At 51.2% G+C, this 61,184-nt stretch overlaps 15 protein-coding genes across 15 annotated transcripts; 9 read left to right on the forward strand and 6 right to left on the reverse strand.

Moving 5' to 3' along the window:
• Window positions 1-5,029: 5,029 nt before the first annotated feature.
• Window positions 5,030-6,097, reverse strand: CTHT_0041820 (cell division control protein 2-like protein; the record flags this gene model as incomplete). The annotated part of the gene is made up of 3 exons (XM_006694522.1): window positions 5,030-5,279; window positions 5,332-6,007; window positions 6,061-6,097. 3 exons carry the CDS (start codon window positions 6,095-6,097, stop codon window positions 5,030-5,032), a joined length of 963 nt encoding a protein of 320 aa, XP_006694585.1.
• Window positions 6,098-6,976: 879 nt separating this feature from the next.
• Window positions 6,977-8,090, forward strand: CTHT_0041830 (uncharacterized protein; the record flags this gene model as incomplete). Its single annotated transcript, XM_006694523.1, has 2 exons — window positions 6,977-7,256; window positions 7,309-8,090. The coding sequence occupies 2 exons, from the start codon at window positions 6,977-6,979 to the stop codon at window positions 8,088-8,090; spliced, it is 1,062 nt and encodes a 353-aa protein (XP_006694586.1).
• A 794-nt stretch (window positions 8,091-8,884) lies between these two features.
• Window positions 8,885-9,564, reverse strand: CTHT_0041840 (uncharacterized protein; the record flags this gene model as incomplete). Its single annotated transcript, XM_006694524.1, has 3 exons — window positions 8,885-9,043; window positions 9,158-9,416; window positions 9,491-9,564. 3 exons carry the CDS (start codon window positions 9,562-9,564, stop codon window positions 8,885-8,887), a joined length of 492 nt encoding a protein of 163 aa, XP_006694587.1.
• A 14,179-nt stretch (window positions 9,565-23,743) lies between these two features.
• CTHT_0041850 (putative ADP-ribosylation factor) lies at window positions 23,744-24,441 on the forward strand (the record flags this gene model as incomplete). Its single annotated transcript, XM_006694525.1, has 3 exons — window positions 23,744-23,999; window positions 24,060-24,206; window positions 24,278-24,441. 3 exons carry the CDS (start codon window positions 23,744-23,746, stop codon window positions 24,439-24,441), a joined length of 567 nt encoding a protein of 188 aa, XP_006694588.1.
• Window positions 24,442-25,648: 1,207 nt separating this feature from the next.
• Window positions 25,649-27,357, reverse strand: CTHT_0041860 (uncharacterized protein; the record flags this gene model as incomplete). The annotated part of the gene is made up of 2 exons (XM_006694526.1): window positions 25,649-26,940; window positions 27,024-27,357. 2 exons carry the CDS (start codon window positions 27,355-27,357, stop codon window positions 25,649-25,651), a joined length of 1,626 nt encoding a protein of 541 aa, XP_006694589.1.
• A 1,673-nt stretch (window positions 27,358-29,030) lies between these two features.
• CTHT_0041870 (uncharacterized protein) lies at window positions 29,031-30,331 on the reverse strand (the record flags this gene model as incomplete). The annotated part of the gene is made up of 3 exons (XM_006694527.1): window positions 29,031-29,761; window positions 29,816-30,235; window positions 30,310-30,331. The coding sequence occupies 3 exons, from the start codon at window positions 30,329-30,331 to the stop codon at window positions 29,031-29,033; spliced, it is 1,173 nt and encodes a 390-aa protein (XP_006694590.1).
• Window positions 30,332-30,748: 417 nt separating this feature from the next.
• On the forward strand, window positions 30,749-31,671 carry CTHT_0041880 (uncharacterized protein; the record flags this gene model as incomplete). The annotated part of the gene is made up of 2 exons (XM_006694528.1): window positions 30,749-30,865; window positions 30,997-31,671. 2 exons carry the CDS (start codon window positions 30,749-30,751, stop codon window positions 31,669-31,671), a joined length of 792 nt encoding a protein of 263 aa, XP_006694591.1.
• A 120-nt stretch (window positions 31,672-31,791) lies between these two features.
• On the reverse strand, window positions 31,792-33,360 carry CTHT_0041890 (transporter-like protein; the record flags this gene model as incomplete). The annotated part of the gene is made up of 2 exons (XM_006694529.1): window positions 31,792-33,216; window positions 33,271-33,360. The coding sequence occupies 2 exons, from the start codon at window positions 33,358-33,360 to the stop codon at window positions 31,792-31,794; spliced, it is 1,515 nt and encodes a 504-aa protein (XP_006694592.1).
• A 393-nt stretch (window positions 33,361-33,753) lies between these two features.
• Window positions 33,754-34,777, reverse strand: CTHT_0041900 (reductase-like protein; the record flags this gene model as incomplete). The annotated part of the gene is made up of 2 exons (XM_006694530.1): window positions 33,754-34,117; window positions 34,176-34,777. 2 exons carry the CDS (start codon window positions 34,775-34,777, stop codon window positions 33,754-33,756), a joined length of 966 nt encoding a protein of 321 aa, XP_006694593.1.
• Window positions 34,778-35,663: 886 nt separating this feature from the next.
• Window positions 35,664-37,082, forward strand: CTHT_0041910 (DNA-dependent RNA polymerase I subunit a43-like protein; the record flags this gene model as incomplete). Its single annotated transcript, XM_006694531.1, has 1 exon — window positions 35,664-37,082. The coding sequence occupies one exon, from the start codon at window positions 35,664-35,666 to the stop codon at window positions 37,080-37,082; it is 1,419 nt and encodes a 472-aa protein (XP_006694594.1).
• Window positions 37,083-42,291: 5,209 nt separating this feature from the next.
• CTHT_0041920 (uncharacterized protein) lies at window positions 42,292-43,083 on the forward strand (the record flags this gene model as incomplete). The annotated part of the gene is made up of 1 exon (XM_006694532.1): window positions 42,292-43,083. The coding sequence occupies one exon, from the start codon at window positions 42,292-42,294 to the stop codon at window positions 43,081-43,083; it is 792 nt and encodes a 263-aa protein (XP_006694595.1).
• A 3,505-nt stretch (window positions 43,084-46,588) lies between these two features.
• CTHT_0041930 (uncharacterized protein) lies at window positions 46,589-47,611 on the forward strand (the record flags this gene model as incomplete). Its single annotated transcript, XM_006694533.1, has 1 exon — window positions 46,589-47,611. The coding sequence occupies one exon, from the start codon at window positions 46,589-46,591 to the stop codon at window positions 47,609-47,611; it is 1,023 nt and encodes a 340-aa protein (XP_006694596.1).
• Window positions 47,612-49,306: 1,695 nt separating this feature from the next.
• CTHT_0041940 (uncharacterized protein) lies at window positions 49,307-49,936 on the forward strand (the record flags this gene model as incomplete). Its single annotated transcript, XM_006694534.1, has 1 exon — window positions 49,307-49,936. The coding sequence occupies one exon, from the start codon at window positions 49,307-49,309 to the stop codon at window positions 49,934-49,936; it is 630 nt and encodes a 209-aa protein (XP_006694597.1).
• Window positions 49,937-50,878: 942 nt separating this feature from the next.
• CTHT_0041950 (peptidyl-prolyl cis-trans isomerase-like protein) lies at window positions 50,879-52,476 on the forward strand (the record flags this gene model as incomplete). Its single annotated transcript, XM_006694535.1, has 2 exons — window positions 50,879-50,958; window positions 51,033-52,476. 2 exons carry the CDS (start codon window positions 50,879-50,881, stop codon window positions 52,474-52,476), a joined length of 1,524 nt encoding a protein of 507 aa, XP_006694598.1.
• A 6,361-nt stretch (window positions 52,477-58,837) lies between these two features.
• CTHT_0041960 (uncharacterized protein) lies at window positions 58,838-60,857 on the forward strand (the record flags this gene model as incomplete). Its single annotated transcript, XM_006694536.1, has 3 exons — window positions 58,838-59,122; window positions 59,478-59,585; window positions 59,682-60,857. The coding sequence occupies 3 exons, from the start codon at window positions 58,838-58,840 to the stop codon at window positions 60,855-60,857; spliced, it is 1,569 nt and encodes a 522-aa protein (XP_006694599.1).
• Between the last annotated feature and the right edge of the window lie 327 nt (window positions 60,858-61,184).

Below are 61,184 nucleotides of genomic sequence, written 5' to 3' on the forward strand. Positions count from 1 at the left end.
ATGAGCCTGGCAGAAGCGACAAAGAAAAAGCAAATTTTTTGTGATCAGACTCCTAGACTGGGGCAGCGTGCACGGTCTGCAGGATCAATCACAACGAGGGTCACGATGAATTGTCTTCCAAGTCTTCTGATTTTTGGATTGACAAGGGTAAGGAAGGCAACCGCTTCTTGTGTAAAATGTTTCAAATCACTGCATGCCCTAGGATCTTGTCACGTTTTTCTGTGGTATTCATCCCCAGCAAACTCATGCCTCTCATCTGTAAAGAAACACTGCACTAGCATAACTTCATCTCAACATCAACAGTTTGATTCATGAAAATCAGTCTGTGAGAAGTGTAAGATGCAATCAAACCTTCCATCTACCCTCCGTCTCCCCAACAATCCCGTCAATGATTACCCCTCTAATATGGAAACCAATATACCATGCAGCATGTATCTTCAACCCTGATATCACCATCGCCATTACAACTGACTCGTCCATCTGGGACACCCCATCCCACTCCCGATCAACCCCCTGGTCTTGCCTTTGGCATGCCCTGGTAAACGGCGACCATCTTTTTTCTTCACCATGTCACAGAAGTGTGGGGAGGGCGGCGGGGCTCTCCGCATTCTGAGCTCTTGGCATAATGTGGAGTGATGAGGCAGAGACGGAGGCCTCGTGGCTGATGCCCCGCCACGCACTTCGCTGCGGATATATTTCCGGAAGAAGATCATCGCGGAGGACCTCGGCATCTTCGGGGTCGGCGTCGGCGACTACTTGCTCCGGGTTAGGCCGCCGATGCCGTGGCTTTGGAGCTGAATTTCACTTGCACGTAGGAATTTCAGGTTTGATGATGAATCATTGTGGCGGATGATACTGATGTCATCGACTTTGCTTCAATTTCCCCATCTGTCCATCGCAACGTAACAGTCACAGAGGGGTTTGGCTGTACTAGGGACAGCTCGCGTAACATCGTTGCCTGCAGATCGCAGCCAAATTTGTTAGCAAGCCGAGGTAGGCCGTCAGTCCTGGATGGAGGCTTGCATTGGCGAATCACCTGACAGAATCAGCTGGAAGGGTCAAGCCACTTTTGCACCAACTTTGCAGCCACAGTTATGTTGCCATCCTCGCAAACCCGCGGACAATGGATTGGATCAGCAGCCAGCGTGGAATTGTTGACTCACCCGAGCTCAGCAGTTGCGGTGCATGCAACCTAGCAAATCCTTCGTATCCCAGACGACTTGGTAGATCATCACGATGCTCTCTTCATCAGCCGTCTGATGTCTGCCGGGTAGCCTACGGCCGTGGCTTACAGGCCCGATGGAAGAAACCTTGCGGCCCGAGAATGACGACGACCTGGGGTGGAAGCAAAATGGCTGGCCTGCTGGCCGTGCCACAATTCCAAGTTCTGGACATCAGATGTTGATGAGCGTTTGGGACTGGACAAACATTATGCAATGCGACGGTGGAAGATGAGTCTTTCGCCCTCATAACTTCGCTGACCTTTTGGCAAGTTGAAGCTAGACAGATGGGACATCGTGAAATCTTCACCGCCACCAAGCAACGACCCATGAAAGAGCTCGACCTTGTGGCCTACTATAGCTCATCTAACATGCACACAACAGAGTTTAACCAAGCTTTTTGCGCCACATATCCTGAGATTCACGATTCGATCTCCCAACATGTGGATCCATCCCAAGCGTCTGCCCAAAATTAGCGCTTTCAAATCTATGATTGGCTGAACAGCCGACCCACTCAATCCCACGGCGCCAAAATAACAACTTTAAGCGCTCGCTCGCGCGAGATCTCGATCCGAAGGATTCACTTCCTTTCCTATCTAGGACAGTTGCACAGGCACTGAAATTCCAGTTAGTCCAACCCAACTCTGGGCCATCCCTTTGACAGAGACAATATCCTTTGTTCGGGTGGGGCAAAGCTATTGAAGTCTACCACCGTCTTTCTTGACTTATTTGTAACTCGCGTGTATATATCGCTATAGTACCATCTTGAAACTCTGAAAAGTTGTTTTGCACTTTTCTCTGAGCTTTTTAGTATGATAACACTTTTTTATATACATATCTGAGTTTTGTGGATTTGGTGTTGCTGCACACTCTGTGTATGTACTGCTGGGGCATATGCAGTTGGGGAATTGTTAGTGAGGAACCTTTTTGATTGGTCAGAAGGGCAAAAAAAGGATTTTGTCCCAGTCAAAGGGATTGAGCCGTGGGTTTGTGTTCCCACGTTTCTACAGCGGTTGCGAAGCCGTTCGGATTGTTGTGCAACCATACCATTGGGGGACGGTGGAATCCGGAAGATTTGGCCGAGACATTGGTCGGTGCGTCTAATCGACCAATGGCGGATTATCTTCAAATTTGGAAGGTTCAGAGCAAGCGCGCGGACGCGATCTTCAACCGTGGAGCTCCGAACTAAAACACTGCAAGCTAGAAAACACATCTGACGCGACTCAAATTTGTCCGCAGAAGTTAATCTAGCACCTCGCATTCCACACCAGAATGAGTATTCAAGATCTCACAGAAGGTGGAGCCCTCAATGGCGGTGCATCTCTTCGAGTAGTTCTGGAACTCTGGTTCCCCTGCAACATCCACGTCAACACCCTAAGCACCAAACTAACACTCTAGCCGCAATGCTTCCCTTAAGTCAATTGGGCTACCTGTCCCATACAAAGATCCAAACGTTTGCCTTCCAACCAATCGTTAATACCTCATTTCCAGAAAGGCAGGAGGGTCGAAGTCTTCCCAATTTACAAAGTCTAGGGGTGGCTGAGTGATTCTGCCCCATTGCTGTCTCGGCTATGCTTGAAGGAAGGCAGAGCGCTCAGGCAAACTATTTACTGTGGACTCGGTAAGGTATGTGACATTTCACTTCTCTCTCTGGTTGGAAAAGTGTCTAAGCTCCATGCTACGTCGTTGTGGCGGGTCGGTGAAGCTTGAAATAAACTCATCTTGGGGTTACATCGCAATGATTGCAGGCCATGAAGAAACACACATGTGAACATTGCATCTCGACATGCCTGGACAAGGGGCAATGTTCTAAGTTTTGGAAGTAAAAAGTCGAAGACACTGTTCCAGTTAGGGATGAGAAGTTTGATTTTGGCAGGAATTGCATCTTTAGATCCACCAGGCTGCCAGACTCCTTACTCCGCCACATGGCCTAGAACTTCTACCCCCTCAATGAAAAGTGATACCCCTCTGACAACATACAGTCCTTCACCGCATGTTCCTAGGTCATTTGTTTTCTTATTCAAAGCATTTGTGTCGTGGTTCGTTGACTGTTAGCCGAGTAATTATGTGGTTTTGGCCCCCAATGCTCCCTCTGGTATACGTACCCGACCGTTATCACTAACTTCCATCTCTGTCTTTCTGTGGCACAGCCCTTTAGGCTCTAACCATATCATGAACAATATAAGCCCGGATCCCCGAATCTCTCCATTTGCGAAGTTGAGCTCCTGATCTTATGCAGCATAGAGACTGGCCGGCTTCCTAAAGGACTCAATCCAGATGGTAAACTCTGAAGCAAAACGCACCCCTGAGGCATTCTCTGAAACTGGAAAGTCAACCATCCATCCCACATGGCAGCCCTGCGACGGATGCATTACAGAGCACAGAATTAGGTCACATGCAGATAATATCATCCAGGCATACGGGACTATTGAGCCGCAAGGCAGCATTGTTGGGGGCTAAGTGCCTTCTGTGCGTCCAAGTATGATAAACCACGTTTAGTCAAGGTTCAGATCTGGATACAAGTCACTCCATCGTGACACGAGAGAATAAGACAGAGAGCGGAGTAATTCCTTCCTACACCACAGTGAAAGTTAGAGGGAATGGCCATTTGATGTTGACCCGTACCCTCCTTAAGTCTACTTGTGAGTAACCTCCGAGAACACTTCTGCACACCCACAAAACACGAAACAAACATGTTATCAAGCACTGCTGACTGGTACACATTTTGCTCTGATATTCGCCATTCTAACTCTAGAATGACATCAACACAATCCAGAAGAGTACTCAACCTCCCGCTGCATCATGTATTAACTATATCGTAAACTGCCACTGCGAAAGAAAGAGAACGAAGCCGCAAAAGAAAGAGAAGTCAAAGTCACAGAGTCATTGTATCGTTAAGTCAGGTAAGGCTAACCGGACAGACCAAGTCCGATGCACACATACCTATGTACATGGAGAAAGACGAGAGGCAGATGGAAGTTAAGAAAGGGCTTCTCTTGTTGAGACGGAGAGTAAAGGTAGGTCAACGGAAGAATTGTGTTGTGGGTTAGCGTGCTGCGTCTTGTCCGTTGACCTGATTAGATCATCACTCAGAAATCATGACGGAAGAGTCGATGATCAAGGCCAAGCTGAAGAAGAAACCACACAACAAACCCCAACTTACACCGAGCCCTCATCCCTGTCCTCGCATACACACACTCAAGACCTCTCTGTTCCCCTCACAGAGCCTGCTTCCTCAACGTGCCCGTATTTATCAGCTCTGCCAGCATGCCAACTCTCCATCATCCCCACAAGAGCCATTTCCTCATAACGTGACGTGGCCTTCCCCCCACTCCAACAAAGCACGTAACTCAAAACATTATAGACGTCAGTCCCAACGCCATATTCGTCCCCATGTCCCATAGCACGCAACCCCATAGGTGGGTGATAATAGATACTAGCTTCTTCTTCCCACACACAAGTATCCTGAACGCAGGACAGATCATAATGCATGCTTGACAGCAGCTGCTGTAGCTCACTCCGGGGAAGTAGCCGTAGTCGTGGTAAGACAACGTGGTATCATATCATATCGTGCTGCTGGATATGTGCCGTCAATCAAACGCGCAAGAGACGAAAAAGCAACCTAATACTATCACTCCCGCGCCAAAGACACGACAGGAGAGAAAAGCCGTAAAATTTCGAGGAAGACCACTCTAGTTCTGGGCAGCAGGCGGCAAAACTCGGTTATTGCGATTATGCGACGCGCCAAAAACCGGTTGCGCACGTTGCTGCCCGGCAGCAATCGCCGTCATGACCATGTCTTCAAACGCCTAGTTGTGGTAGCGGTCATAGTTCGGGCGGGGGTAGTCCTCGAAGTAGGGGTGGTTGCAGGCCTGCTTGGCCGAGATGCGGCTGGCCGGGTCGTAGGTAAGCATCATCTCAAGGAGGTCGAGACCGGTCTCGTCGAGGTTCGGGATCAGGGGAACCGAGTGGTCACGAACCCACTTGGGGAAGGTCGGCTTGAAGTCGGGATAGCTCGTAACGCCGGGCCAGATCTCCTCAGTAGGGGTGCCGAGCAGGCTGGTAGGGTTAGCAAAATGGTGTTTGAGGAAACAGAATGTGGAAAACGTACCGGAAGATCTTAAAGATCTCGTCAATCTCAGAGTCTCCAGGGAACAGAGGCTTGCGTGTGCACATCTCGGCGAAGATGCAGCCGACCGACCACATGTCGACACCAGTCGAGTACTGGCGACCACCGAGCAGAATCTCCGGAGCACGGTACCACAGAGTAACAACCTCATGAGTGTATGTGCGCAGCGGGACGCCAAAGGCGCGGGCGAGACCAAAATCGGCCAACTTGAGGTTGCCCTCACGATCGATCAGCAAGTTCTGAGGTTTCAGATCGCGGTGCAGGATCCGGTGACTGTGGCAGTAGCGAACGCCTTCGCACAGCTGGCTCATGAACTTCTTGATGATCTGATCGCCCAAGCCGAGACGGCTAAGCTCAGCGTTGGTTCCCTCCGGCAGTGACTTGCCGCGACCGCCTTCGGCCACGGGCAGGGCCTCCATATACTTCTTGAGGTCAAGGTCGAGGAACTCGAAGACGAGGTACAGCTTATGACCCTCGGCGTGGACAATGTTGAGCAGGCGGACAATGTTGGGATCGCGCATTTCCTTGAGCAGCGAGATCTCGCGGATGGCGGTCGACGGGACGCCCTCGTCTTCGGCCTCGAGGCGGATCTTCTTCAGGGCCACGATACGGCCGCCATTGGCGAGATCGCGGGCCTTGTAGACGACGCCATAGGTGCCTGCGGAGGGTAGGTTAGATGGGGCACGAAGAAGCTGAAGATAGAGGACGTACCCTCGCCGATCTTTTCAAGTTTCTGGTAGTTCTCCATGGTTATATTCGGGTTGGTCTCGTGTAGAAGTCGGTAACCGAAAGAATGTTCTAGGGCAAAGCGAATGCGGTCGATACCGGCTCGTTGCAGCCTCGTTACCACGGCGCCCGGTCGGTTGCTGGTTGCTCAGGAATGCAAGATGCAGATCTGCGTTGAACGATGGCAACGCCAGGCGCGCAGGTTGCGAGGTGGTCCCAGCCCAAGACCAACGGTAGGGGTTGCAAGAATGAAAGGCGATGGGTGATGGAAGCGCAATGGAAGCTTGGTTGGTCAACGAGGGGCAGCAGCCGGCGCCAAGCGATGACAAACAAACAAACAGCGCCCGGGAGAGCGACGGTAAGAGAAATCGAAGAGAGGGGTAAATAAAAAGCCAAAAAAAAAAAAAAACACCGAGTGATCGAAAAGGACTTACTGGGTGTCGTGTTGAGGTCGGCGATCCGAACAGGATGAGGTGGTGGCCGTCGAAACAAACAGATGCTAACGGGGAGATGGCCTTTGCTGTTAAAATTCGGTAAGCAAAACCAGGGTTGACGGGTCAGCTGCAGACGCAGTTTGCGGTGGGCGACGCGAACGCGTCGGGTCCTGCATTTCACCAACGGGTCCCTGACATCAGCCCCGTGGCGCATGCCAGCCTGTAAACAGACCATGAGGGGCAATGCGCGCGACCGATAAGAGTTTTATCGATAAGCGATAATCATATGCCCCGCGTCGATGGCTTCAGGGACCATATGGAACTCGACGAGCATCATCAAGCTGCTTGTTCTAAAGGTTTACCACAACGTCGGTGTTGAGGGTTCCAATTAAAGGCTGGCCGTTTTGACATCTCTTTTTATATCAGAAAAATACTGTAAAAATCCCCAGACCTACATACCTGTCACAATGACGGTCAGCATAAAAGAATTGGACGCCCATGAGCCCCCATCGGATGAGCTTAAGGCTTGTTGGAAGGCCTTCTCAAGAGCCGACATCAAGGATCTGCTGAAGAATGGCAACCTCGATGATCTCCAAGATCCTAAACATGCAGCTGAGTTCTGTCTGGCGGGCACAGTTTCAGCAGAGACACTAAACAAGGCAATCCGCCATCTTTCCCTCGACAACCATGACCCAGAACTCCATATTACACAGGATGCACCGATATACTATCACCCTATTCTCCCAGGTAAGCAGTTCCATGCTCTCATTCAGGAACCCTTTCATAATAACATTTCCAGGTCTCCTAATCTTCCCATCCCTCATCCCCCCAGCCGTCCAAAAACTCATCCTCCGCCGCCTCGTCCACCGAGACCTCAGCCAACCCGCTCACCAAACCAACCTTCATCTTCATTTCAACCTCCCCTATCCCTCTCCAGACCAGAACGACGGGGACATCTCCTTTTTCAGCTACACCCCGTTCTCGCCAGTCACTTTCACCCCCAAGGACCCATCCGTCCACCGCCCCCTCACCATCAAGCAGGTTCTCGATCGCAAGCTGCATTGGGTGACTCTCGGCGGTCAGTACGACTGGACAAACAGGGTTTACCCGGAAGGTGAGGAGCCGCCCGCATTTCCGGCTGATTTGGCTGGGTTTTTGGAGACTGTGTTTCCCGAGACACTGGCCCAGGCGGCAATTGTGAATTTTTATACGCCTGGAGACACGATGATGATGCATCGAGATGTCTCGGAGGAGACGGATAAAGGGTTGGTGAGTCTGAGTTTTGGCTGTGAGGGGCTGTTTATGATTGCGCCGAAGGATCCGTGGAAGGAGGGGGAAGAAGGGGTTGGAGGAAGGAACGATGGGGAAAAGAAGTGGTTGTTGCTGAGGTTAAGGTCGGGAGATGCGATTTACATGACGAAGGAGTCGCGGTTTGCGTGGCATGGTGTCCCGAAGGTTATTAAAGGGACGTGTCCCGATTATTTGAAGGATTGGCCAGCGGAGGATGGGAAGTATGAGGATTGGAAGGGATGGATGAGCAATAAGAGGATCAATCTCAATGTCCGGCAGATGAAGGACTAGGGTCTCAGCAACACTTAACGTTTGACATCTCTGCTGATAGGACAGCAACAAGCTATCATGGCTCACATCGATTACGACCTCTTAAGGCGGTTGCTTACTGATGCACTAAAGTGCACGTCTCGCTCCAACAATCAGCCTCGTGCTTTGTTGGTTAGCTGCCATCGTTATCTCCCGCTCTTCCCAGTTCAAATGTCCATAGATCGTTTCGACGGGGTTTTTAGAAAGTCAACCTGGCGTAACAAACGAATATAAGGGAGCAAGGGGATATGAAGGCTGATGAAGATTAGTAATTGAGAAGTCTCAAGAACTTTGTGCAACCCTCCCCTTTGCCTGGTAATTCCTAGATCCTATGCATCATTACTCGTACTTTCATACCTCCGCATATCCATGCAATGTCTGGTTGATTCAGTTAAGCTTACTGCAAACCTTTCAAACCAAGGAATACTCCACTGAAGCATTTTGGGTCTATTGAAGCAAGAGATCGAACATCAAGTCCATACACAACTGACATTGTGAAACTGCCGTCAACCACTTGAAGATAAGTTACCCCAGAATTCCCAGTTTTTTAGTATGCATTGAACATTGATCCAGCCTAGGAACGCTGACGCTTGGTATTCTACACTGCAACCATCAATAAAAGCAATAGCCATACCGCTTCCAAACCATGTACAGATGAAAGATCAAATGAATGTCAACGCTGAAGCCGTTCAGCATTTGAGGGTGCTAAAGCTACAAGGCCCAGTCGGCTCCTCCCATTTCAGCAATCGTATTAATGCATGAACAGTCTTCCGGTGCTAAACTGTCAAGGCATAAGTCAAAGCGGTCCACGTGAGGACGGCGAGGACAGGACACTTTTGAGGCTTGGCCACCTGAGCCGGCATGCCACTTATCGCAAAACTCGAACCGCCGCGGCTACTGCTACTGCTGGTGAAGCTATTGGAAGAGACGCAGGACTGTCCAATTTTGCAGCAGCCATTGGTAACGCAGTAGTATCCAGGCTGCTTGGATGAAGACAGATCAGTATGACTCTAACCGAGCTGCTAAGTTGAAACAGACATCGGACTTACATTGCAATACATCCCGTCCGCGTGATTGCAGCATGTAGCGCCGTTTGGAATGCACCAATAGTTGTCGCAGACCTTCTCTGTTGAGTAACACGAGCCTTGGCTACTGCCCGAGTTACCGTTGCCATCTTTCCAGCTGATACTGCCGCTATAGCTGCTACCGCCGCTGCTACTGCTGTCGGAATTGCTACTGCTGCTGCTTCCGGCGCTGCTACTGCCGCCGCTGTGACCGCTGCCACCGCCTTTGCCACGCGGGGTGAGACTAAGGGGAGTTAGCCTAGAGATGACTCGAAATATCGGGGGTTTTGGAATCTTTTATCATACGTGATATTATACGGAGACTCGTCCAGCCCCCAAAGGGGAAGGATTGGATAGCTGGGTGAACTCTGTGGTAGCGGCTGCAAAGACATCTTGACGATTATGAGATAGTGTAGAAGAGATTCTTTTGTTATAGTTGGAGACGAAGACATTAGTTGCAAACATGAGGGTATTCCTTTTGGATTTCCCACGGACCAGGGCCCGTGTGGCAGGCAAAAATCAATGTCTCGAGTCCGGCTCGGGGATGCGAGTCGGGCATACAACTCCGTCTTACATGATAGGGCTGAAGGTCTTTTATGCACCGACGGTCTTACCGACTCTTCTGTAGCATGTAAAGCAACCACCTCCCACTCTATTCATGCGATGTTGATGTTCCCGAACGCTGTGTTGCCTAAAAATCCCCACACGCTAAATATCCTAGTCAGTGTCACAGGGCAGCAGCCCGATGACATGGCAGGGAGGCGATATAACGACAGTTGAATTGGTTATAGGTTTCGACAGCGGACTCATTCCTCTGATACATTGCGTCTTGCTACCCTGAGGCGCAACGCTCCAAACCATTGTACCATATCACTTGAGACACACCCCTCCGCTGTTCCCCTGTTTGAATTAAAAATCACAGGAGTATCATAATTATCCAGCATCGGAACCAATTCCATGCTTAGATCCAAACTGAACCAAACTGAACGCTCTTGAATTTAATCGATGGATTATAGACAGGAGAAAGTGGATAAAAGCAGATCTTAAATAAATTCCAAACTTACTGATGGACAGTGGTAGCCGCTCAGACAGTACAGCGTTCCTCTTGAAATGCAGTAAAGGAGCCCACATACTTTCCATAGAATCCGGGCACCCGTCACCTCCTTCACTTCCACTATCGTCATCGCCGACACTGCCGCCGCCACTGATACTACTACTGTTGGATGCAAAAGAAAATGGTGCATGTAGATGGGAGTAGTTATTTGGGCGTTTTCCTGCAGAACACGCGGCCCTGAGGGAATCTGTCAAGCACAATTGGTGCCGCAGAATAACAATGCTCTACCTTCTAAACTACATACGCGTGAAGGTGGATGAGCATGGCTCTTATATAAGGTCAAGTGTACACTTGACCTCAGTGGTGCCCGGGCTGACCGAGGTAGGTCAACGGTGACCACACCGTGATCACTTGCAGCTAACAACTACTGCCACTGCCACTGCTGCTGTCGCCGCCGCTGCTTCCTCCTCCTATTTTTGCCCGACCAACAATATTACTATCAAGAGCGCCATATGTCAGATATCCAAGATAGTCCATTTTTCGTAACAGATATATGGTCATTATCTTGATCCATACTTGATATTGAAAAGCTCAGGATAAGCAATGCCAAATCGGCAACCACACGGTTTAGCCAGGGGGTCCTGGGTTGAAGGGACATGATGAGGCACCAACGTAGCAGTATCACATGGAGGGTCAAGTAGGGCTGATATACTGTTTCAATGGATGTGTCTATTTTGCCGATCTGCTCGTTGTACTTCAGAAACAAGCAAGAGAAGAACGATTTAAAAAAAAGCGTGACTTACTACCTTAACACAACGCAGAGTTGAGGAGAGGCCCTTGTTTCAACTCATGCAAGGAAACCACAACAGAGGTATTTCAAGTTACTATCTGCACCTGAGTATTTTCCGACATTTGCATCTTTTGTATTCAACTCAATCCAATTCTAATTTTCGACTGGTCCCACCGCTGGGGGTGCTGGGTCGTGCCTACGGCGACGGCGGGCAAAAGCTACCTGAGGTGAACTAAACACAGACAATGCCGGGGAAAAGCCGCATAGGGTAAACCGGGATGGGTTAGAGGGAGTACAATGTACCATGCGCAGGGGAAGGTTCTTGAAACCGGCCGGCCTCAGGCATATGCCTCGTTGGGACATACTCCGGGTGTTAGGCTGGGAGTCTAGATGATCCGCACGTTGGGCTTGGGATAGGGTGCCCTGTGGCAGCGTCCCAGGCTTGCCCCCAGAGTTTGACCTGGCAAACTCTGGATTTGAACAGCTGGACGGAAGACCATGAAGCCCTTGGGTCTAGCCTGCCGGCAAGTGGGTTGTTGAAGGTGAGAGGGCAGGAAAAGAAGTGGCTTCTGGACACCGCACCGCCGCAGGGGCATTCTTTAATAGTCTCTGGGGAGTGCTTGAACCGCGTGTGGTACTTCAAGGAGTCTCCGTGGCCCGAGGTCTCTGCAGCCAGCGGGAGAGGCACTGCCGGGGAAACTTCTCGAGGAAGGGTTTGGCTGATTGCCCGCTCCATCGAACCGAGGGGGTCTGTTGGCCTGCCACCATCTGTGCATGTCTGGGGGAAGGACGCGACGTTTCTTGGGAGGAGAGGAAAGGAGGCCAAGCCACTCCCTGATATCCGCGCGTTTGGGCTCCCACTGGGGCCTATCCCTCAGGCCAGAGGCTGCTTGGTGCAAGCGGGACCAGCCGCGATAAGGGGTTGGGCGAGCCTAATCCACAGAGGGTGGCTAGCCGGTAACATCACAATGCGGTTCCTCCACTGTACTTTTTCTCTGTCCATCAAGTACTGGGTCCGTGATGGCCTGCTTACCCTTTAACGGACGAATCTGCTGCCGGGTGTCACAACGAAAATGGGGATAGATCTGTGTGGTGTAACGCTTTGGGCCGAGAGTCCGCAGACACTAGGCCAGCAGGGCTGAAGCACTCTGTGTTGTCTTAGAGCTTTGGTGTGCCAGCCGCGCTAGCACCAGTTTCGGTTAAGGAAGGGTGACCTTGCTGGTGCTTGGTGCCGAGGATTTTGTTTATCTGTGGATTCATTGAGGTCAGGCAGCAAACGACATGCTGTCGAGCCTGCCGATGTGATTTGGGAGGATCGATGGTGAGGTAACAGTAGCCAACGAGGTTTCAGCTTGTAATTTCCCACTTTTTGGTATGGCTGGCCTTCGATGAATGGTATATGCTCAGGCTGGTAAATATGGTTCTTTTCGACATGAGGTTTCGCAGTTCGAATTGAATCGAATTGCATTGCATTTCCGACCCGTATCACCCATGAGGGTGCTCGGTCGTGCCCACGACGCCGGGGGCAAAAGGCACATATGCACTCGCTAGTCTAACCTATGTACACGCGGGAAAAAACCCGAGAGGGAAAAACCGGTGCGTATCCGTGGGATAGATGAGTGGTGTTGGAAAAGGGGGAGAAGTAGGGAAAAGGAAAAAGAAAATGGGTTAGGAGGGGTGAGTATGAAAAACCGGTTGCCAACCCGAGTAGGGAATCTCGGCAGCAATCAAGACAACAATCCAGGCTACATGCGAGAAATTTTGTACCAATTGGCTGCGCTATCTACAGTGTATCTCAGCTGTCTTAGTTACACAGCGTTTATCAGATCTCTACATATTAGCATTCCTGCTTTTGTGACTCGATCATGATGACAGATTTCCCAATTTACTTCAGTGATTTGAGGTCTGATTCTCTCATGAATAGGAACCTCTCATGAAGCTCTGTTTTATGTTATTAATATTCTCTTAACTGCGTTGTTATACTTTCAGTCCTTGAAACCTTATGTATAGCAGTCAAGGATATTCTAGCGATGTGTTGAAAAGGAATTTTGCGTAGGGTTTGCATTATATTCCTCATCTTCTACGATACTTTCCAGGAGCACCAGTAGCTAAAATTATCCAACTCCTTTTTCGATCTTCAATGCAATTTCAAACGTGGACAAATGACGGATCAGAAAAAGACACAAGAATAGTAGCAAATCTAACCAGTCTGTGTTTCCAAGGGTGCATAAATGATCGCCGTTTCTCCCAGAGATAGTAGCCAAAACATAAAGGAAAAAAGCCGACGCATGCACAAAAATTGTAAATCCTGCCGACATTAGCAAAATCCTGACCTTCAACAAACCACAAAAGATGTTTAATGGTACATACCCACACTCAGCAAGTAATGCTACTTTCCATTTTGTTTTTCCTAGTATTGGTAAACCACGGCTACCCTGGATATCCATCATCGCCTTACGAAAATGGACTATCCAACACGACAACAAACCCAGCCGGATCATAAGACTAATTATAAAGGAAACACGTAGACTTGTATTGGAAGAACCATCGTCCCTTTTAACTTGTTCCCCTATTAAACAAATAGTCACGAAGGAACCAAGAAACTTGTGAAGTTAGCGAGACCGGTAAGAGATCACAAAGTCAACGTCCAGGGTATTCTTACATAGAGAATAGGCTTCCAGCAGTCTTTCCAACTCCCTAAGAATAAGACCCAAGCGGCAATCGTGAGGCCGAATTGAAGTATCCGCAGGAAAGAACGCCATCTAAACCAATGCACCCATCTCGAAAAGCAGCTGTGATGTATCTGCCAGGCGCGGTCCCCCAACTCCTGGGTATCCTGAGTGCAAAACGCGATATCTCCGCAAATACAGCATCTCCAAGCACCGTTGTCTGGCAATCCAACCAACGGAATAAACATGTGCCCTCGCATCTGAAGTCGGGGGTCGTTTTTTTTGAAGCCGCAATCCACACAGATGCACCACCATTCATCCGATGCTTCATTAGGCTTTAGCAAGAAAGTAGGTGTGCGACAGTTGGTAAAGTTGTCATCAGGAGCTTTACGAAAGCAGATTCCGCAGTAACGGTCACGTTCTTGGGCAAACAGGGCTTGGCCCATCACATAGCTCAACAGCTTTGGGTTGAAGAAGGCTTGTAGCTGTGGGCATACAGCTCGTAAACGTAAGATGTCATCAAAGTTGAGGTGCTCAATGATTAGCAAAACGATATCGAAGGGAAGGTCTAACAGTTGGCAAGGTTGGCGGTGCTCAACGCTCTTGGTATTAACGATGAAACCTTGAACGTTAGGCCTCTCTGATGCGATGATCTCTTTGCCGAGACCTTGCCCCAAGTCTGGCTCCAGAGAGCGTTGAAACATCTACCCTAGCAGTTAGTTTAACTTATTGGGCTGTTTGGACTACCGGCTTTATTATCTTTAACTCATCACCTCTTTAAAGAAACAAGGGCTGCACTGAGAGTCTTGTGAAGTTTGGTTAAAGATATCAAGGATAAATCTTCTGTTTCATCACAAAATAATTCTCCGCTTTATAGAAACATATAGAACGAGTTTCCGAATTTCACGACAGAATCAGCGGTGGTAAGACAAGCCATGGTTCGATCACTCGTTTAGGTTTACGTACATGTACCGACTTATATTTGTGGTTGGATATGGTCCATGCGCAAGCCAGCCCTCCCTCGCCACGCGCCACTAGTGTCTCGATTTAGTTCAGCAAGGCTGACTTCCCATCAGCTGTTCTCTGATCCCCACAGGTCAATACCAGCGGGGCTATGTTTCGGTTAGGAGGCAGATACGTATCCCCCGCACGTGGATTGTGAATGTGTGATTGGGTACAGTGCTTCTGCACCCGAAGCCTGGAACTTTGGATCAGAGTGTATGTCCTTGTTCACTTGAAGTAAGATAGTTAAGGCAAGTCGCGATGCAACAATTGGTAGCATGCAAGCAAGGGTAGGAGAGTTGAGTTGCGGTGCTTGATCTATATGTATTTGATGTGCTCCCATGATGTGATCGTCAAGTCTGCAGCAGAAAGGAGAGTGGGCAAACAAATCGCAGGAAGAATAATATGCAAGCACTGTCTAATAAGTTCAGTACTTGTATCCCAGCATGTAGCGGGTGACCTGGTCTGGTGCAGGCAGGGATCAACAATGGGTCAAATGGGTTAGATGATGGCCATTGACGATGTGGGGTGCACAACGAAGTCAATTAATACGCGTAATAATCTTTCTTGGTCCTCAATGTCCTTGTGTTAGGGAGAGGAAAACCAAGAGAAGTCTATCGTGCCCGATTAGCTCCCTCTATAAAATCTGCTCAACCATCCGGTTCATTCTTTTCAGTCATGCGGCTTCCAGATATCTCGTGGGATCAACCACGGGCTCGTGCCGCTCACAATCATTTTATCTCCAGTGTCCCTTGTGTTTGGCAGTCAGGGATACCCATTTTCCTTAGACTGTCGTGTCCATGTAACATAGCATCGCATATCAACTCTATATGGAACTGGCTTTCCAAGGATGTTTCATGTATGAACATTGAAAGCAAACCCAACGCAAACTTCCCCAAAGAGTGGGCATAGTAATTAATCGTGATCATTCATAAGATTCAATTGTTCAATAGGAGCCAAGAATTTTAGCCAATCACTGAGGAAAGGGTAAACTCACAGAAACATAACGAATTATCTGAATTGTTGATATTCTGACATTTTCTCAACTAAAGAACAAAGTATGCGCTTTAGCACTCTTAAGTTGACATCAATTGTTGTCAGAAACATATCGTGTGTACTATAGTGCATACTTTCTGCTCCGAAGAGTAGACGAGAAGAGTCCCGAAAGCAATCAATGACCTCTTTCATGATGGCAGTCGCTCCTGGCACCTTTCTCACTTGACATAACCAAGTGAGAATGGGAGAATACAGATACAGATGAAGAGACAATACAGCCTGTACGTTAACCCTACTGATCTTATTTCTCCTCTTTTGTTCTTAAAGCACCTACTTACAAGCATTCAGAAATCAATCCCATTATTCCTCCTCTTAATTGACATTGCTAAATCATGATAACTGTCAAGATCCTTCACTTCACGTAAAAGGAACACAGCCCATGTTTCTACTACTCCTAGCTGCAGCAGACAGCTGTAACACATATGTGTGCACGGCCTAAACTTGTGTGATTGGTTTGGGATCTTAGTAGTGAACTCTGATCCAGCCACCAGAGTTTCACGTAATGAAAGAGAATATATGAACTATATAAACTGAGCCTTAGCATCAGTAGATGAGCAAGAAAAAGGACTACAAAGCCTGATCGAAGCCACAAGACAAGTGAGAGAGAGATGATGAGAGAAATGCCAGGTTATCAAGAAATGGTACTTACACAAGGTGACACAGAGAAGACATATGGTTGGCCATGAGCAACGAAAACCCAAGTGGTCATGTGGAAGCTAAGTTAAACGGCTCTTGAGAGTGTCCGGAGTTAAAACCAGGAGCGCCATCTTTGCAAGCTCCGCTCATGCGCCAGTCGGGTGCAATCGTATGACGGGTCTTCGTATATCCACTAGTACCCAGATAACCACTAATGCAACATCTCCAAGTCACTCCCCGCACCAGAGTAAGTGGGCGAGCTCTGCAAACGTCTTCAGGGCTGAAGACTAAGAACCCAATTCATCATACGACCTAGATGCCCAAAACGTCCGGGAAATGGTCTGACGCTGCTTGTGAAAAAAAAATGTCATACTCCAGGAACCAGTCGCTGAACAATACCAAGCCAGTGGCTAACGTTATCAGCGGTCGCTTCCATCGAGGTAAGCGCTCTCGACATTTTTCCCAATTTATATATCCAAAAAGAAGAAGTAGCACGCCAATGCACACCAGTAAACGATTCATCCTAAAATCTAGTGAGCCGATGTTTAAAAGATCGAATGTCAAGGTCAACAAGTCACTTACGTGCACTCAGCAAGAAGTATTAGAAGCCCTGGCCCCAGAAATCGTAACGAACGTTGATGGCTTGCAAAGTCAAGCGCTGTGCGAATAAAACATGAGATTAAGAGTGCTAGTCTTGTAAACTCGAAGATTGAACCCGTAATAAAAAACCAAAAGGCTTGACGTGAGCGAAACAGACAGGGTATTGACTTGCTTTCCTTAATTTCCCAGGCGATAGAAATGCATCTGAGAACGACTAATAAAGGCCCTAAGAGAAACTACAACAGAGATGTCAGCAAAGCTGTAAAACATGGCTGGGTACTGGAAAGATCAATGGAAAACACGTACGTAAAAGACGACACTAATTCTGCTTGTGTCGCTCTTGGTGTTAGTGGACAAAACCCACACAACAATGTCCAAGCACAGTTGGGATGCGCTGAAATAGAACCAAAAACTGTTCCACAATCTCCAGCTACGAGAGCACTCTTCATGAGCTGCCCAAGAACGGTATCGATACAAACCTTCTTGATCGCTTAGGCTGCCTGTGGTCTCCGGGTAGCCGTAGAAACAACAATGCCAAGCAAAACCACCATGGCGCAAAGGAATCATCCCTCCGTCACCTCCTTGGAATCTCGGGTCTCGGCTCTTAAAGGCGCAGGGGATACAGATAGACCATGATCCCATGACTCCGCCATTGTCATTTGCATGCAGAAGAGGTAATGGTTTGGACATTGATTCGAGCAGCGACCTGTCAAAGAAATGAAAACACGACTCGCAGCACCACTGACGTTGGTGTATGAACTCTCTGCGGTCCAGCGCTTTGATCCATAGTTCGCGATTGAGCAAGGGTCCCGTGTCACTTCTATACTTCTCAGTCGCACGTCGAAAATGGATAATGCTGTCGAAGTCGAGATGCTCTAATATTAGAAGGATGATCTCCGCAGGGAGGTCTTGAAGACAACGCGGGCGGAGTTGCTCATGACGGAAATCAACAGGGCTGTTTTCGTTGTCTGAGCTCGACGTCAGCTCCTCTGAATTACTATGCCTTTCGATCAAGGGCACCTCTGCGACCGAGAGATCAGTCTGGTCCTTAGAAAGGCGTGGGAGGGACAGGCGTAGAAATCGATTCATTCGGAGGACAGCTGATGTACTCTGCTGGTCAGGTTGTGGGCGGACCCGAGCCTTCTTGGGGTATTGGGACAGATCCTGGGCAGTGTGAAAGATCCTAGAGACCAGTTGTGGTGACAAAAAGATCAAGTTGAGACGTCTGGGAGATTGAGTCCACTTTTTGATGACGAAAATGAACTTCCAGACACTGAAGCATGCCGTTGAATCTAGAAAGGAAGTTGTGCAAAAGATACAGCACGGTGCGGAGATAGGCAGAAGTTGCTGCCAGGACCATGACAGCGGTTAGTAGATAATTATTAGCGAGAGTCAGGCTGATTGCCAAGTGCGCTAGTCCTGTAGGCTGAATCCTCAGCGGGTCACAGCAGTTGGGCTGCAGCCTTCCAGAGCGCCAGGCAGTACTTTATCTGCGATACTGAGTATGGATCCGTACCTCAGCAAGTGACTTCGCCTGGCGTTCTCCTCCTGCAAGCCACTTGAAGCCACCCGAGACCCTCGACAAAAAAAAAAAAAATTGAGTCTTGGGGTGCAGCACAGCCATTTTCCGTTTCGCTACACGCATGGGAGCGAAAAAACCCGACCATAGCTGTAATAGGACCTTCCTCCAGAGAGTCACTTCTCACAGTGTCTCTAGAGAAACGGCCATCAAAGAAGGGGTGTGTCCTAAAGGCTGGCTGTTGTCGAGAGCAATATGTGGGAATGACCTCATAGGCTATTAGTGAACGGTTGTGGCGCCTGGGCTGGAGAGGAAGATCAGGAAGCGGATGTGGGGCAAGGCCCCACTGTTCAACTGGCTGGTTGTGGAGGAAATGGCGCAGTTGGAGTGCGTTGCGCCTGGAAAAAATACCTGCTGTGGCCCAGAAGGTCGCCAGTTCGAGTCCAGCTTCCACCAGCTCACACACCCCTGGTCTTTAACCAGCTCAACCCCGACTTCTCCGTTTAGACCAGCGGGCACAAGTTACGCTTGGGATTTCCCCAAGAAGAAAAGGGTTTTTCCCCACGCAATGTGCTTAGCAACCTATTGTCTGCCGTCGCCGTGGGCACGACCCAGCACACCTCAGTGGTGAACTCGGTCGAAAAACAAATAAAGAGTACTGAGTGGTCAGAAATATACATACATACATACAAAGCCCCTGAAGGGCGTTGCGGAGCTTCACCTGCTCAAAGTGGCCGTCTCTGTGGGCCGCCGGACACTCAGGACTCAACGGAAGCGCAACGACCCCTGAAAAGTTCTTCGCCTTTAAAACAAGCCCCAAATCATGGATGGGACCTAAAGGCTACGACGTGGCGAGGTTTTGTCTACCTACCATAATACAAACTAGCAGTGCGAGGTTGCAGGTGATCACGACAGCAAAATTGTATCGAACGGCATACCAGTCTTTGGTCGGTCATCATGCAACGGAGGCTTCGGTCCAGTACTTGACGGAGCAAGTAGACATATGCTTGACGGCATCTGATACAGAACATGAAGCAGTCAACTCGGCTCAGCCTGCCCGGCCGAATTGCGCAAGAGTCGCTTATCTAAGTTCCCAACCGTACTTGAAACATTTGCGATTCACGGATGTAAACGTATGTTGAATCGTCAACGTCTTTTGTCTTAAGAGCGCCGTCCAGTCATTCGGCGAAGATGATAGCTGGGCTGAGTTTCTGTGGCGCATGCATTCTCGGAGATGAACGAGTCCTAGGCTGGACAGTGCGGAGTGCACATGTGTAAGATTTCGATGCCCATCTCAACAATATGAGAGAAACAACAGGGCCTTCAGGTTGCTCGATGAATTGAACAAAGGAAGAGTCACATACTTGGGAATACAGACCGCCTCCAAAAGACCATGATGCACAGGATTCGCTCTGTGGAGCCTTTTCTAAGGACGAGCCCGGTGCAGTCATAAGGCTGGTCCTAGTTTATTTGTTTATTTTTTCCGACTGCTTCACCACTGGGGGCGCTAAGTCGTGCCCACGGCGCCGGCGGGCAAGAGCTATCTAAGTTATATCAATTATAGGTGAAGCCGGAGGAAAACCCGCGTGGGAGAAAACCGACGTGAGATATTGAAGGGCTATCATGTCACATGGTTGAGGGGTGGGAGAGTAGTTCCGGGAGCCGTGTCCGGCCCTTGGGTTCCGAAGAGGGTCTGGGGAAAAAGAATGGATGTGGGGAGAGGGAGAGCCGTCACTGGGCAGGGTTCGCGGGCTGCCCCCAGAGTTCGGCCCGGGAGACTCTAGATCTGAAGAGTTCGAAGGAGGACCAGAAGACCATAGGGCCCATCCTCCTTCTCGCGAGTGGGTTGTCAAAAGAAACAAGAGGGCAGGAGAAAAATGTCCCCTGGAGACCACCGCCCCGCAGGGACACTTTTTTAACAGCCTCCGGCGGGTGATTGAAGTGCATAAAGTACTCTAAGAAATCGCCGTGGCCCGAGGGTTCAGCCAGCCAGCGCAAGAGGCATTGGCGAGAGAACTTCTTAAGGAATGGTTTGGCACTTTGCCTAGCCCAGCAGGCCGAGGGAGGTTTGTTGGTACGCCACCAGCTACGCATATCTGGGAAGGGCACCCGTCGTTTCTTGGGGGAGACGGGGAGAGGGCGAGCCACGCCCTAATCCTTAGGTGCTTTGGCACCCATAAGGGCTTAGTCCTGAGCCTGGAGGCCGCCTGGTGCAGACGAGACCAGCCCCGATAAGGGGTTCGGGCAAGCCTGATCTACAGAGGGTGGTTTGGCCGGCAGCACCTCTGCGCGAGCTCTCCACCTCGCTCGCTCTCTGTCCAGCAGATAGTCTGGGTAGAGGCCAGCTAGCCACCAGAACCAGGCGATCGGATCGTCCGCCACACTGGGAAGATCACTCTGAGTACCTCGTTTGCGACCTGGGTGAGGGACGGCCACTACACCGGCCTAAGTCTAGATGAACTAAGCGGCCGTTAACCCCAACCCTAGTTGAACCGATATTGAGCTAGACCATGCCATACAGGAGGAAAGAAGGGCGTCCTCTCCATCTCGGTTGAGATCATTGTGGGGTCGATCCTGCCATGCCTCGCTCCGGCGCCGCGGGCGGAGGGAGGGAGGAAATATGTAGAGGACCGCCGTCATGTTCGGGTCGACCCTGAGGCCGAGTTCCCGGGCCTTGGTGCACAGCTGGTTGACCCTAAGGGACGCATGGTGGGCCAGTTGTACCGGGTGTTGACTCCACGACAGTTGCGCATGGTCGTTTATGTACATGAAGGAGGCCCCTTGTTGTGAGAGGGTGATGATTGGTAGGGAGCAGAGGACGAAAGATCGGGACCATGGGGAACCTCGCGGGAGGACGATTGTGCCCATCGGGAGGAGAAGCAACGGTCCTGGCAAAAATCAGCTGCCGCTTCAAACAGTCAGCGTGGCCAGCCTTGGCCTACCAGAACCTCACGGAGGATTAACGGCTGAACCGAGGGTAGACCGAGTTGACATCTAGGGTGACGAGGAGCCCGTGGTAGCCTTGTCTTGCCATGGTCTCAGTATCATGAACGAGCGATTGGACAAGGTCCAGTGCCAATCTGAACGGGATAGCTCCGGCCACGTCCAGGTCACTCACGAAACGGTCCAAGAGTTTCTGCTCAATCAGCAAGCCACTGGTGAGAACATGGCCCTCCAGCTCCAAGACAACAGATACACCATAGCTGATGGACACGAATTGTTGAAGAAATGCTGCCTATTACAGCTGTGCGCTGTGGATGACCAATTCCTGGAAGAGTTCGGCAAGGAAGCTTCCAGGATCTAGATCACATACGATCTGCTCTACGATGACTATCTTACCAGATGGGCCAACGATTACCAAATCATAGCCAAGATGAGAGCCATTGAAGATAGGGACTGGAGCAATTTGCAAAGAAAGATTGACAAGGACTATTCCTTTCTTCATTACGCAGCCAGGTACATCCTTCATCACAGCAGTCTTGCTTAACTTGACCATGACCAACAATCATTTCTCCAAGTCTGTCATCACGTACATCTGGTGAAGGTCCCATACATGAATGTGACTGCAAAACGAATCACTGGGTAGGACTAGGTGGATTGTACTCTCAACAAGTTGAATGATGCGAACCATTGACTCCCACGCCTTTCTCAATGAATCTAGCGTGCCCCCGAACCGGAATTTTCATATTAAAGCATATGAATATAGTATGCCCCTTCATCCTCAATGCAGATGACCACCCATCTGGCATGGCAACCCGATTCCTTTTCCATTCTTGACCAGTTAACTGACTCAGTCACTGTTCCATCTTTATCGTGTTCCCATCACCTCTCCTCTGACGCGGCTTACTTCATCTGATCTTTCCAGCATGGTGACAGAACACCATGGATCCACGGGCAGCAGTCAGCACGTCAGCACAGCGCCAGGAGAATCCGCCGTCTCGTAGCTCGACATGCATCCCATTTGCAACCCAATCAGTTCTCTCCTGTAACAGATAACAATCAGCCTTCGAGCACTTCGCCCGCGCCCTCAACGCCTACAAGACTTTCCTCCCGAGATCATCATCCCAATCCTCGCGCAGCTCAGCAAGAACGACATGCACAACTTGATAGACGGCTTCCAGGACCCAAGAAGGTTCGGCCTTCGTCAAGAACACATGAAGTTACCCGAAAGCTCAAAAGTGACCTTGACACCAGCAGTTGAACTAACTCAGCTGCCCTCCTCACTTCCCTCTTCAAAACGATGGGATTTGCGGCGATATCAACACACAATTGAGCCAAGCCCATGGAGTGGGATGTGGGTCACAGGGTACGGAGACCGGATATTTGCCGCCGATTATCCGAAATTTCTCCCAACCCTACTTGTAAATGTGATCCTCCGTAGGCCCACCGGAGCAGAGGCTGTCTGAACGCCAGGCCGCGCCAACCCATTCCAGGTTCCTGGTCAATGCTAGACCCAGAAACGCGCTGATTGGCTGTAAAAATCAGGGGTAAGAAAAGAGGCAGAAGCCCCTGGCAGGGATCGCACGCGGCTCCGCGTTCACAACACCGCTTGCTGCGCACTGCACCCGCGGCACCACGGTCGGGAGAGCCGACGACAGACCTGATCTTGTTCATCTTGAACTATTTCGTCAGCGCTGAGACATTCCCACGTGCACCCTAATTTCCATCACCTTTTTTTGTCTCATACCTTTTCTGCCGTCCGCCGGTCGCGTGTTGCGATCGCCCTGCCACAACGTCAACCTCTTTCTGTACGTCTTGCTCCCTGCTTGTGTTGTGCTTCCACCTAGCCAGCCGCACGACCACCGTTTCATTGCAACCCTAGTCCAGTCCAATTGCTTGGTTGCTCTCCTGATCACGCTCGCACTGCTGTTATCTGTCCTTCCAACTTCTCGACCCCCGACAACACAAAAAAAAACACATATCCATCATCGTTGCGCACATCACATCTCGCAGATCTGCTGGATTAGGGCTAATCGATCTTGCGACGATCAAAAACCAACAGGACATCATCCTTGCGTAGTTGGCCAAAGGAGGAGCTCAGTCGATCGCCAGTCGCGCACATCAATTGTTTCACCCAACCTTGCGTTGATAAAGTACCGCATTATCTTTGATCGCATCGCGATACTTTCCGCCGTCGCGAAGCCTTCACCCCTACCGGATACGTGCCGCTCGCGGGAGCGCATTCTTTCCATCACTCTCACCACGAAAATAGTAGCAAAAGCACGAAACAAGTCAAGCCAGCAAAATGGGCGCATCAATGTCTATCTCCAGCCTCTTTGGCAAGCTCTTCGGCTCGAAAGAAGTCCGTATCCTAATGCTCGGTCTCGACGCTGCGGGCAAAACAACCATCCTGTACAAGCTCAAACTTAACCAGACCATGACCACCATCCCCACGGTTGGCTTCAACGTGGAGAACTTCACCTACAAGAACATCAAGTTCAACATGTGGGATGTCGGTGGGCAGGACAAGATCCGGCCTCTTTGGAGGCATTACTATAGCGGTAGGTGTCTCAGGGGGTTTCGTGATGGGGAGATAGGATGATTGACGAGTTGTGGAATAGGCACCCAGGCGCTGGTGTTCGTAGTCGATTCCGCCGACCACGCGAGAATCGATGAGGCTAAGACGGAGTTACATCGGATTTTGAACGATCGTGAGATGTCGGAGTGCTTGTTGCTGGTGTTTGCGAACAAACAGGATATTGCTGGTGGTATGTCCCCCTACCACTCTATCAGTCAATTCCCTTAATGGGGATTTAACGGATGCTGATGAGCGACACAGCCATGGACCCGCAAAAGATCACCGAAAAGCTCGAGCTGCACAAGCTGGGCGATCGGCCGTGGTACGTGCAGCCGGCCATTGCCATCGATGGCGAGGGCTTGACCGAGGGCTTTAGCTGGCTGTCAGACAACATTAAGAAGCTGCCCAAGTATGGCGGGAAATGAGCTGCCAGCCGCTGCCAATGTAATGCAGAACAGTGAACGAAGCCGAACCGTTCTTGTCGAGGTTGGGATGGCTCTGCTTTGACTTGCTGTCTGGCTTCGTGAAGCGGTCTGCCCTTTCCGTTTCCCGTCTCCAAGTCACTTCTACGATCAAGGAAGGCATCAAAACAGCGGCACTGGTTACTTGAAGCGCCCTGCCGCGTCCTGTGGAATACCCAGCCCCTTTCGCCTGCCACAGGGGCATCTTAGTTAATACCGTCTTACCATTAATCTCTGGCTTTTGTTAGTTGTTATCATCATTATCCTGTACCCACGTCGTTATCGTCGTCAAATCCTGTCGTTTTTGTTGTTCTCTGATACCGTCTACCATACCATACCATCTACATGACCACAATTTTTCTGCCTACCTACATAATACCATACCAACCAGTCAATCCGGGTGAAAAAGGTGGAATGTATCCTTCTACCGTCCCACTTCTGGTCCATTTTCTCGGTTTACCTCTTTAGTACCGTTGAGCATAGTCGTCGCAAGTTGTTTTTTTTGGGGGGGAGGGGGGGAAGGGAAGGTGGGAGTTCAGAGAAGTTGGAGACGAGTGGAGTGAGTGCGATTATACCCCATGAGAAGACGTCGGGAAAGGAGGGTGGCACGCTTGTCGTTGAGGGAGTCCGCTTTAGAAATGGATGATAGCAATATGAAAACGAAATGCACAAGCTACACGGCTACACACGTACACATACTCAATTCCCATATCTGATCGATGGTGAATTCGTGCTTGGTTGGCGTCGGTCTCCCCGTGGAGCATTAAACCTGCCCTGCTTATATTGCTATGCAACCATAGGTCAGCAAGCCGAACCATGGTCTGGCCTTTTCACTACCGACAGTGCCTTGCCGGGTATTAAACACGAAGATATCTTTGGAAAATTGTGACCGGGTAGAGTTCCATTGCTGTGGTATCATTTATCATTAATTCCATTGTTATACATCCGTATGCCAAACACGAAATTCCTAGGCGAGTGAACTGAATCCCAGAACGCCAAACAGATATCCGTATAACACACAATGCCTCTCATCCATCAACCCTTACACGTTGCCCCAGCCTCAACAATTCTCCTGACCCTCTAGATCTCTAATAGACCTCTCCCCCCCGCGGATCCCTTCAATAGCTCCCAAGAACCCCCAACAACTAACCAAAACTTCGCATACGACCAATCACCCCTCCTTAACCCTCTTCCCACCCCCTCCCCCTGCCTCACCCCCCAAACTCCTCTTCACCCCCGTCAACCCCCCCGACCTATCCCCCCCTCCCAATCCACTCAAACTATCATCTTGACTGACTCTTCTCACAGGATACTCCGTCTTGCTCCCCTCAAAACAATTTGTTGCATTGACCGGGTCGCCCGTGCTAAAGAACGGATGCTGTAACGCCTGGGTGGCAGTGAGGCGCTTCTCAGGGTCGTATTCGAGCAGGCCCGAGAGGAGAGAGTAGCCTTCGGCGCCAAGGGAGGATAATGGCGAGGGACCTTGGGAGTGAGAGGGAGGAGAGATGGTGGTGTAGTACCATTTTTCTAGGTGGGAAGTTGATCCCAAGTTTCTTTGTTGCTGGGAGTTATAATGATGGGAGTGGTGATGATGATGGTGGTGGGAGTGGGATACGGGAGGGGTGAGGGTTGCGAGCTGGGAGTACTCCGGAGTACTTGTGAGAAGTGGCCAGCGCTCTTTTGTTGGCAAGCCCATGATATCCACGATTTTCTGCATCTGGTTGCGTTGAAAGGGAACAGTCTTCTTGCTGTCCATCTTGGCTTCCTCTCCCTTAAAGATCGGCCGGAGGGACAAGAGTTCAGCAAAGATGCAACCCACGGCCCACATGTCAATTGCTGGAGTATAATGTCTGCTTCCGAGTAGAAGCTCGGGTGCGCGGTACCATATCGTCACGACGACCTTGTCTCCGCTGTAAAGACTGTGCAGGGGTTTATACGACAGCCGGGCGAGCCCGAGATCCCCAATCTTGACCTCCCCCGCCGACGTGACCATGATATTCGCCGGCTTGAGGTCACGATGCAAAACCCAGTTCGAGTGCAGGTACTGACACCCGTTGAGCAACTGAAACATAATGCTCTTGATCGTGCTCGGCGGGATGGGATGCCTAGGCTGCTGCGTATGGTGGTGAATAATTTGCAGCAGATCATGCTCTGCATACTCGAACACCATAAAGATGCACTTATCCTCGAGAATGATCTCAATCAGCTTGATAATGTTGGGGTGACTCAGCTCCGAGCAGAGCGCCATCTCGCGGATGGCAGACTGCGAAATGCCCGTGTAGGTGGCCTGCTCTCCCTCTTTGTCGGGCTTGAACTTCTTGATGGCGAATTCACCCGGCTGGCCCTGGCGGCCGAGGGCCTTGTAGACGCGGCCATAGGTGCCGCTGCTGATGAAGCCGATGACCTTGTACTTGTCGGTCACGCGGACTTTGCTTTGGTAGCCCATCGGCCGGCGGTCGGGGTCTGGGAAAGGTTAGCTTCCACTCTGAACCACGCATGAAAAACCCCCATGAGACTTCATGAGACAAAACAATAGATGAACTGACACGGCCTGGACTGAAAGGCATCAGCCCTGTTCCTCCTCCCCCCCTGGCTCATCCCTCCCGCAGTAATAACTTCAGAATCTGTCCCGAACCCAGCAGCAAAAAAAGGCATAAAACTAAAACCCGCAGCCGCAGAGGCAGCAGCATGGAGCTGATGCATCTGACCAGCCACGGCCGTCGACGAACCCGTCGTGGTTACTGAAGATCTCAGTCCTGGCACAGGCCAGGGTAGATGACTATCGGCCCCATATGTTGCTGGCTTGGCACCAGTCGTCCCCCGAAAGCCAGCGGCGCTTCGCTGCTGCGACAACGGTGGAGCTCTCCAGAGGTTCTCCATGGCGTTAGGGGCTCAACGGTTCCGTCTCAAGGACAGTGCTGAGGGGGCACGGTAGGTATGCAAGACTGCTTGGAAGGCCGCGGCTCCTGCTGCAGCATCCTGCGTCTGACTGAGTGCAAAACAAACCCGACCCGAGCTCGAGAAGGGTGCACTAGCGCACAAGACAGCACAGCACAGCGGCCAGAGGATGTTGCTGTTCAGGGCGAGGTGTCGGGTAACCACAGGCGCGACGGTATCCAACAAACGCTGTTTGGACGGACGATGTACGTATGCGATGCGTCGTTACAAGAGCGCTGCCGTTGCTGCCGGGGCTAACAGGGGGGATATGTATTGAGGGGTAGACGATAGCAAGAGGAGACGAAAGAAGATGATGTCAATATGCCGGTGAGATTGACATCGGCAAGGATGATAAATAAAAAAAAATATGATGGACATCCTAAAAAAAAAACCCGGACTGATCATCCTTACCTTCTTCAACTAGCAAAAACAGGGCCTCAGCTCTTTGAATCAAGTCTCCAACTCACTCACTCAGTGCCCACGCCTGTAGGCCTAAGCACCTCTAGGCCCTGCGCGGCGGATCCCGCCAACCCAAACCTAAACCTAAACCAAAACCCACTCCGGGCCGGCAGCGGCGACGGCGGTGATAAGTGATGCTTGGCTGGGGTATGGATTTCTCGAGACAGTGCCTTGGGTGTGTGATATGAGGCTCGCAAACTCGCCGACAGACAGGTAACCGCAAGGAATGACCCAGCGATCCCTCAGCACAGGCCGCAACAGAGCAGGTCCTGGGTCAGCGACTTGGCAGCAAAGCCGCGTGGGCGTGGGAGGGATGACCGAACGGGACGAGTCAGCGCGCCGCAGGCGAGTGATGCTCGTTTGGGTTCTGCTTAAACCGGTTGGTTGCTTGATTTCTTGGTTTCTTGGTGGGAGTTGCTCCACTAATCTTAGATACTTGAGGAGAAACGGTGCGGCGGGAACGTGCTTTTCGTCAGAGGGTAACGATCCAATTGCGACGAGCGCGGATATCAATCTGCGTTGGGGTTTAGCTTAGCCGTAGGTAGTAGTGTAGGCAAATTTCCAAGCGGCGCTGCTGCTGACTGTGGCAACAGGAAATTTCGGATTTGTTGAGATGAAAAAAAAATGAAACTCTGGGAATGTGAGATGCGAGATGCGATGCAAGATGCAAGGTGCAACGAGAGAAAACAAGATGGACATCTTCCCGAAATGGCAGGCCGGGCGTCTGAAGCTCGGAACAGCTGGCTGACGCGTGACTCACTAACAGCATGTAATGGATATTTGCAGTAATTATGTTAAGGGGGACTTTGGGCTTGGCGCCCTGAGGTTGCCATGCAGTTTGGGTGCCTATGTCAAATAACACTGCACTTCCATGGGCGCGGTCGACTGCTCATAAAACGATTGCTGAATGAGGATCTCGATTCCAATGTCTTTCATTCAAGCTAGATACTGCAACCGTTATCCTAGCACATGATCGGAAATGAAAGGCAAAGGTGCCCATGGCAAAGCATCGGAACATCAGAAGATTGCATGTTTATGATCTCGATCGGCACTCCATTTCTTTAGATTCAGGATAATCACTCAACGAAACGAGCATGCTAGCTGTATGTCCTTATCATCCCTATGCCCTCTCAAACTGACCCATTACCAAGCGCCATCTATCTCGGCCCCAACTTCTCTAGCGCCCTAGCCCCCATCTCCTCCCACTCCTGCTTAGAAATCCACATATTCTCATTATCCGCCATAATATTGGCCAAGACCGCGCCCCCCAGGAAAACCATATGCCTCCTCCTCGGCGGATCCTCTATCCTAACCTTAAACTTGCTCAGCCGCTCTGGATTCCCGCCCAACACCCTTGTCAGCCAAAGCTGCTTGAGCTCCTTCTCCAGCCTTGACGGCAGCCCTGGGTACATGCTGCTGCCCCCGGACAGAACAATCGCCTTGAACAGCGACGCCCTGACATCCACGTCCGCCGACTGGATTGTGTTAAACAGCAGCTCCGCAATTCCCGGTTGGTCGCAGTCAACCAAATGCGGCTGGAACAGACACTCCGGAGCTTCGAAGCGCTCCGATCCGACGCGGATCACGCGTCCGTCGGGGAGGGTGTAGCTCTCAACTAGCACGGTAGTTTCCTCGCTCAGGCGCTTGTCGAGTTCGAGGTCGTAGGAGACGTAGCACAGCTTTTCTTTGATCTGGCGGACTGTTTCAAAGTCAGCCGTGCGGTTGAGCGCGTAGCCGCGGCGCAGGAGCAGCGCAATCAGGTTGCGGGTTACGTCGCGACCAGCGACGTCCAAGCGCCGGGTGAGGTGGTTGAGCACGACAGATTCGTAGACGGGCACGATGTGGGTTACGCCGTCGCCCGAGTCCACGACTACACCGGAGCTGAGACCTGGCTATCGTTAGCTTTTGTTAACATTAGAAAGGAGCAGCCATAGAGACATACCCTGCGCATACAATGCCAGTACCGCCTGAATCGCCACGTACACGCCACCAAACCCATACCGCTCAAACATCACCTCGCACATCTGCTCCCGATTCTTCAACGGATTGAGCGGCGGCTCGGTGAGTAGTATCTTCCTACCCCGGGGATCGACCTTCAACTTCTCGAAGAAGGTGTAATCCCACAAGTGCTGCATATCATCCCACTTTTTGACGATGCCGTTCTCCATCGGGTAGCTAATCTGCAGCAGCGAGCGCGCCGCCGCCGCCTCGTCGCCGCACATGATGTCCTTGATGACGAGGTCATCGCTGCCTTTTTCTTCCGTGCGCAGGATCGGGCGGCCAACGATCGATGGGTATTGGAATTCCGGGAAGTTTTGGCCCGCGTAGCCTACTTTGAGAAAGCCCGTGCCGCCGTCGAGGACTGCAGGCTGTTAGCAGGGGGTTACCTTGGGCAGGAGTAGGAAAGGGGTGAGCTAGCTTCAGGAGGATGCGTACCGATAGGAGGCGGGTTAGCCATTTTGATGTGGGAGGACTAAGATTAGAGCAAATAGAGAGAAGATTGGAAGTGCAAGCAGATCGCGGCGGCACGGCCAGAGAAGCGGACGAATGTTGATGTGGCCGTGGAACTGGAGGATGCCGCGTAGGTACGTTGGATGGTGGGGTTGTTACGGCGTGGTTACCGCCAGAGCTGCCTGCCAGAGCTGCAGCTCCCCTGCCCCTAACCCTGGCCGGGTGGGGCGGGAAGGGATCGGTGGGTCTGCTGACCGCTTCGCCTGGGATGAAACAGAAGGAGTGTCTCGGATAGATGCATATCAGTGCTGCATTCAATTACTGAGGTTCACCAGCATCATATCAACTCGACAGCGACTTCGAAGTTCAAGCTCGTGCAACTTGACAGTTTGGCCCCTCATATCGTCAATCACGAATTATCAAAATGTCGTCAATTTCGAATCCACCGCTGCACCCCAGCATCTTGCTGCTGAATCCCAACTCATCCGAGTCTATGACGTTGGGGATCTTGGAGGCGGCCGAGAAGATGCATCTCCCACAGGTTGGCCACCCTGACTTTCATAAGCACAAGCACAGCATCATGAGAGGACCTGACTGAGTTTTCAGTCACACGGGATCATGAGTGTATCTCTCGTTCCTTACCTTACTCTAAGATACTAACTCACTGCGTAGCGAATCCACCTTTCAGCTTACACTGCGCCCCCCTCAAGTCCCCGCAGCATCAACGACGGCTCGGACCTCGAACTCAGTACCGAAGTCGTCTACAACGACATAAAGTCAAAAACCCTCCTTTCCGCCCACGACGCAATCCTCGTAGCCTGCTTCAGCGTGCACCCCCTCGTCAAGGCCCTCTCCTCCCTCTCCACCAACAACAAACCCATCATAACAGGTATCTTTGAGTCCAGCATCCTCACCTGCCTCTCCCTCCTCTCCCCCACCGGAAAATGGGGCATCGTCACAACCGGCCAATTCTGGGAATTCCACCTCACCTCAGGCGTCAACTCTTTCCTAGGCATCACAGACCCCCACGCGAGCAATGCCAAGTTCGCTGGTGTCGAAAGCACGGGGCTGAACGCAAGCGATTTTCACGGGGGGGTTTCGCAGGAAGAGATCCGGCACAGGTTGAGGGAGGCGACAAGGAGGTTGCTGAGGAAGGGTAATATCGAGTGTGTCGTGATGGGGTGTGCGGGGATGGCGGGGCTGGAGGAGATTATTAGGGAGGTAGCGCAGGAGGAGTATGGGGAAAAAGGCAAGGAGGTTTGTGTGGTTGATGGGGTGAGGGCGGGGGTTAGTGTGCTTGAGCAGGCCGTGAGGAGTAGGAGGGCGTTCAGGGGGGTGGGGGGATAGAAAGAGCATGACTTAAGGTTGGGTGTAAAAAGAAGCATGATTATAGTAACTAGACGGCAAGCAACAAACCAAGACCTAAGTATCCAGTCTTGAAGGGCAGATCATGCCCAATCGTACTTCCTAGTCAACCCTCCTCTCCCTCCCCCAAACCTCCTCCCACCCCTTCCCCCTCGTCTCCGGCACCCTCTTGGTCACAAAAACACCCGCTGCGACCGCAAACCCCGCAAAAATAAAATACACCCATCCAGCCCCTCCCAGAACCCTATTCAGTTCCTCATTCACAATAGGAAACAAATAAGCCACCAAAAATGTCGCCACATAATTGGCCCCCAACGCCCAGCTCTGCGCAGCGCCCACCGCCTCGGGCCCGACCAGCTCCGACGCAAGGATAAACGGCACCGGCCCGAGTCCGACAGCGAAGAACGCCACGAAGAAGAGCACTGCAAATGCGGAGAGGAGTTTATAATTGAAGACGATGGACAGTGCGAGGATGAGGGAGCTTGTTCCCTGCCCGGCGATGGAGAGTAAGATGCAGGTTTTGCGGCCAAGGCGGTCGGGGAGCGGGGAGGAGGCGATTGTGGCGGCGAGGTTGATGATTGAGATGAGGATGGTGAGAATGCCTGAGCTGATGGGGAGCAAGTCCTTTAAGAGGGAGACGGAGTACATGATGATGGAGTTGATGCCACAGAGTTGTTGGGCGAACATGATACCTACTACGGCGAGGATCGCTGGGCGAGTGAGTGGGTCGGTTAGGACTTGGAGGAAGCCTAGTGTTATGGGCTTGCTGCGCGTAGGGGAGACAGGTTGAAGGAGGGACGGTGCTTCGGCTTCTTCATCAAGAAGACGCTGTCTTTCGGTTGGCGTCGGGGTCACTCCCCAAGAGGCAATCTCCTCCTCTACCCCCGAGCTCCGGCCCCTAATCCTCTGTAGAGCTCTCCTTGCCTTTGCAACATCGCCCTTCACACCCCCAAGCCATTTCGGACTCTCCACCACACCCCCCAACCCCACGATCTGCACAATCGCAATCCCAACCCCAACGATAAACACCCACCTCCATTCTCCCTTTCCCCCCTCACTCACAGAGTACCCAAGACTCTGAGTTCCCAAAATCCCCACATTCACCCCAACCTGCGTCCAACTCCCGAAAAACCCCCTCCTCTCAGCGGGAACAACCTCGCTAATATACAACGGCACAATCACGGTACTCGCACCGGCAGCGGTACCCGTCAGAAACCTCGACACGCCCAACGCGGGCGCGGAGGTAGCGAGGTATGCGATGACCGATCCAACGAGGAAAAAAAGGGAGGTGAAGCGCATGCAGAGGAGACGACCGTAGCGGGAGGTTAGCGGGCCGGAGGTCAAGGACCCGAGCAGACCGCCGAGGGTGAAGACAGAGGAGATAGCAGCAAAGGTGGGGGGTGTCATGGGAATGCAGTCGGTATCATTATCGACTTGTTTGGAGCTGAAAGAGAAAAAGCGGGAGACGATCGAGGGAGGTTTAGGCGATGCGCAGGTCAAGACATCTTGTGGGGCGTTGAGCTCGGCCTGGAAAGAGGGTTAGAATCATTTCATGCAGAGGAAACAGAGAGTGTGAGATACCAAGTGATAGCCGAACTGGAGTGGTCCCAGGACGGCGATGAGGACGAGGACCACCAGGTAGGGGGTGACGTCCTTTTGGGGGGACGTCATTTTGGTTGGGTCCGTAAGTCGAATATCTGATCGACTGCTAAATCATGGGCATGCAACGGAGAGTAGGCAGGCAAGCTGGACTTAAACTGGATATATAAGGCATGCAATCGGGCAGTGGTTGTCGGAGTTAAAACGAGGCTGACGTCGCCGTGTAACTCAGTCAGAGACGTTGCCAATCAGACGCGACGTCAATGCCGAGATGCCAAGACTGCGCTAGGTGCACTACCTTGATGGCTGCCAAGAAGCAGCTAATAATATCGCTAGAAGCATATGCGGCTTACAAGACAGACAAGATTCATCTTTTCATTCAAGATCTCCATGCTGCTGGACGCAAAGGTTTCTTTGAATTTGTCTTCGTTAGGAACATCACTTTCCAAGAGTCAACTGCTCCATCTAGAACGTATCACTCCTCCAGCCTCCCGCCAACGCATGCCTAACCCCCTCCTCCAAACTATCCAAATTCTCGGGCCCTAACCCCAACACCTCATTATCATTCCGCTCATAAAGTGTCCCCCCCTCAGCCCAAATCCGCCTCAATGTAACCAGTGTCGCGCGGGGGTCACCCTCTTCCCAAAGCTTACCCTCCAGCTCCTTAATCTCTTCCAGTGGCTTCTTAATGACTTCCCATTTAGCCCCCGTCTGCCGTTCATACTCAGCCAGCACCTGGTTCGGCGTAACGATGAAGGACTGGACTTTCAGAGCCTTGTCGAAGGATTCTTCAGGGTGGCGGAGAGTTGCTAGGACGAAGCGGCCGACGCTGTATATTATCAGTCAGCGTCATGCTCACAACTTGGGTGTATAAGAATGAGACGTACTCCTTCATAGTACAAAACCCAACCCTCTCCTCCCCATTCCCAATGACGTACGCCTTCTTTTTCTCCGCCACAAAACCCCCCGCCCCCTCCAACCCAGCATGCGCATTAACCCACATATCGAAGTACGGTCCTGTCACCACATACGTCACCCTTACCCTCTTCAAATTCTCCCTAATATACTTCCTTACAGCCAACTTCACTTGATGCGGCTTCTCGTAAGGACTCTTCTCGTTATGTTCAATGTCCGTTCCAAATTCCGACGGGAGGAACCATTTCACGCTTCCTGACTCTTCAGCCAGCTGCAATAATTTAATCTGATGCTGCAGCCCCGTCCTGCCAACCGCCGAAATGACAGTATCCGCCCCAGAATTTTGATATGCAGCGCGGATGTCGGACTCCGAGGTCAGATCTCCCACGATGAGGGAGAGGCCTTGGGACTGCCAATTGGTGAGGAGGGGGGCTTTGGAGGTGTGCGAGGCAGGGGAGGTGAAGAGGGTGACTTGCTGGAAGGGGGGGTTGGCGTGTAAGAGGGAAGAGGTGATGTAGCGGCCGATGGTGCCTGTGCCGCCGAAGATTAGGATGCGCGAGGGGTTGAAGGACATTTTGAGCCTGATGATCAAGGTTAGACTGTAAGAGTGTGAGTGTGATAATCCTCGTTGGATGACGCTAGCTTGAGCCTTGAATAAAATGAGTGAGCCCAGGAAGCCCGAGTCTTTCAGAGAAAAAATGCGGTTCCGTATGCCTTATATCCGACGAACGAGTGGATGCTTCACGGCAGGCGCAAACGCAATCACTCAAGCAAAGGGCGCGATGGCCTCATCGGCGTAGCGTATCCGTGGACACTGCCCCTCTCAGACCCCGCCTGCCGGTTCTCCCGCCCAAGAACCCACTTGGACCTCGGGCTACGATCCTTGCTGCATTTGAGATGCCCGGAACTTGATGTCGAAAACTGCGACACAAGACTTCTACGGCAGGACACTGAAATCATTATCCAGTTGCCATCTTGATTGCTCAGTGCATCGTCGGTGGACGGCTTTTGACAACAGGGTCCAAGGCATCCTGCGTACGACTTATCTTGGAAGTACCGGTACACAGGAACAGATTAGCCCACCCACGCTTGGTCATGGTTCACTTGCCAGCCCTTTATCTGTCTGTCAATAGACAGATTTTGGCTTCAAAATGCACATATCTGATACTTCCCTGAGTATTTTGGATGGTTAATATTCAGTTTATCCTACACAATCATCTAAAAACCGACTGCATTTGTTTGCAAATCTAAAGAACTGAGGCACCTCTACATGGGGGCTACCTTATCGATAAGTTGGTCCGCACAGCGAGGCATGTGGGGTCAATCATCAGCCCCTCTCATTGGTCAATCCACCTGCAGCACAGCAGCGACAATTTTTTTGCAACCCAAACTTTCGCTTTGTCTTCGCGACTTCGATCAATCAACCGCCGCGCCAACGAAACTACCACCCCACCATCGCCATGTCTGCAGCCACCGCCGGCGATCCGCACGCTGCGGAAGTCCCCAGCAGCCAGCCTACCGAGAAAAAGCACAAGCGCTCCAAGTCCGACCACAAGAAGAAGCGGTTGCGCGAGGACGATGACGGCGCCGTGGTAGCTGAGACTCCGCGCAAGCAGAAGAAGACCAAGAGCGAGAGCGCCGATGAGGCGGAGGTAGAGAAGTCGCACGAGGTGGTGGATGAGAAGGTCGAGAAGAAAAAGAAGAAGAAGAGTAAAGAGGAGGGCGAAGATGGAACGAACAAGAAGGAGAAGAAGAGCAAACGCAGAGAATCTGCTGTGATGGACGCCATGGATGTGGATGGCACCGAGGAGAAGACCGAGAAGAAAAAGAAGAAGGACAAGAAGAGGATAGATGACACGCAAGAAGCCGAGCCTTCAGATGAGGAGAAGAAAGATAAGAAGAAAAAGAAGCACAAACCCAAAGAGCCCGTCACGATGGACATTCCCATCCGCGAAGCACAGCCGAGCACCGACATCCCCTCCGACTCCGACTTCCCCTTCTACACGCAAACCATCTCCCTCTATGTCCCCTTCTTCCCCGCCGGTTTCGATAAACCCCTCACAAACATCGCCGCCCAGCACCTCGACCCCCTACTCAACCACTACTCCCCCATCTTGCGTGGCGTCCTCCTCAGCTACTCCAACCTCAACCTGTCCGACCGCCCGGTCAGAGCAAGCACCATCCATCCCCCGACAGATCAAACACCTGCCCTGCTGCACTCCATCAACGAGTACGCCGTCGGCTTTGGCTGGCTCACTTTCGACGCGCACCTGTTTGTCCCCGCCCGCGGGAAATGGATGGAAGGTGTCGTGCAACTCCAAAACGAAGGCCACATTGGCGTTGTATGCTGGAATAAGTTCAACGCCAGCATCGAGGCGAAGCGTCTCCCCAAGGGCTGGAGGTGGGTCGACCTAGCCAAGGGTAACGCTAACCCCAAACCGGAGCCTCCAGCAGAAGAACAACCACAAGACTCCTCCAAATCCGACTCCTCCGACGCCCTCGACGGCGAAGAACTTCAAGTTATCGAGCAGATGCACACCACCGGCTACTGGGTCACTGCCCAAGGCAAGCGCGTCTCTGGCAAACTGCGCTTCCGCATCAAAAATTTTGATGTCGGTCTTGCAGGCGACTACGGATACCTCTCCATCGAAGGTACTTGCTTGGATGACGCTGAAGAACAAGCGCTCGCGGCTCAGGAACGCGAAATGGAGCGTCAGCGCCGCGCCAAGCAGCAGGCGCGGGGGGGGTTGTTGAGACCCATGTCAAGAAGGGTGCCCGAGTTCAGTATGACAAGGTTTGGGCGCGAGGAGCAGGAGGAAGATGGGCAGGGCAGGGCGGTGCTATATCGCGGGAGCAGGCCCGGAACGCCTGATGACTAGGTGTGGGTGTTCGGCGTTGCGAGGTGGGGCTTGCCGGGAGGGAGTTCGCCTTTGTCGGCGAGTGCCGCGGGTTCGGTGGGCAGGAGGGGGGTGAGGAGTCCGGGGTTTCGTTGAGTTGGTGGCCTAATTGGTAGTTTTCTAAGTTTCTCATCGCATGGTGCGGGTTTGGGATTTAAAATCACTTCATATTGCTAGATTTGGCGGCATTTGCTCTTTGTTCTTTCTTCGAATGGCGAACAATGGGCTGGGGCGGGATCGTTATAGACTCGAGTGTTTTATCGTGTCATATCTGGAAGGACGGAAAATAATTGTGTTAACTGGGAAGACAGGACTCAGACCTCTTTTGCCAGGTGTTTTAGGAATGGATTACGTGACCACTTGTGTTATGTCTGTTGCGTAATTTACAAAGTTGACTCCCCGTATCCCAGATTTCCGAAGACGGCGTCAAATCTGGTCAATACCTGTACCGTAATGCCTCATCTGTAAGAACCATAGGTCTGAGTACTAGGGGAATAGCAGCGCTGTTTGGTGATGCAACGCATGGATCCTGGCTTCATGACTATGTTAGCAAGAAGATTTGTGATGAGGGAGGGGACGAGACACTCATGATGGCTTGTGTTGGGCATGAACTTGGTTTGCTGCTGTCAGGATGATGTCGTCTTACGTTTAGCCTAACTGTTGTTTGTTGTAACCACTTAGTATCGCTAGGCTGGAAATGGCTTCATATTCGAACTGTTAGTCAGATGCGGTGTTTCGAATCCCAGCATGCTTGATGCTCGATTCCATTCGTTAAAGCCGCGATGTCGCCCCTCTAGTTCCTGTCGTGTTGCTATTAGACAACATCCACTGAGAGAGCTGTGCGCCTTCTCATTCGTCTCTCCAAACCAACGCTACGCTGCGTCGGGTCAACTCCGAGTGACGCTCAGTATGAGATAAAACAGCTTTTCAGAAAAGGCAGCTTCTCACTTCCTGGTCGAGCTGCATCTCTATCTCTCTCTCTTTCTTTTTTTTGTCCTTCATATTCCAATCTAGAAGATTTGCCTACCTAAACACCCACCTGCCAAATATCCATTGGTATATAGTCTGCCCTCCATAGGCTACGGGTGGTTGTCTCCGGACTCCCCTCCGGCTCTCTAGGTCCTGCCCCTGTGCTTTTAGAAAACTAGAAACTAGTGCTTCAAATCTCGCGCGAAGAAAGGAAAATTGCCGTGATGCTTTTTTTAAACAAATAAACGACCTCCACTTTGAGTTGTTTCAAACAAGTACAAAGAGAAGTCAGGTCTACTGACTAAAAGCAGAAGCCTTAAAAGTGTCGCGACCAACAGGGGCTCGATCTCGAAGAGTGGATTCCGTGCAGCAAACTGATCGGAGTAAAAGGGAGTTGTGACCCATCAAACCTAGATGTCCACCCCTAACGATCCCACGCATTGGGCAGGCGTTCCTCAACACTAGGAAGCTTAATCCTCAACACCCAAGGATGTTGACCCTCAACAATCTGTGCCATTTAGCAGGAGGGAACAAGGGAAAGGGTGTATGAGATGTATATAGATTGCAGGCAGGGCCATCGGGTCCTATACAGATGATTTTGATTCTGCTCTTCTTCACCTGACTCGTGGATCCAGAAACAGCCTAGTCACAATGGAGCTAAGCCGTCAGGAACCTAGCAGCAGTCGGAAAGCCTGTCTGTCTGCCTTCTCTAGGGGGAGATACCGGATTTGACCGAAACCCCCAGTTACCACTACATTGGAAAATCATGGATATTTGCATGCATATGTGTTAGCTTGGTGCTGACTTTTGGCTCTGTCGCCAAAAAGTATGACCGTGGTGACTTGCACTTAGTAAACTGAACACTAGGAGTTGGGTGGCTTGGGTGGTGAAGAAACTCTTGCTTGTGCAAATAAAGTTATTCAAATAAAATTCCGCAAACGTCAAGAACTGCCGATCGATGGTATAAATGTGCGGTATTTTGCTCAAGTTGTTGAGTTCCAGTGCCATGGAATCTGGGTCAGAGCAGTGTCAAGTTCGTAGTCTGATTGTCTAGTAAAGCGCTTAGTGTGCAAGTACTGATTTCGTCATCTCGCTGGTCAGTTCCTTAGCATGAGTGCTTTAGTTAATTGGCTTCTGAGTTTTTTTCACATTAAATATGTCTTGAAATCAATCGTCCCAAATGCTCAGAAACTAGTGCCAGTTGGTGAGCAGGCACAGGGTTTGTGCATCTTATCTGACCAATATTGGTCGACAATGAGATAGTTACTGATATCAATTGAACAGCAAACACAGCTTTGCCATTAACTCAGAATGCCTAAGGCTCTCTGGCCCCTCCTGCCACTCAGCCAGAGCCCCACAATGGCCCTTTTACAACATCTGAACGAAACTCTACATCTCATCCTTACTCAACACCACTAATTCACACACCACAGCCAATAACAATTCAATTTTCCATTGCAGCGGCAAGAGATGCCGGCACTACTGACTGTACTCCAAATGACAGGTGTCGGTCTGAGAGTTCTGCAAAATTCGGTGTTGTTTTTGCTAGCAATGCTGTGATACAAGGGTCTCATGGGAATGTTGGGACAATGGGTGGTTGAGGGTTGATATTTGTTCTTCATCCCACATGCACATAGGGCTTTTGCTCTTGTTTTTTCCCCTGCCTGGCTTACAGGCCCTTTTCTCGTGCCTTGAAGCTTTCTGGGCGTCAGGGTTCTAATGGGGCGTTTGGGGTTTGGTTTGGCCTTCTGTGTTCTAGTTACGCTTTGCAGATAATGTTGTTGTAGCCAGCATAGTACCAGTCAGAATTGACAAAAGTTCAGCTGATCAACACCCTTGATTTGCTTGCCTGGAGGGTATTGCTAAACTTATAGAGAGTGCTTGAAAAACAATCCTACAAAGAATAGACAATTGGATTAAATCAACTGCTCAAAACCGCAGATAATCTGAGTGAACACGCAGGTTGGACCAGTGGTAACAAATATCATGCAGAGAGGAAAGTGCTCAAAGCTTGCTGTATGTTTAGCACACCTGCCTCTTTACATGTCATAGTTAGTATCCAACATGCTCTAGGAAACCTATCAAAGTACAGCAGCTTTCAACCTTGTTAAACAGAGCTGCGACCGGATCCCGCCTTCTCCTAAGTCTTACAAGAAGCAGCTCAGAGCTGCTTCCAACATAAAATAGGCTGCAGATATTACATATGGATGACAAAGATATACCCCCTTTCGCTGTCCGTCAAGCTTATGATGCACCTCCTGACTACATGGAAGCAAAGAGCCAATTAACTCCAAGAAGCAGAATTCAACAGCTTCCGTGACTGGAAAGATGAGTACTCGCTGCAATCCGATTGAAGAGACTGCATGTCTGCAGCTAAATCTAGGTAGTTAATGGGCTAGCTATTTTCTCGCACACATAGCAGATGTGCTCAGGAACGATACAATATCTATTTCCAGATAGATGTCTTCTTGAGAGCATATATTTGCGGACCGTGCTGTAATGACTCTTCGAGATAGTCAACTCCATGAGTTAACATACATAAAGCTTCATAGCCAATATCAACTCTTCACCTGCTACTCTGGGAAGAGTTGTGATATTTGAGTATGGCCTACATTGAGTATGGCCTACATGTTGTTACACAAAACCAGCTTACACAACAGAATGTCACATGGTACATAAACTTTCAAAGTTGTTAGGTTTCTGCAAGTTCTTGTCCATGGCAACCAACCGCTGGCCATAGCCCACAGATTTGCTTTTTATTCGTCAGTTGTCGCTGAGCTGGAAACCGGTCCGGTTGTGCCGGGCGGGAATCGTGCTGCACGTGTAAGCACACATGGGGAATCAAGAATCTGGAACTCGGTGTCTTCCTGAAGTGGTCTAGAACCAGTTCCTCACATAGTAGGTACTTAAACTACCACACGCTCCACGGCCGCGTCACATAAGATGTGATAAGTAGACCCGAACTGCTAGCTAACAATGGTCTGGCTTAGAGGGCAGGGACTCTAAACAGAACTTATTGATTGACAACAGGCTTGAGTTGGCATGTTGCATTGGATAAGGCGGCATGGTACGGCTGTATGGGAGGGAAAAAGCTGCGACACCCGCGCGGCTTGGTGGGGGTAGGGCTATAAGCTTAGAGGCGGGAGGAGGGGAAGTCGTAGGTAAAACAAGTCCTCTTGTCTCTAACAGCTGACAGGCTCTCTCCCAGGCCCTTTATGCGACGTACTAACGTAGTTGTTCTCAGCCTAGCTATAAAATTGTTCTAATCCTTCTGGGGAGCAAGTATGCCTTGGATATGTGGAAGCTCACGATTACCTCCCAGTCAAGACTCAGGCGATGTAAACAATCCCCGAGCCCCGTTAGTGCTCGTAATCCAGCCAGAACAGCATACAATTGGTGTCCAAACTGCAGCGTTTCCAAGTTGCCGAGCCCAGCATCACCTTGTTTTACCGGTATCATAGTTTGTTGATACCATATCAGCGCAGTATCTTTCTGTGACTTACAACTACGTTATGTCCGCACTGTATTGGATGGCTTGATGAGTAAAGAGACACCCTCAAGTCTTGCTAATTGCCAACCTTCCGGACATTCCGCAAGAGTCCAGAACATGGTTGATTGGAAAACACTTATTTGCTTGAAAAATGGTGCATGGCACAGCCACATCCGCCCTCTCAAATTGTGCCTTGCAAAATCGAGTACTGGTGGTCTCCCATAAGGTTCTCCATGGTCCCCAATCCTCTTCCTCCTGCACTTCCTACCAATTATCATCCACTCGCAACAAGAATCTGCGTTTATGTACATGGACGGCCACGCACAACTCTCATGGAGCAAGCACCCAGTGCAACTAGCCCACCACGCATCCCTCAGGGTTGGCCAACTATGCACCAAGGCCCGGGGGCTCTGCCTCACAATCGATCCTAACAAGACAGAGGTCCTGTATATTCCCCCCGGGGGGCTGGGGCAAAGCGAGGCACGTTTGATCTCGCAAGCATTTCGACATAGGTGGAAGGGGCGTCATTTTCCCCTGGCAAATCCATCAAGTGGCTGGGCGTCTCGCTGAACCCCAAGCTCAGCCCTGTAACGCAGGCGGCCGCGAGGGCGTCTGCAACGATTGCGGTGGTGGGGTTGGTCAAGCGCCTGTCTAACACGAGGGTCCGGGGATTCCCCCGCGGCTGGCCCCAACATCTTCAACGCAGTCGTCACTCCCTCCCTTCTCTACGGCATGGTCCAACTTGACACCAGCCCACATAGGGCGGGGGTCAACGGCTGCTTGGTCTCATCCAGGCTCGCATCGGTGTGGTCATCTCTCACTAAGGTTGCAAACGCAGCACTGAGGGCGATATTCCCTGTGTGGAGGACAATACCAACCCCGTGGCTCTGGTGGCTTGCCGGCCTCTATCCTGAGTACTTGATGGACAAAGAACAAGTACGGTGGGGGAACCGCATTGTGATATTACCGGCTAGCCACCCTCTGTGGATTAGGCTTGCCCAACCCCCTTATCGCGGTTGGTCCCGCTTGCACCAAGCAGCCTCTGGCCTGAGGGCTAGGCCCCAGTGGGAGCCCAAATGCGCGGGCATCAGGGCGTGGCTTGTCCTCCTTTCCTCTCCTCCCAAGAAACGTCGCGTCCCTTCCCCGGACATGCACAGATGGTCGCAGGCCAACAGACCCCCCTCTGCTCGATGGAACAGGCACTCGGCCAAGCCCTTCCTCGAGAATTTTTCCCGGCAGTGCCTCTCCCGCTGGTTGGCAGAGACCTCGGGTCACGGCGACTTCCTGAAGTACCACACGCGGTTCAACCACTCCCCAGAGGCTAATAAAGAACGCCCCTGCGGCGGTGCGGTGTCCAGAAGCCACTTCTTTTCCTGTCCTCTCACCTCCTTCAACAACCCACTTGTTGGCAGGCTAGACCCTGGGGGCAAGCCTGGGACGCTGCCACAGGGCACCCTATCCCGTTACCACACCTCCCTCGCTCCCCTCTCGCAAGCCCGCCCCAAACCCAACGTGCGGATCTAAACTCCCAGCCTAACGACCCGGAGTAGGTCCCAACGAGGCACATGCCTGGGGCCGGCCGGTTTCAATAACCTTCCCCTGCCCATAGTACACTGCACTCCCTCTAACCCACGCCGGTTTTACCCTATGCAGCTTTCCCCCGGCGTTACCTGTATTTAATCCTACTCAAATAGCTTTTGCCCGCCGGCGTCGAGGGCACGACCCAGCACCCTCGGTGGTGAACCCGATCGAAAAATAGATTAGATAAATAAATAAATAAATAAATAAATAAATAAATAAATAAATAAATCGAGTACTGGGCTCACAGAGAAATAAGGGCAAAACTATATTATTATACAAGCTAAACTTCAAAAGCTCGCGTTCTCACCATACAAAGCTGGCAAATTACCAGCTCACTGGTCTTAGACATTAAGTTGTAGATAATTCTGGGCAAGAACAAAGCTGGTGAACAAAGTTTGAGTCCCTCCTTTAAGCCCATTGCAGTAATATAACTGGTGAATAGAAGGGGGATATGCTAACACACCTGCCATTGTGCAATTAGAATAGCCAAGAATCAACAATGTAAAGCCCAATCGAGAGCAAACTAACTACCTTTACTACGTTGACCCCAGTGTAGTAGCCTGCTAGTGGTATGGCTGCTGGTATCATCTGGTCATAGCAAAGAGGTGATCGAAAAGTGTTTAACTTGAATGTAAGTCAACTATGCCAACTATGCCACGAAGTAATTCTTGCATGGAACTAGTCGCCGGCCGGTTTTCTACAGCCTTTGGGAACAGTCCCGAGCGAGCAGACCATTGTAGGCAGCTGCTTACTGTTCATGTCAAAAGAGCCAACGTTCTCCTCGCCAGGTGCCTACCAGGTACGTTTTAGCACAATGCTGCTCACACTCTTCCACCCCTGCCCCCCCCCCCCGATCGAACACCGGGGAAATACCGCGTTTTAGGGTCAAATAGGCCCGGAATCGACTCCGAGTTACCCGGTCTAGCATTTGATCTGCCTCACTCAATATCAAGGCTTTCCAGCATGCTCGGCCTGGCAATCCGCTCGTGACATGAATTGGCAGTCTTGAACTTTTCCAAAAAAAATTGACTTAGCTTTAGCAACTGTGCCTACTAGGCAATGACACTGGCACATGACACCCTGGAGCGTCTCGCTGCGTATATATATAAAGCCCCCCGGCCCTTCGTTAAATTTCTTTCGTTCTTATTATTTGAAACTTATATTACGAACCTCTCGTTCCCTCCCTGACTGCTCATGCCCAGCTTTGGTCGCCCAGATCCCTAATTTGTGACACGTCACTGTGAGACCCCCGCTGCGTGGAGAGCACTTTCGCTGAGCTCTCCTGCATATCATGCTGCCGCGAGCCATACCATATCGACCTCGTTATCACACAACCTACCAGTCCAAGTTCAAAATGTCACTTGTCGGCTCCCTTGATCTCAAACTAGTAATTAATCACTTCTTGAGTCTCTTATGCTTCCGGCCTACGCGTATATCGGGGGTTCCAGATGATGAGCAATGCCCATTCAGTCAACAAGCACGCAGAGCTAAGCTTCAACAAACATCAGGCATTCAGCTGGGTACATGAATGTACAATTCCATATCTATGCCTTTCATCCAACCTACAGTCTAATACCAATCCTATCGCCAAAAGAGATGTAGCCCACGCACACATTCAGGTTCATCTTCCACACAGACAAGCTAACCCCTATCCTTCTCCCTTCTTCCTTGCCACATGTCCAGCCACAAAGTATTGGCCATTATGCCTCGCGAACCTAGAATTTCAGAAACGATGAATAAATGCTAACACCATCTACACAGCTATGGAACCGATCCAACCACACCCGCATATCACTCAGAATGACAGAGTACAATTGAGCGAAGAAACATGATCACACCACACCCTCCAATATCACTACAGGTGCCTGCTACACACTCAATCAACTTTTATAATTATACTTGGATGCAATCAACCAGTTCATCTCAGGTCGGAGCCATTTATTCACAGCAGACTGCGGTCCTAGGGACTGATGGGACTGTCATGTCAATGGGACGTTGAATATTGGGGTGAATTCAATCCCTGATTTGCCTTCCCAACGGAGGGGCCAAAAGCAAGATTAAAGAGCGACTTCATCATCGATAGACGCCGTATCACGGGATGGAAGGTATTCAGACGTTCAAGTTGTCATTTCTCTGCTTGACAACCTATTTATTCCTTTCTCCTTTGCTTCTCGAGAGACTTTACTTCTCATACGTTATAGACCATACCATGTGTACAATCTTGACTGTACCGTGTGCACAAAGGAGACTCTCTTATGTCCAGATTATGTGATGCAACGTCATCCACTTCTTCTAGGTGGATACTTTGCTCAGCACGGCTTACTTACGTTCATGTTGTTTATGCTATGCTTTTGGTCAATACGTTTATATCATAAGGTTAACTTTCAGGATGATCTTTATAGGCTATATATGATGTGGTGGAAGGAGACAGGCAGTGTGGCGTGGACTGGAGAGGAAGACCAAGGAGTGGATGTGGGACAAGCCCCCCATTGACTCTGACATTATATTTCCTTTCTCTGGTTGCAATCGTTGTCTGCTTCCTCAGAACGTTATACTCCTTCTTTACTTTTGATGACTACAACTTGTTTCTTCAATGCTTTTCTCAATATAACTTACATATTCTATATCCATGGACCCGATTTGAAGCACTTCGGTCTCCCGATGACCTCCGGTCAGGTTCAGATCAGTCCAAACCGCTCTCTCCTGCAATTGAGAGGGAGCGTTGCTGCCTGTATGTGACACTTCCATATAACATTGCCCGGGCAAACCAGAAGGAGAACGGCAACATCATCTCGTGGCCTTGACCATAGGGGGCATAAGGGATGGCAAGACAAAATGGATGTTATGCTAATCTCTCAGCTGCAGAACGTAGTTCCAATGACGATCCCGGCTTGCGTCGTACGGAAGGCAACCGACCTACTATCTGTCCCAAATGCTCCACAGCATGGCCTTGTCGACTGGCCGGCTGCTGACCATCTTTAACCTGTTCGGTAATGACTTTTCAATGGCATTATCTGAGAATCGAACAGGGCCATCTTCGTCTTATACCTATGAAGGCAAATGACCAGCTGGCGGCCTTCAAAAGAGACCCTCACTTTCGCCACTGTAGGCAGAACAGGGCCGAGCCTCTGGGTGTTAATAAGGAAGGATTAAGCAGAAAGCGTGTCGACAATCTAGAAATTTTGTGTCACGATGGAATGAACACTCGGACTTAAAAGTTGAATTGACCCTCTTAACTTGATGTCAATATCAATCCCAGTCTCAACGAGGTACTGCTCTCCTTCAAGACAAGAAACCAGAGAGTTTCGAGACCTCAATTATCGGTAAACCTACCTAGCCTAAGGTCATTCAATCCTGTTTACGCCTACCCCATCTAAGCGATTGGCGCTTTCTCAGTCCGGCCAACGCCCTCACCGCAGTCCTTGCGCTGTCGCCAAGCAAAGGCAATATGAACACCCTCCGCTCCCTCCTCTCCTGCTTGCCCATGAAGGGCAAAAAACAAGACTTCTACACCGAACTCATTTACGACACCACAGACGGCGAGAAGATAGCTATCTACCTGGAAGATGATGCCATCCCTTACACAGACGAGGACATCCCCCTCTACCGCGACGAAGACACCGCCGAAAAGGAGAAGACACCCTCGACCTCAGGCAAAGAGGATGCCCTCATGCCATACACAGACGGAGACATACTTTTCTCCCACGGCCATATCGATAAAGACTTAATTGCCGACCCTGTGCCTCTTCACGTCGAGAATGCCAGCCTTTTCCCGTCTTCTCCAGCAATGCCTTTCCCCAATCCAGCACACGCTATCCTCCCCTCTCTCCCAAATCAACACCTCTTCCCTTCCCCCTTCACTTTCTCCACCAAACTCCCAAATCTGAAAGAAATTCCTAGCCCAGAAGACCAACAAGTCGCCCTGCGCTTCGTCACCCTCCTCGTTACACTCCCTTCCACCCATCCAACACCCGCCCAGCTCACAGCAGTCCTCTTCCACACAGTCGACGCAATCGGACAAGGCAGGGAGAACCTCGGTCCAGCAATGAGAGAGGCTTTGGATGAAATCGTGCCTGTGGCAGATGAAGTTTTTAACTTCCCCCGGAACCACCCAGAGAGTTTGGGGGGTTTCCTTATGATTGTGGGGGTCGGGGTACTGGGGGAGATGATTGGAGGGTGGGCGGTGGGGAAATTGGGGTTTGTTTTTGAGAATTTGAATGATGTTGAAGGGGAAGGGGAGATTGGGGATGGTTTCGTGGGGGAAATGGGGATGGGGGAGATGGGGGAACAATATATGGGAACTGATAGTGCGAGGATGAGGGCTAGGGTTGTCTATGGGGAGGATAGTCCACAAGTTAAGATCAAGGAAGGAACGGTGGCCGAGTGGTGGATGCGCGAGTACGCCGCCTACATCCCTCCCGGCTCAGTGGAGGAGTATCTTCGCCTACTGGACCTTCAAGACGACGACTAATCCTCAACTTGATCAATCCTCCATAAAGCACAACAGCAGAGTCTCCGTCGTTGTGCTGCGTGTCGAGGAGGGCAGAGAACCTTTGTGGTTGGAGGATCTGATACCGGTTCGATATGTGCGGGGCAAGTGGGGTAAGACAAGCGCACGACAGCCCAATAGCGCCGCGTTATGATACGTAAACATCAGCGCATCATTTGCGCGCAATGGACAGGAGACAGGAGCGGTTATGGCGGTTGCAGAGGGTTACGTAGGAAACTTTGTGTTGAAAATTTTTCAAGTTTTGCAACTCGGGAATTGAGTTATGGTACACGATGTTCCGCTCTCGAGACCCGTGGCGTGAGACGGGTTTTTGTGTGGTTACGGATCTTCGCCTGTCGGGTGCTGCCGGAGGATTCTGAGGGTCCACTGCCGTTGCATCCCCAGCCGGGCGGCTGAGCGTAATCATTACAGGTAACATTTGAGCGTTACAGAGTTGAAACCAGGCCACGAGAAATTAAAAAAAAAATTATTCAGCAGAGAAACAATAAAAGCCCAGCATCAAATAATTGAAACAGAATTGGCCAGACCCCAGCAAAACGTGCATCAAAATAGCAGCACTAGGGCATCACGCGAACGGTTCAGGGGGGACCATTTTCAGGGTGCGCCATTTCCTCATGGCGATTGGCATCTCGCTGGGAAATGGCATTTGCGCGCGTTGGGCAAGAAGGGGCCAGTCAAGGGTGGGCTTGGCGGCGTATGGCCCCACTGCCAATTCGCCGGGGCGGGAGATTTGACGGGTGCCCAAGCCGCCAAAATTGGCTTTTGGGCCATGGTACACCGTGCATTGGCGATCTGGACCGCCATGGGCCTTGGCCCTTCGGCACCCCCTTTCGTTGCGGTCATTGCAGGGTTGGGAGGGTAATTTAAGTTAGAAGCGTCCTCGTTGAAGTCGAGATGTCTTTGTGTGGCTGTCTGAACTCGCAAATCTTTCTTCGAAGGGATTCAGTTTGCCAACAAGATCAGGATTCGCCAGCACATGTCAACAGCGCCAAAGCGTCATCTCAAACACGCTTCTATCGGGCGGCCGCAGTCACCGACGGAGACGCAGCGCCAATTCGTATCCACAGCCAGGTCTGCCAGGTCGGTAATGACGACGTCTATGATCTGACCTGGGCCATCGCGGACCATCGCCAATCAGGGACTCCCACGCTTGTGCTGCAGCACGCCAGTGTCATTAGACGCTGTCCTAGTCTATATCAGGGCAGTCACGGAGCACGATTACAGCTGTGCTGCCTTCATCTGATACCGCCGCTTGCTACACATTGATATAAAGCTCGATCTGGATCCGGCTTGACTTAATCTAGATTCTCGCGGCTGCACTGCGCCACAATCCGTTGCAACTGCGATAACTGCGACTTGATTTCACTAGACTCACACTGAAGACTCAGCTATCTCTGCTACTCTTCGACACAACCACCCACAACCTGCACGCGCACGCCACCGACGTCACCCATAGCCGCTCCCAAATTCCAATGATTTTGTCATTGTCGGCTCTCAACCCAAGGGCAACACACACAGACAGCGACAGCAATAGTGATCACAACCACGCTCTGGGACTGGGACCTGGGACTTGACTGACTCTGGACATCCCCGATTGAATCATACCCAACAACCACCATCGCAATCCCCGACTGTTGACCTCACCAAAACGCCAAAATGAACCCCCTCGGTCGGGCGCTTCTACCCTGCGACTGCGACCCCATCATGCCAAACATGAACGTCGACTCCATGGACGCTCCCCTTCTGGAGCCCCCGACTACCCCCGTGCGCCCGTACCACGCGCACCATTCCCACGGCATGGCCCTGCAGAAATACATTTTCCTGCAGGAGCAGCACCAGGCACTCCGTCAATACCTGGATGAACTTCGCCAACCCCACCAGGCCCACAACCACACCTCCCGGCTCACTACCGTCGCCGTAGCGGCATCGATCATTCCCAGCCCTCCGGCCTTACCAACCCGCCGCGCCTCCGACTCCGATCCCGATCTGGATCCCTCATCTATGCACGCCCATCCGCGTCGCGGACAGGGCTCGCTCCCCCCATCGCGCAGGGCGAGCTACACTTTGCATGACGGTGCCAGCTCGGTCGAAGAGGAGTTGGCGGTGGGGGAGCAGAGGTTGTGCGAGGTGAATGAGGGGATTAAGCGGGCGTTGACAGAGTTACTTAATTGCGAGACGGTACGGAATGATCGGGCGATGAGGAGCTGGGTGCAGTGTCGGTTGATGGATGCGGAGAGGGAGTTGAGGATGGGGAGGAGGAGGAGGAGTGGCGCCTCGCTGGCATGAGAGCTCAGAGTTGGGGATATACCTACAGCCCGTAGATGAGAGGCTTGAGGATTGGGAGTATTGAGTGAAGACCAACCGGACAATCACAAACGGTTGATATTGTCTGGGAGGTTTGGCGGGAAAAGCCAGTTGAGCCGTCAAAGAAGGAACAACTTAAGGCAGGCAGATTGGCACTCGCACTCGCTGAGAGTATTGCAGCCTCTCATCTACTGACCGCTGTTTCCAACCACTCATTCCAAGCTTCGAAACAACTAAAAGGATAGTGTTAGGAGGAGGATATGGACTGGCACCCATCATCGTCATCTTCTCTCACATTTCACTTCGACGGCGCGTCGAGATGTCGCTGCGCGAGACATCGACTCGTCGCTTTTTGTGCTTACTTTTTTTTTTTTTCAAAGTCGGGATCATTGTTAATGGGAAAAAGGTGTTAGGGTATTTTATCATGGACATATTTCATTTCAGTAGGCTAGGTAATTAGAATGGGATATGGGTTTGGCATTGGTAAATGCTATCTAGTTGTCTTGAAGGCTTAGAAAGTTGTGTTTTCGTGATGGGAGAGAGCGCAAAGGGGAGGGAGATGGGAAAGTTGGATCTGACCCTAACCCTTCAGGCATCAAACTCTCCGTACCCTAACCCGAGATAGTGCAATTCTATCACAAACCCCAAACTTAGCTCAACCAGCAACGCGGTGGCGCGCTCGATCCTCCGCGGCTTGCGACCTTCGACTGCCTTCAACATCAACACTCAGCCGACGACATTCAGCTTCAACTCCCTGAAGCTTTCAGCCCTGCTCAGTTGCAACAGCGATCCCCCTCCATTCTGTGGAACTGCAACGAAAAAAAAAAAAAATCGCCATACGTATCATTTAAGCGCAATTGCAGAAATTCCTCCTTCCTTTCGATCGTAATGCTCAATTCAAATTACTAATCTCGCTGGCCCAAAATGTCTGTACTCCTCGAAACCAGCGCCGGTGACATCGTCATCGACCTGTTGGTCGACTACGCGCCTAAACTCTGCGAAAAGTGTGTCTCCTCTCCCACCTCCCCGTTCCCTCTACTTGCTCTACTCAGATCACAACTGACGTCATTTCCATCAGCTTTCTCAAGCTCTGCAAACTAAAATACTACAACTTCTCCCCAATCCACTCCATCCAGCCCAACTACTCCTTCCAAACCGGCGACCCCTTAGGTCCCTTATCTCCTCACTCCGATGGCGGCACCTCTGTTTGGGGCTTACTTTCGGGTTCTCCGGCCGACAAAACCTTCCCGGCCTTCTTCCATCCCAAGCTGAAGCACCGCGAGAGGGGGACGGTTAGCATGGCTACTGTGCCCGATCCAAAGGACCCTGATGTGAGACTCGCGGCGAGTCAGTTTTTGATTACGTTGGGGGATAACACCGAGAGTTTGGATGGGAGAGCGGCTGTGTTTGGGAAGGTTGCTGAGGGGTTTGACACGTTAGAGAAAATCAATAATGCCATTGTCGATGAGAAGGGGCATCCTTTGGTGGATATACGAATCAAACATACCTTCGTGCTGGACGATCCGTACCCTGATCCCGTGGAGCTGGGGTTCAGAGAACCCAGTAAAAGTCCGGAGCCTACAAAAGAGCAGTTAGCAACGGTTCGGATTGCGGAGGACGAGGAGCTGGTGGACGCCGAAGCGGATGAGAAGGCGGCGGAGGAGGCGGAGCGGAGGAAGAGGGAGCGTGAGGCGGCCGCGCAGGCGCTCACGCTCGAGATGATTGGCGATCTGCCGTTTGCGGAGGTCAAGCCGCCGGAGAATGTGCTTTTTGTCTGCAAGCTGAACCCGGTGACGACGGATGAGGATCTGGAGTTGATTTTCAGCCGGTTTGGGAAGATTTTGAGTTGCGAGGTGATTCGTGACCGCAAGACGGGGGATAGTTTGCAGTATGCGTTTATCGAGTTTGAGGACAAGAAGAGCTGCGAGGAGGCGTATTTTAAGATGGATGGGGTGTTGATTGACGATCGGAGGATTCATGTCGATTTTAGTCAGAGTGTGGCGAGGTTGAGTGAGGTTTGGCGGAGAGAGGAGAATGAGAAGCGACGGAGGGCGGCTGCTAAGAAGGCTGGGGGTTCTGGCGGGGGGTGGGGGGGTATTAAGGAACTGGAGAAGTGGCGGAAGTATAGGAATGAGGAAGTTGAAGAGGATGAGGGAAGGGGATATAGGATGGTGCATGATGTGGAGGAGTTTAGGAGGAAGGGGGAAAAAGAAAGGAAGGAGAGGAGTAGGAGTAGGAGTAGGAGTCGGAGGGAAAGGTCGAAAGAGAGGAGTCCCCCTCGACGGAGGAGTAGGACGCCGAGAAGGGGGAGTCGGAGTCCAAGAAGGGATCGGGGACGGGATCGGGATAGGTACGGACGGGATAGAGACAGAGAGCGGGATCGGGATAATAGGAATCCGGATAGGGATAGGGAGAGGGATAGGAACCATGACCGTGACCGGGGCTATCACCGCCGGGACAGGTCAAGAGACAGAGGACGGGATCGGGATCGGGAGCGGTACCGGCGTGATGACAGAAGGTGAACGGGCCGGACGGAATGGCAACTCAGTAGTATCCTCGGGTTGAGTTGCCGTACAAAACACAATTCACGATATCACATCGAGCAACATCTTGATCACCAGTGGCGCGCTCGTGTTCTGCTTTGTATGCATTGTGCGCAGCAGCTGCAGCAGTCAACTCCTGCGCTGTGCATCTCGGCAGCCAGTCACTTCTGCAGATTGTTCTGAAAATGGTTTCTGCAGAAGACTGCGTTCGACGCGAACATTGTCCGTTGTGGCGTCGTGGATCGTGCCACGACTGATTCATGTTGGATGCGGCGTTAGAAAGGTCCAGGTTTCATTCTTGACGGCGACAAGCTTGCGAGTTGGGACATTGACGGTTGCTTTAATTCCTCTTTGTATGGCACTTGAGCTTTGCAACTACGGATCGTCGTGCGCGAACCAAACCGTGGCACCTTCATCCTGTCTTTGGATGATGATCAGGATACCACGAGTTGAATTCAGCAGATCTTTACATCGGCAAGCTTCTGACAGCTTAAGGACTCGTTTGTCCTACCCACCATCAGAATAACGAACTTCTAGAACCATGTCGCCCTTCCTGCTACCGACGGTTCTCTCCCCTCCGTGACATCCTCAGATCCATTCTTGTTGATCGACTGCTAGATGTGAGCTGTCAACTTCAGGGTTATCGCTGGAACACTCGAGCATAATATAGCGCAAATATTGCGATATTGATGTTGTACAGACGCTCGGACAAATTGGAGGCAATATGCTGTTATGCAGAGATGTGAAACGGTTCGTTTTTATCTCGGTTCTGGCTGACCTTAGCTGGGTCTGGACTTCTGTCTAACAGTTTGAGCTGCCTTAAAGGTCAGTGATGTGGGTTTCTTTCTGTGGGGTACTATAAGCGCCTAGAGGAAGCAAACATAATAAATCCTGGACTCAGGCCTCTGATGTTTGTTTACTTCCCTGCTCGAAACCTTCGCTTCTTCCCGCTGGATCTCGCTAGATGCCTCAGGACTTTAGCTCAAGCATAGCTACTGCCCCTGAACTTTGTACGGCAGAACACGGACCTTGGCCTGGGGCTTTGACATCTTGTGAGACTTTAATATGTCTGGTTTAGATACATGGGCTACTTTGCCGTGCCACAACATCATCTCTAAGGACAGATGATTCCTCAGCATCAAGCCACCAGACATGTTGTTTGACCGTCCAGCTAGCCATCAGTTCACTTTGTGAATGGAAAAAGTCACTCTCTTGACTCGGAAGCCTACCCACTTCGAAGCATGGGCCCCTGGGCCCCATTCCATCCCTGAACAGTCTTCCTCTCCTCCTCCTCTGCACCGCGACCACGTGAATGCTCACCTGACGGGATGAGCTAAACCCTAGGTAGTTAAGGCATCTCCTCTATCTGCCTTCGACCGTCCCGCCTCATCCGCACTTACCACCAACAACGACCCATCGGGCGCCCACATACAACCCCCGCTGTTGCGCAACCTCAACTTTCCAGGGTCACCTCCTCCTGCAAATACCCGGATTACTGACTGGCTTTTCCTGTTGCCCACAGCGAGGTAAGGCAGACTGCTAGTTTCAAGGGGCTACGATAGGTACAGAGAGTACCAAGGTGAAAGGAGGGGGAGAGCTTCTGCAACTCACGGTATGGATTTGCAAATCCTGCTCCCCACTGGCTCTGTTTTGTTCAAACTTTCTGCTGTTAGGTTGGTGTCGGATTCCGTACAGGTTGATTTGAGGTGACAGAAATGTAGAATATTCACTGCCGTGGGGCGTACGTATGTAGTTATGAGGTTCTGGTCCATGCCTGGGGCCATGACTGGGCGATCGCCAGATCTGAGATAGGCAACCCGACGGGTCGGGGCCGCCGAGAAGGGCATGTAGGTAGATCTTGAGCGTATCAGCCGTGCTGCAGGGTGATCGATCCGATGATGATCTACTTGTAGGGCGGGGATCTTGGTGTAAGAAGAGAGGGGAGGAGATGCCGTCCAAGTTGGTTTATAATGTTGGCTTCAATTGAGGAGGTTACTAACTTGGCTTTTAGAAGAAAATACTCCGTTTAACTGGCGCTAGAATTATGATCGAAGGTTCTCCTTGATGTCTCGATCATCATCTAGTTTAGTCCAGTTCGTGTTCACTCTAACTCCTGATGCACCTCTCTCAACCCACCCCCCCGGTCCCCCCCTCCCCTGCCAGTGATCACCCGCCGGCCTACCAAGCCTCGTCGTGTGGCTACCCGTCGGAAGAAGGTCTCAGATCCGGCCCGAAGCCGTCTCCTAGAACAAGAACAAGAATCAAGACGGAGGCTGGGAGAATCTGCGTATCACTCGTCAGCAGTTACCCCAGAAAACACACAGGCATCTGTGCGAGATGATAGGTCAAAATATCCAACTATCCAAGAATTAGGTGCAGACTTCAGGAGGATGAAGTCAAACACTGATGCATGCTTGTGGTCACGAGTGCAGCATCATGTATGATGGACCTAAGAGGTTTTATCTGGAGGATTATGAGTGGTGAAAATGCCGTGACGTGTGGTCGGATATGTAGGGGTGCATAGAAAGTACATACACGATGGTGATAGACATAGTACGGCAGAATTTCGCATGAGCGTAGAGGGGATTGTGATAGGGAGGGCAAGGGAAGAGACGTTTGTTGTAGGTACAACGATGGCAAATCGGATGTTAGACCTCAACAAGCACTGCCATGAGGGAATCGCATTTCTTGACGAAACTGTCTATAGACCGCTTCATTCTTGTCCAGACTATAGGAGTTCTCCGAGGAGGTCCGACCTAGGCCAAGTCATCTTCCCCTCCGCGCCCCCCCCCCCCCCCTCAAAAAAAAAATATTAGCCTACACATCTCGATCTCCAATACCCATCCGCAAACTGTACTGCAATGTTCAATTCCAATCTCTAACCGCCGCTCATGATTCGTAGCACTCAACCTCAATTATGCATTTGTAAACGCCTTACATGGATATGGCGTAGCGCGGCCAGGGAGCGGGCCGTACAATCTCCGCGGTGGCTTGTCGGCGGACGCTGCATATGACAGATGGCGTCTGCGTGTCGTCGGCCTTTTTGCTTCTAGATGTTGAAGAATGCTCACATTTACTGGATGTATCTTGTTTCTTCGTAGACAAGGAGCAAGGGGTGGATGAGTATGGCAGTAAAGTGCACCGGCAATGCAGTTCAAAAGTCGGACCGGGACCGGGGATTAGGGAGCCAGATCACGAGCTGTCGTTGCAGAATTATGCGCGTGATACCCTGTCAGTTACTTCGTGTTGTTTGGAAACTAGTCAATCGCGAAGTGATGGCATGTCAGAAGGATCAAGTTTGCGAGTGAGGGGCGTGGGGGGAGCAGATGCGGGCGTTTGGAGCTGCAGGAGTGATTTGGGCGATGTGAATTTTTGAGTGGACGGGGGATTAGAGAACTAGAATGGGATTTCCAGACCGCCAATCTTCGAAGTTTGTTTTCCCATCAAGATGGGGAGGATTGGAGAATCTAGAACCAGGCTATGAGGGTTAGTGTTCGAATAGGCGTTTACAGTAGCCGAACTGTATGTGAGCTTACACTCCCCACTTCCACCCCTAAGACCCAACCACCTGCTAACCTTCATCCTGTCAAGTAATCCGAGTCTCTGTACGCCCTCGAAACTTTCCAATGAAACCTAATATCTACACATCTTATTGGTATCGTTGCACAGAGCGCTAGGTGATTGTGTCCCCATCCAACCCAGCCCCTCACACACAGACGGACTTTGGTAATCGAGGTGTGAGGCAAGGAGACAAGGTGTGTCTGGGTTTCACAATCTTTCGATGGTGAGTGGACTGAAATGCAGATTGCATGCTGCACGTCATAACTATAGCAGCGCAAAGTAAACACAGATGGTACATTGGGACAGCGTAAATTCCATCTTCCCAAGGGAAAATCCCATACCGCAAACACTCATCACCCCTGATCTTCAGTCAACCTCCACGGTCATGCAGAAGAAAAACGGAATTTTCCAGTACATGTTTTAGTCCTAGCCTTTTCTGGGTCATCATCCTCAAGAGAAGTCTTTGTGAGACATGTCGTCGCATGCTAGGCTGAGGAACCCCAGTGGCAGGAAGATTATCTTACCCAACATTTAACAGACGTTGACCAGAGCACAACTGTGTAGCCTATGGTTGATTCTCGTGTAAGCCTTGGTCGATAGGAGGTTTATCTGTCAAATTTTTGTGATATGCTGCTGGAGCCAGGGGTTGCTGTTGTGTCCTTGGTGCAGGACAAGAGTGCGTATGTGCCAGCTGCAAACGAAAGACTGGTCTCCGTACCAATGGCCATGGGTTCTTGTGCTGTTATGCCAGTTATCCAGCATCGTCATCGATGTCGAAAAGTCCAATATGCTCCGTCATTTTACCTCAACATCCAGACTCACAAGTCACATTCCAGGACTATTTTTTCTTCCTCCATCTCCTCAAGCCCTCATCCTTCACGTTACCCTCCCCGTTTACACATGTGCCTCTGTAGACCTCTTAGCTGTCATAACACGACAACAACGAGCACGTTACGTCTGTATGTGATACCCTGGACATGTCTGTGCAAAGCGATATCGGATAGGGGTCCATGCTCCTCTTTGCCCCCTGAATCCTGAGGCTCCTCATACAGACAAGTAGTGTGCTGTGTAACGCTGCAAGGCAGGTTGGATACGCCAGAATAGCACTTATCATATATGGTTATGTATCATGTATCGCGCGCGCGTGTGTGTATGTGTGTGTATGAGTGCGCATGGTCCTATCCTTTCCTAAGGCCTGAACGCCCACTGGCAGCGTCAACATCTACATCCTCTATAAACCGCGCTTACTTGTTGACCTCAATTCTTCTGTAGAGTCCGACTTCCGCAGAGAAGGTTGAAGAATATCACTCTCATCATATGCGGATCAATGTGGGTCTAAGGGCAAATCACCATCGATCTACTTCAAACGCACCATTGGTGGCATCGGTGTAGGTGCTGCTGATGCCTGGGAATTGGCAAATGCCCTTCCCTGTTCTGCCTGTCCTGTCAAGGAGGTCACATCTCCTATCGATATGTACCTACTGTCCATGTTTGTGCGTAAGCAAATGTAGCTCCTGGTACAGCTTATAACATGACACCTCTCACCGTTGATTCGGATGCGGTCCAGAACTTTCATGTTTACCCTTTCTGTTTTCTCTCCAACTCCAGCATTCTTTTACTGTCTTGGCCTACGAGTTATAAGAGAGCAGGCAGAGGAACTTTGGTTCATTAGTTCAGTTGGAGAGTTTTATTCTTCTCAATCTTTTTCCTCCGTAGTCTGTTGTGACCTTGACCTCTGAGGCTGCTGCATTAGCTGAGACTCAGACGAAGAAAATAACTTGTTCGCTTTAGTCATTTCCCAGTGACTCTGCCCATATCGAGAACCTGAACACCACTTACTCACTGTCCTCCAAGCTCTACATCTTGTTTGAGCCGCGCTGAACCCCTGTTTCTCCGCGCGTCCTGGTATGTCTCACCAACACCCACTATCATTTAATCCTTTTCGTCCCCCTACCCCAAAAGAGGCGTAAGTGCGCCATCTAAACTAGATCCGGGCCCAGAGAGCGACCTGCCAGTCAGGTTCTGGAGGTGTGTGGGCAACAACACTCGTCTCTTGTCTCTCGGCCGGTTTCAGTGAAACTAGGGCGTACAAATTTCCAGGTCTAGCAGCCTCACGCTACACCAGAGGGAGAGAGGGGAGGGGGAGGGGGGGGACGACAATAGACAGGCGACCTGAGGTAATGCCATGGCGCCTGTATCTTGCTGTTTGGGAAATGGATGCAGCAAAGATTTCTCGGCTCGATGGTATATGTCGTTCATGCGGTCACTAAAGTGGCGCGTGCTCACTTATACAGGACAAGCTTTTCATAGTCAAACTCCTCTTACACAATCCCAAGGAGAACTTGGCCACTCTAACCGCTGCCGGTTGCTCCTCGACCCATAAACGACCAGTCTCACTCTGTTTGTTTACCAACCCGGCCCTACCTGCAACGTTCATGTTGTTACAACCTGCTACAAGACACGCAGCACAACCACACGATTGAGCGCTTGTTAGGACGAAAGGCTCCTTCGCTCGGTCTGGCTCCCACAAAGCCAAAAGTTTTTTACTTGATTACCACCAAACGTCGAGTTCGGAAAACATCAAAAACGCGAGGATCGTTAGAACCATCGCATCTCTACAGAAATCACCGCGAACTTATAGCAACAACAACTAGCATTAGCAGCATCAGCACACTCGCTAATCCCCCTGAAACCCAAAACCTGCCCCTAAAATAACACGGCACGACACTGACATCGACCAATCGTGCCGTCCCCGTCCCTAACCTTCCTCGAAATAACCATGGTCTCCCAAGCGTGCTACACCACCAGCGACAGACGGTACAGCAGCCGACACTACCCCTTCGGTCCCAGCAGCCTCAGCAGCAGTAGCGCCAACAGCTCCATCTACTTCCACGAGCATCAACGCCGGCTACATCACGATCCTCCGCCGCCACCACCTCCTCCAACACTGCCATCAACAAGGGCACTCACATCCGCGGGAACCATGCCGCATGGCGGGCACGAAGGCGGTCATCATCACTTGGAGACGGAGGCGGCGCCGCAGAGGAAGAGGATCGCTGTTGCGGTAAGGATGTGTCGCGTTGATCATGCCCATTCCTACCTATGAGCCAAATATTTCCCCCATACCAGCACTGCTTAAGAAGCAGCCCCTGCAAAGTGTACCCTAGAGAGAGGACAGATCCAACTACTTAAAGTTTACCCTCACTCACCTCAAAATCCAAGCGTTTGAAGCTCACTGCATCACATCACTGCAACTTACTACTATTGAACCTGCCAGTAGCACCCCTAAGTTGTTCGTTCTACACACTGACTTACCTCATATTGCTCCTGAACTCGCCCCCTCCTCCCCTCCTCCCCAAACAACACCCCCAACCTCACTGTCTCACTTATCCTCATGATATTAAGCTAACTTTCTCCAGTGCGGTCGCTGCCGCAAACGCAAAATCCGCTGCAGCGGCGACCCGGGCCAAGGTCAGCCCTGCACCAACTGCAAAAACGCCGGCGCCGAGCCTTGCCAGTTCCTCCGGGTAAGTGACATCTGTCAGGGTGTTAGCTTCTTCCTTCTTTCCCATCCCCTCTCCCCCATTAAAAGTAAAACTAACAGTTGTTATTTCATACTGGAGGTCTCCTCCCGAGAAGCGCACATTCGCCCCGACGCGGCTCCCGCCCCACCCGACTTCGGCTATCCCCTCAGCGACGCCCGGGTCTATGCCTCGCGCACGCCCATCCCCGGTGGTCCTCCCCCTCCCCCTCACACTTCACTATACGGTGGTCCCCCGGGCTCCGACCTCCCCGGCACATTGACTTCCCCTCACGGCACGGTGGACATGCTCTCCTACCGCACAGCAGCAGCAGCAGCAGCAGCATATGGAGCGTATGCTGCGCATCCTCACGCAGGGAAGACATATTACCCTGCCATGCATGCATACGGCACGCCGTATGCGGGGGCTGAGGAGTTTGAGTTTGGGTTAGCGCCAGCAGGGGTTGCTGCCGCGGCGGGACAGTCGGTGTTAGGTACGACTGAGGCGACCACCGCGATGGGGTGGAATTCAAGAGCCAAAGTGACGGGTTTTACTGCCGCCAGCAGTGGCGTGTACCTGGATTCTGCGACACCGGCAGTTGATGGGGGATACACCACCTACGCGGGCGCAGGGGGCATCTCTAGCCGAGAAGGGTCGAACTTCTCTTTTTCTGGGGTAGCTGCTTCGTTGCCTGCGGGCATGAGTGTCCCAACGACAACAGAGAGGCTACTCCCCAACCCAACGGGTCGCTCCGCAAGTGTGTTGCCCTACCCAGCAAGCGTCAAGCCTCCTTCTGCGGCACAAAGCGCCTCCAGCTCGACGGCGGGAGCGACACTAGCGGACGTTGCTACCGCAGCAGCGACGTATGCCTCAAGCTTCGAAACATCTGGACTGTCTTATTCGGGCTCAAGCCAGGCGCCGGCATCTACCCGGACAGGGTCAGACACATCCTATCCCCCGCCGCCGCCTGCTACCGGAGCAGAGGGAATGTTCAACGAAGATTCCCGCTCCTCCCAAAGCCAGAGTTCAGGAGGCTTCGAAATGGGGACGTACACCACCGAGCCAAGGCGTGAATCCGACACTGCCGGTGGCAGCTCTCACGCCGGATCATCGTATCAGAGCGACGGGAGTCATGGTCATGATTCAGCAAGCAGTAGCGAGCACCACAGTCTGTCTAGCACCAGTACAAGCTACCTCAATGATGGGGCTAGCTCGAGTCTAAGCTTGAGCAGCAGCAGTGAAAGCCGGATTGCCACGGCGGTGGCTACCCGTCATTGAGGTCTCGTGGGATGGATGTGGAGGTTGGGAGTCGGCACGAGACAGTCACGAGCAGGAAATGATCGATTGGCTGATTAAGCGCCTGACAACTGCCGCTCGGCTGGGTGAGTCAAGAGAATCGATCGACGTTGGCGCTGCCGCCAAAGTTAAAAGACATGTTTCTTCGGTTCTGGCCCCGGAATTGACATCAAGAACTTGGTAGACGATCGAGGGGGATCTGAGGTGAGAAGGCATCTGAGCAGCTGTGAAAACGGGTGATCGGAAGTGCAGTTCCTGTGTTGTACAAGGCGCTTGTGTTTCCGAGAGAGAGAGAGGGTAGGGGGGGTT

This window comes from Thermochaetoides thermophila, assembly GCF_000221225.1.
Source record: "Thermochaetoides thermophila DSM 1495 unplaced genomic scaffold scf7180000011818, whole genome shotgun sequence".
Lineage (NCBI taxonomy): Eukaryota > Fungi > Ascomycota > Sordariomycetes > Sordariales > Chaetomiaceae > Thermochaetoides > Thermochaetoides thermophila.